The 72,089-nt window shown below is 40.3% G+C and overlaps 1 protein-coding gene across 1 annotated transcript; it reads left to right on the top strand.

Moving 5' to 3' along the window:
• The first annotated feature begins 3,029 nt into the window (after window positions 1–3,029).
• TYR (tyrosinase) lies at window positions 3,030–57,937 on the top strand. The gene is made up of 5 exons (XM_026081935.1): window positions 3,030–3,957; window positions 14,952–15,168; window positions 25,252–25,399; window positions 48,616–48,797; window positions 57,451–57,937. The coding sequence occupies exons 1-5, from the start codon at window positions 3,109–3,111 to the stop codon at window positions 57,672–57,674; spliced, it is 1,620 nt and encodes a 539-aa protein (XP_025937720.1). The 5' UTR covers window positions 3,030–3,108; the 3' UTR covers window positions 57,675–57,937.
• Window positions 57,938–72,089: the final 14,152 nt, after the last annotated feature.

Here is a 72,089-nt window from a genome sequence, read left to right on the forward strand (position 1 = left end):
GTGTTGGAAGTTTTTAAGACCCACTAATTTTGCCTGAAATTGTAACTGGTTCAATACTGGCAACCCAGAACTGAAATTTACTCCAATGTCTTTCGAAAAGAAGAGGTATCTTCTGAAGATGAGCCTGGCAGATCTGAGGAACCTAAGAGTTATTTTTGTGAGGTAATATGAGCCCTCATATTATACCACTGCTTGCTGTTTGATTTTGTTCCTTTCCTTTGCCCATAACCATATCAGAAAGCCACCGGTGGTGTCTGTAAGAACAGTCTGGTTTAGCAATTACAGCATAGTGTTGGAAGTCTGTTCCTTATGTCACAAGTAAGCCAGCATGGAAATTTGAGGAAGACATCTCACTACACCGTGTCTGAGAGTTTTCCCATCCATAATTATCGACCTCTATAAAGCACTTCAGGACCTTCTGATGAAAACCAATCTATAGGTATTAAATATTATCATTAGTGTGTTCCTCATTACACTGAAACTGATACTTTAAATCATCTAGCTGAAAACTTGAGGGTGCAGTTAAGATTTACGGACATGAAGTAGAACCCTGTGCTAGTCTGCTGATGAAGACTGCCCCTACTATACCAAACTGTAGAGGGTTTCCTGGTGATTTATTCTTTGGAGTCAAATAAAGCTGGATATGCTGATCACCAGATTACTGTATTGCATTTTCTTGAATACAGAAATTGGTGTGTCTTAACCATGCTCATTTTATGGGCCACCTAGCCTTTTGTGGACCTTAAATGGATAAGTCCTGATCCATACCCAAATGCAAGGACCCAGAGGTGAGAACTGGGTCTCTCTCAAAGCATGCAACACTGTTATGCCAACCCACTGGTGGTGGGCTGGAGAGATTTCTCAGGCAAAAAGAGTAAATTCAGCTTATCCACAAACTTAGTTAGATATGATGGTTGTGTTAGATCAACAGTGAAAGAAGGAGTGATGGGTTGAAGCACAAGAYAGATGAAAAATCCTCTGAACCTTTYTAATGACAAGATTTTTGCCCAGATGGAGCATGTAAGATGTGACTGTCCCATGTTTTGGTGACTCTTTATGACACAAAAGGGAATAGGCATACATATTTTCTGATTTGGCTAATATTTATGGCTGGTGATATATGGCAAGTTTGGTTTTCCAAATACTGTCTGAATCACYGACAGTTAATTAAAACAAGCCTCTGCTCAGTAGTAGGTCAAGAAGGGTGCATGCCACCTCTCAATCACATCTCTCATTCAGAGTTTCTCATTCATACATTTTCACAGAGGATTCCTCTGTTAACAAGCTGCTTCAGAAACTCATCATATGACAACTGTCAAGGCTCAGATTCTTATTTTTTTTTAACATTGAACATAAAATATCATTAGAATATAAAAATAGGGCTTTGAATGTATTTGCGTGTGACCCTCTATCTAAATATATACATGAGTACTTTTCTGCTTCGCARTGAGGCTTTACCTCAAGCTTTTCCCAATCCCTGTAGCTTTTTAGTGCATATTAAAAAACATATACCGTTATCCTCAAAGATGGGTCTTTTCTCATAAATACTGGTTTTACACTAGCCTCTGGGAGGAACGGTAAATGAAATAGATTGCAAAGGTTTTCCAAACAGCCAGACACAGAGAAAATAAAATAAATCAAATAAGTAACATTTCTGTGATGAAATCTATTCTACAAACCTAGCATGAAAACCAGGGGAATCAAACAACATCAGCCTGTGGTTAGAAATAATTTAAAGAAAACAATACCTTTTCCTTTGCTTTTTCTGCTCCAAGTGCCCCCACCACAGGCTCCCCAGCCCTGGGACTCAGGGATAATCTTTTTGAATATCTGGGGTGTGGAAGTCAACAGGATTAAAGTGCCTCGTGCTCCTCAGCACAGTCATGTGAAGACCTGTTGATCCCAACAAAAGGCATAATTTCCCAGCAAAGTTCTCACTTCATTTGTCTACATGTTGTTCCTGTCCTACTAAGATTCTCTGTAAACATAAGGAAATCATTCATGATGTTTTAAAAAAAAAAAAATCCCTTCCTAATAACAGTGATAGCTAAAGAAAACTGGATAATTCATGTGCAATTTGCCYGCTGGTGTCCCTCTACTTCAAGCGGCACTTTAAAGTACACACAACTTCTAATGCCTTTCATATAACTCAATTAACTCTGATCAGGCTAACGTAGAAGAAGAAAGAGGATGTGGGTGGTCTGGAGGCTGACCGGTAAAGCACTGAGTAAAACACATGGACACAGTGTTTGCAGACYTCCTGATGGGAGAAAGACAGGAGTCGAGGTGTATTTTCCAGGTCAGGAGGTGGCTGCTTTAAGTGTTTTCCACAAATCTGTCAGCAGATTATCTATGTTCTCCACAGAACTGCAGAGAAAACTTGGGTCCAGATTTGGGAGGGGTGTTAACTCTTAAAGCACTGTCAATTCAAGGAAACAAAATGGATTTTCTCCAAAAAGTTTAGCACATCCCCTGTGAAGTTACTTTGCCATACACTGGCCTGGGAAAGGCAGCTTACACTGAAACATAAAAATGCAACACCAAACCCTCTWTTCTGGTTCTGCCCCACGTTCACACTTTATTTGACCCCATTTTGTGTTTGCTTCCAATTAAAAAAAAGATAGTTTACCCCAAAAACGTTTTTTTTKTTGTTTTTATATTTGCTGTGCTTATTTAATGGTTCAGATTTGACTGGGGCTGTTTTTTAAACATCCATTTACTCTAATGCACGTAATCAAACAAGCAATTTGAAGAGCTGACAGTTGTTTCTGTGTCCAAATTTTAATTTTACTTCATCCCCAATTGCCGGAGTAAAGCAGTCATGTGCTAGGCAGAAGATGAAAGTATATAATAAGTGCCTGTATTTCTGAAACTTGTAGGGGGTGGGGAGAAAAGTCACTTGGCTTTCATCCAAAACATGTGATAATCAGATTAACTGTGAACTGTATTTTGTGGGTAAATGTGCCCACGGTAGGAATGGGGAAGGATATTGGAGGGTGTGGTCTAAGGAAAGTCAGCGGTGAAGTATTCCCTGTAGTGCGGAGAAATTTCTTTCATGGTCAGGACTTTGGAAGTGGTCAGACAGAGCTCTTCATGCGCTGAAGCATAATGCCAATGCTCTCCTGCTGCCCTATGAGGATGTCTCTCTTTGCAATGGGTTTCCTGCTAGTGATCCTTCAGCCTTGCACGGGGCAGTTCCCCAGAGCCTGTGCGAACACCGAAAGCTTGCTGAGGAAGCAGTGCTGTCCTCCCTGGGATGGAGACGGGTCCCCCTGTGGGGAGCTCTCCAGCAGGGGGTCCTGCCAGGACATCCTTCTCTCTCAGGCTCCGCTGGGGCCACAATACCCTTTCTCAGGAGTGGATGACAGAGAGGACTGGCCCTCTGTATTTTACAACCGGACGTGTCAATGCAAAGGCAATTTCATGGGATTCAGCTGTGGGGAATGCAAGTTTGGTTTCTCAGGAGTCAACTGTACTGAAAGGCGACTGAGAACAAGAAGAAACATCTTCCAGCTCACCACTAGYGAGAAGGACAAGTTCCTCGCCTACCTCAACCTGGCAAAGAGAACCCTCAGCCGGGACTTTGTTATTGCTACTGGCACGTATGCTCAGATGAGCCATGGCTCCAATCCCATGTTCCAAAACATCAACGTGTATGATCTCTTTGTGTGGATGCATTATTATGCTTCTCGAGACACGCTCTTAGGTGGGTCAAATGTGTGGCGGGACATTGATTTTGCTCATGAAGCCCCAGGTTTTCTGCCTTGGCATCGTGTGTTTCTGCTGCTGTGGGAACGTGAGATCCAGAAGATAACAGGTGATGAGAACTTCACCATTCCCTACTGGGACTGGCGAGATGCTGAGTCCTGTGTTGTCTGCACCAATGAATACATGGGCGGCAAACATCCCACCAACCCTAATTTACTCAGCCCAGCATCATTCTTCTCCTCATGGCAGGTAAGGACAGGTGGAGGGGAATGATAAAGGGAGAGTTGCTTATGCTAGAATCATCCCATYTGACTTCAGATGCTTAAGTAAGGTGCATAAGTATGGAGCTCAGCCATGCTGGATTCCCTTAGAAGTTCCTGGAGAGAAAGTAAGCATTTCCAGAGAGCAAATCATATTTTACATGGATTTAATCATCATTTAGAGCTGCTCATCTGTTTCTCTGTCTCTTTGTTGACTGTAGGACTTAGCAGCTTAATTAAGAACCTAAAGCTAGGCAGGAAGGAGGAAGGTCACGTCTCTGTGTCTGCAGGCAGACTTGGGTCTGCTCAAGTAACCAGCTGAGATAAAACAGGACAAGTTGCTGGCACATAGCCAGCGCAAGACAGTTAGTGACTAAACGATGGAAACAGAAGCAAAGAGTTTTCAGAGACTCTACCCCTCCCTCTGGTACCTTTATTCAGCCAAGAGTTAAAAAACATGCAATTAAGCTTGTCTAGTTTCAGATTTTTCAAAAAACACAATTAATCTTTAGAGCACAAAAAAAGTCTGTGCTATTCACATCAGTAGCTCAAACAAAAAAGTAATCTCTCATGCTCAAAGGAACTAAGTTTATTAAGTTTACTAAGAAATAAACTCAGTAGTTATTCCTGCTGCTTAAATGAGATGCAAAAATAGTCTGTAAACCAAGGTATCTTTACGTGTTTGCGCAGGTGGCATGGTCTCAGATAGCTGAACTGAACTGCACTGTTCTCACACTGAGTGCTCTTGGAGATTTTATTGYGACTTGCTCATAACTTACCACATTGCCTGAAATACAATGATAAATTTCTATCAGCTTGCATAGACATACTCCATCATGACAATAGCAACAGTCCCTTCTGGCTTTGAAGTATATGATTATGTTGGTGTAAACACAGCTTTGTTCTGTTTATTTCTGTAGCATCATCTTAAATGAAGATTGGGCAGTTTTAGTTATTTAGTGGAAATTGAAAGAGATACAAGCTCCAGCAGCTCTGCAATACTTTGGCATCACAAAATAATGACTAACTGGACTTATTTGGCTGGTTATACTGGATTTAGTCATCATTTGTGTCCTCTGAATAATATAGGCTGTGTCTATACCTGTCAGTTCAATCATTCCCAGGTATTGGAACAGATATATTCTAGGACATTCTAGGGCGTGGATTTTGTACGTACCAATTAGTTTTCCCCCAGACAGACACTTTTCAAGAGTTAAAATATTTCAGAGTCCATTTCCAGCACACTGCGTACAACCACCCTGTTTGGGAGGCTAAGACWGTTTCATTAGCATAGACATGGGCTATTTCATGCCAGTTGGCCTCAGTGTCCAGGAATGTTCCTGATCACATTTAATTTACTAGTATGGACATAGTCATAAAGTAGATATATCCATGAACATGTATATTGACCCCATATTCAAAGAGTCTGCTTATTTCTAACAGTATGAATCCAAATGAGCTCTATTAATTTAATTAAACTGCATTTACAGAATGAAATGGATCTGATGCTGTTCCACACTGAGCTAAATAGTTACATGAAATTGCATGAAAATGGTACAAGTGTTCAAGTGGAACAAATTGAAACTAGAATTGAGCTGGCTACCTGGGTCAAGTGGAGATATCAATACAATATACTGGATATGATAACCAAAGTGGTAGGAAGCAGATAGTACCAAGGAATTAGCAAATTGATAGCAATRTTTTATAAAAGCACTGAAGGGATCAGATAGTATATGTATCTCACTTTTTCAAAGGTACTATTAATCATATCCCGATTCTTAGAATTTCTCCATCCCGGTGGTACATAAATACCCAGACACTTAATCAGTAGTGATGAATATATTTAAGAAACAGTCAGGTTTATAACTTATCACTTAAGGTGAGTTCCCACAGATATATTCAGAAAATAAAGCAAAGGTTTATGAATATGTTTTGTTAAACAGATATTTCTGTGTTACTTCAGAAGGCACAAAAATAAAAAATGAGCCACATTAAAAACATGTTTTGTGTTAGTGTATACATGTAAGATCACCTAAGTCCTTTGCTGAAATCTCCCATGTCATTTCTGAAACTGGTGTTTATCACCTATATTTTTCAGCCACTTCTGGAAATATTACATGCTTATCAATTTTTCTGAAACAAYACCACAAACAACTTTACCTTCAAAGGAATTATTCCCCTTTAACATTTTCTAACTATTTACATCTCTTCTGCCTAATATAGTGAAAGAAAGAGACTGAACAGAGCTGCATTTTCAGTCAATGAGTCTGTGGTAAAGGTATAAGACAACCTGATGTTTCTTTAATGGCCTTGAACCCAAATTTTATCAATTGATTATGACGGAAAAACTGTAGTCAGTGCAGTTCCTTGGAGCAGCACAAAATAAGAGATCAGAATTTTACTCCAGAAAATCAAAAGGGAACAAAAATAGCTTTAGCTTCAACCGGAAAACAGCCATAGATCTGCTGCAGAATACGCTGATTAGCCAAGCTCTGTAGCTAAACAGCAAGAGAGGAAAAAGAAAGGGGGGGGGGGGATGATCCAGAAATGTGAAGGAATTCAGGCTTTTAATAAGCATGCAAAATAAAAAGAAGAGAGCAAGAGAAACCTTTTGAATAACATATTTATAATAAAGTGTCCTTTTCTGAATTTAAGGCTCTTTTCAAAGCATAACAAAGTAACACCTGCTATATTAGTAAAATTCAGAAATAGATTTGCTCAAGAAATAGTTATGGATTTATTTAAAAAAGGCAAAGTGCCTATTTGCAGAACAGCATCTTGTTGGTTTTTTTAATCCCTAAAGAAAGGAGAAAATACTTTATTCCATTGAGAAGTTGCCATGGTAACATGGATACCCATGAATACATGCTGAAATTTTAGCTTTCCCTTTACTTTTTTCTTCAACATGCTGCTGTAACCACTTAGCTGAGTGAATTATCTGTCCACTTTCTTCTCACATTTATCATCTAAGTGAAACTTCTGAAACCTCTGTTTTTACCAGCAAGACTATCAGGAAACTTTAGTGTTTTTGTTTGCTTGCTTTGTTCRTGTTTTAGGGTGGGTGGGAAGGATTTTCTTATGCTTTCAGTTACTTGTTTGTGATGATTCAAATATTGAATTCAGATTTATTTAGGACTGCATGGCACCTACTAATGTGAAACAATTCTGCAATACCATATAGACCTACAGAAAGCAAGGTGGAAAATGGAACTTTTCCATGACATTCTGAGATTTTTTTTTATTTTAGCATTCATTTCTATAATTATTCAAGAAAACGGATTTACTCAAAGAAATATTTATTTGGAGAGATTACTGAAGTCAAATGAAATTACTAATCCAAACAAGTCCTCTGCAAATAAAAGCAGAATTGTTCAGATTTTGGGGGAGTTAACATTACAGGTTTGGGTTCCTCCCTGCCGCTTCCCCACCTCCAGTTTGCTTGATAAATCATGAGTAAAATGAAGCAAGAAAATGTAAGTGCAGTTTTAGGTTTGCTATTGTGGCAAACAGGCCGCTGATGCTAGCTCTGAATGTTGTCTCTTCTGAAAGAAGAGCAACTTGAGAGAAGTAATCGCATAGCATGGAGGGCTGCCTGCTCTCAGCTGYGCTGGTGTAAGCCTGGAGCCAATTCTTTGTTCCGAGCACTGAGAATTTCCCTTRGCACTTAATTCTGCATCACCCTGAAGAACCACTTACAAATGCAAAACTGCTACAAAGGGGAAACAATTTACACAAATATAAAATGGGTATAATGCTTCTGAACAAATAGTGGTAGTACTTTAGATCCATTACCTGAAAATATGTCTTCATAAGAAAGATGAAATTCGATTATTCAGATACAGTTACTYAATTCTAAGCACAGTTTATTGGGAGCTGAATTGCTAGCTGAATAGTCTGAGAGGATCATCCRAAACATTATTTTCTGTTCACCTTTAAAAATTGTAATAAATTTTCAAAAATACAAACACCAAAAGCCAACGCTTTTTTGACTCAAAAATATTTTTCACTTGTTTGAACCTTCTTAGGGTTTTGCAAATGGAGAGATGGAAAGAACAGTTCAAGATATTAGCCTAGGACATTAAATAAATATCACTGACATTCTAAGTAAACTTGGACAATCTATTTGATTCTAAGACAACAAGAATTGTTGTTATATCCAACTTCTAAGTCCCTTTCTACCTGGTGGCATTGACATATCTGAGAAAGGAGCCCACGTTCCCCTGTGCAACCCATCCCAATCCTAAATCCTCTCAGTGAGGTGCTGAGCAGCATGGATGGATGGCAAGAAGCTTGAGGAGAGGGACACAGATTAAACTCCAGGCACTTAGGCATCTTGCTCAAAATTATCAGAAGGTAGACATCTGTGATGGCAATAGTAACCCTAAACTCTTTCCAAGAATTAGGTATTCTTAGGAAAGGTGGTACTCCTTCTATCCAGTATCTTAGCAGCGATAGAAGCGAGGGACACAGGTTCTGCTCTCTCCTCTGCCCCAGGGAATTTGACTCCCCACTTTTTACCTCTCAAATGGGTGCCCACAGCAGCTAAATGAGAAGTAATTTCCAGAAAAGGCATCTCTGATATCTCTTTTTGATGCTGTTGCTGTTCAGGCAATGCTAAATGTAGAACATGTTTCAGATTTTCTCTTTCTGTGTTTTGTACTCACAAACCAGTCCTGTGACATTTGAGTCTTTTTGTGCATCCAGCCATATTCTTCTTGTGCCTTAGCTTTTACCTATAACTGGGGGAGAAAGCACTTTTCTCACAGGGCTGATGTGGAGGTAAATACACTACCACAGGACCCTTCTGTTACCTCTGGCCTCTACACCAAGTTTTGCTGATGACTCAAATGAAAAGGCTTCGTAAGTGTTACAAAATCCTGTTTGAACCTATTTCATGGGCTCTTAATCTACGTTTTAGCCGATGTTTTTAACATTGGAGGCAGCAGTGAATGAGYCATAGTCCTACATCCATTTACTTGTGGATGTCTGCATATCTCATAAACTCAAAATATTGAAAAGTATTTCATAAAAAAATAAATATAAAAAAGGTATCTTATAAACTCAAAAATAAAAGACTTCAGGGTTTTTTTGCAACTTACAGGTTTTGGGGCCAGCTACGGGCTGGTAAATTAAAAGACAACAGTCAAAATGGAGGAAGTGACTATCAAAGAAGAGTTTATCAAGATTAGCTTCCTATGATATGCTTACATAGATTACAAATTTGAAACATTTCCTATTGCAAAGAGATAAGTCTCCACATGCCAAAACAGAATTGTGTCTTTATACCACTTCCTGAGGGAATCAGGATCTATGCACAGCAGGGAAAGACAGCTGGACATCCTCAGCCTTTTAAYGTCACTGTAATCTCAAATTCCAGTGCTTTCATGGAATCACTGGTGGCTGAAAGCACTGTTTTGGCCTCTGGTTGCTAGCATACAGCAACAATTGCTCAGGAGTTGTGTAGTTTAAAAAATAATCAGAAGTATAGAAATTAATAACTAAGGAATTTCATAAAAGTTGGGGTTTGTTAATAATTCACCAGAAAAAAAAAAAATACCTGCAGAGAGATAGGCCTTTGTGAATTTGTGGTGGACCTGGAGACAGCGACACTAAAAGGGTACAGCTTGGCGGCAGCCAGACAGCAGGGAATCACACTCTGCCAAAACAGAAAGTATTAATGAATATTTCAACAGTAATTGATAACCGAATTTCCTACTCCACCCTAGCACCATTTTGAGATGTTGAATGGGACGTAAATTATCCCTCAGTTTTGGACTGCCTCTGAGCAAAGAGATGAAACTCAGCCAGGTTTTACTGAAGACTGAGAAAATACCTTGAAGGGTCTGGGTTTGTTTCAGCGCTGTCACTTCRCATTTGTCTCATCGCCTTGCAGCTTGAGTTTAGTAGCTCCCCCTGTTAATGCATATGCAGTAAGGGTCACAAAGATAACTTATGACCTTATATATGCATAAAGGTGGTTCTCAGAATTTCTTTGAAGTTTTACTTTTCAAATTTTCTTTTATTCAGTTCTCTGCCTGTTTTATGTTTCTAGTTCTGCTAATACTCAGGAGTACATGAAGAAGTAGATATAAACATACATAGTCTCTTTAAAATCCTTTGGTCTGCTACAGATACAGCACCTTTTAAAAATCTGCCTTTGAAAACAAGCTCCCCAAAACACAGCTTGTTCTGCTGCAGATTATTTGKTTTTTTTCTTGCATTTTCCCAGTTTGGTGAGTAATTGGTTTCTGGATGCCATTTAATTAGGATTAAATTATGCCAGGCCCTAACGTAGCCAAAAGTAAAAGTTAAACCTCTTTACAACTGCCACATGTTTTAAATCAGGCATGAGGGCAGCACTTTAATGCCATTCCCAAGCATGTAGGTGAGAATAAGCAGAGAAAGAGAGCAGAGGAAGGTGCTGAAACAGTGCAAAGTCTCTTTCAGCCCCATAGTGCAACTCAGGGCTCCAGTTCAGACACCTAGACTTCAAGCAGGAAAAATGGGCGCACAGGAACGCACAGAGAAATGCCATCACCCAGGAAATGCCCACATCCCGGCCTTCAGGAGAACTGGGATATGTCCAACAGACAAGCAAGGACAATCATGTGGTTGCTCTGCCTGTACTCTGAACCAGTTCTTTTAGCGTATATTAACCTGGGGCGTAAAACTATGAATATATGCATTTGTAGTTACTGGACTCGTGCTCAGYGGGCTCAGAAAAAAGGCAGAGCAAGGGATCATCTCCACAAGGAAGCCGTGTGCAAAAGTGCCGATTAACCCTCTGAGTGGCCTTCCTACATTAGTGAACTAGTGAACTTCAGCTCAGTTTGTAACTGAGCGGCTCTTTCAATATCACAGAAAAATATTCATCACCTATTCCAGATGTGTGGGTGTATGTTGCATATATTGCGCGTCCCTGTGAGCATAGAGCTAATAAGCACAAATCAACCCCAAAGAATTTGTCATCAAAACCCCAAAAGCTTTGATTTTAAAAATAGCAGACAAAGGACTGAACACTGCTGAAGATTCCTGCAACGCAATTCACTTTCTTTAAGTTCAGGTGCTGGTCTGTGCAGCCAGTTACAAACTAAAAAGCAAAAGGGTTTCCCATTTGCAAAAAGGTGCGAGACAGCAGCAACGCTTCCGCACATTTACAGTCTGTTTTCTAAGAAACGATACAAAGAGCTGTGTAGAAGATCTCAACTGCAGTGCGCTGAGGGCTTTTTTTGGGTGCTTACAAAGCCCAGGAGCAATGCTGCATATTCTGGAGTGCCATCTACTGGCACTTGCTCTGCTAACTACTTACATAAGCTTTATTTCAGAGCATTTGCCTAAAAATTTCCCTGGACCCAGTGAATTTATGCATGCTGAAGAGCAGGCACTTGGTGCAGTTTGAGTATTAAGTATTGTCCAGGGCAAGCCAAAATTTACTCAAGACTATTCCAAAAAAGGGAACAAAAAAGCATGTGTTTAAACAGCACGCTTCTAGTAAAAAGTGAAAGAAGTCAGTGAAAAGAAGTGAAATGACATGACCCATTTTGCATAGTTTTTACAGATTAAATCCAGAAAGACCACTAAAACCATTTAACTGACCTACATGCTGTTACCATTTACATATCACAAGACTGATAAAACAGCAAATAATAACATAGGAATAGACCCTAAATCATACCTTTCTGGAAAAACATAGAGGTTACTTGTATGATCAGACTTTAATTTTTAGCTCAGAAAAAAATAGAAAGTCATAAAAAAGCATTTTCATTCCTGTCCCTTATGTTGGCATTTCGTGACCATGCGTTACTGGATGTCTTATAGCATCTGGTTTCTGTTTAGGTTACATTTAGTCAGTCAGTTAATGAGGACTACACTGAGACATAAATAGGAAAAAAAAAAAACCTAGCACTCTATCCATTTATAAGCCTCATAAAACTGAGTTGCATTGAACTCCACTGGAACTGATAAACAAAATAATGGGGAGATGTTCCTTTTTTAAAGACATATTTAAGCTYGTACTTAAAGACTCATTGTCTAAATAGCCAAAAAGCCTCATCTTGAACATGTGATTCCTCTTTAGGATGTGCTATGGATATGTCCCTGGGGCAGCAGAGAGAAAAGGATGAAAGGACAGGAGATGGCAGAACAGAAAAACCAGAGGAAGCACTGGATAAGGCCCTGAGAAAACAGAGCTAGGCAGAAAGTCTATGTGCATGTAGTCTCTGAGCAAAGAGATGGACTGGGAAATGGGCTGAGATCCACCAGCCAAGAAGGCACACTTGCCTTCTTGACTAGCGCAATTGTAGATAAATAGGACTAAGCACTTTTCCTAAACACAAAATTACTAGAGCATCTCCCTCAGCCTGAATCATCCCCTTATTTTCCTTCCAAATGGAATAAACTGCAAGAAAGCAATTTTTTCTTTATTAAGAGAAAGCAGTAAKAAAAACAGTGCTATAGCTTTGTTTTGTGTTTACACCTGCAGGTCTCTCCCTCTCGCTTTCTCCCTTGGCGGGGATTGTGAAAGGAGCCTCTCAGAGGCACAATCCTGACCCACTTTGGTGATCCTCGATGGGATTACTGTGCTCTGTACACAGGAAACTCCCTCCTGGACAACTCCTACCTACAGCTACCAAGGGCACCTTAGTAGTTTTAACAGACTATGGCAAATTGCAGTTAATAGAGTGGTCTCAAAGGATAAATTTCTCTGATAAGCTTTCTTACCTTCTCAAAAAAAGATGAGGATAATTTATTCATGAGATTCATATTCATAGAAATCTTATCATACAAGAACGCCAGATTCTTAAGAAATCTAGGTTATATTACCAATTCTGTCATACATTTTCTGTGAATTTGTGGTCAAATTGCTTAGAATAGGATTCATCTCATCTCCCTCTAGTCATTCAAAAGTTAGTTAGGAAATGAAGCAAGTTGCTTCTGGCTCTGTCTTTAGTCAGTACAGAGACACATCCATGCCTCCAGGGTGTGATTCATCCCATCCTAATGCAGAAGCAGAGCACTAAGTTAGCTGAACACTCTTAATTTTGCTTCCTTTAATAACTGCAGTCCAGAGACAGTGTCTGCATTGAATTTTTCTACATTTTCTTTTGTTGACTTAGTCAATGGAGAGAGTACAAAAGTACAGACATCTCACCTATTTAGGCAGGCTGAATCACACTCTGGAGATGCCTCTCCCTATTTATTGACCGTAGAGGTAGCCCTAAAGGTTACTTCAGTCTGACAGTTTGTACACAGCTAGTGCTGGCAAAATGAATCTCCCACTCACTGCCTTTACTAATACAGAATCTCATGTTCTTCCATGTCACTCACAGCAAATACGATTGCTTTCACTCACCTTCTTGTTCATTGTTTCAGTCCATGAAATAGGAACACACCTCCAGGATGAAAGATGTCCCTAGGTTTCAGTGTTATGTATTCTCTGCTATAACATATCACTCAAAATTGAGATCAGTTCTCTCTCCACATAATGTTCTAATTAACTTCATTGATTACCTGATGACCACAGAGCTCTATATTTTGAAGAGATCTCTGATTTGTTCGGAATTTTATTTGTTTTTGAAGGGTTTTTTTAGAAAAAGCAAAACAATAGACATCAGTGTTGGTTCAGACCCTCGGCATCACCTGAGGTGCATACAGAACAACTCCTGGAAGTTCTGAGCCACTGTTTCATTTTCATAGACCCATCTATTGTACCACTAGAAGGGACCACCAAACCATCTAGTTTGATCTTTTGCATGTCATTGTGTCATTACATTTTCCTCCATCCTTCATCCTGACTCCATGTCAGGCAGGTTCCTGAATATAAAGTAGGAAGGTAAGTTAGTACATGTGCTAACCCTCTGTGCATTTATTGAATCAAGATATGAGAAGATATCCCACTTTCATTCCCATCACTTCTGTGGTCAAGCAGGGATGCAGTGAGAGCTACTGTAGAAGCTCTTGGTCATCAGAGTGCCCATGTCCTTGGGCAACAAATAAGTTGTTGCATTAAAGACATTAAAAGACATTGAACAAAACAAGACATTGAACACCATTTTAGCAACAGTGACAGCCTGTGTGGGCACTTTTAACCCATGGCAAATGTGAAGGAGTCTGACTTAGCTGAAATTACCTGACTACTGTTGGAAGTTATGTTGAACTATTTTGCACTTCCAGGAGTCTCAAACTGGACTGACAGTTTCCACAGATAATCTGATAAATGATGACTTGTTATGCCATGGTAGATTGAATCTGCCCGTGAACCCAGAACTTTTATATAAATCATGCTGGATTCTGACAATATTCAATATCTGTATCCATCTCTCTGCCCAAGGTCCTTTCCTAATGCCCATCACTATGGCATCTCAACTTCTGTTATATTCATTCCCACAACACTTGTGTGGGATAGAGCAGGGTCTTAGCCCTTTTAGTACATAACGCATCATTAAGACATAGTGAAATTGAGCCCAGTAAGCCTAACAGAGCATGGACAGATATTTTCAGAAAAAAAGATAATGTGTCTTTTTCCATATTCCAAGATAAGAGTTTTCTCCTTACAGTGTGTGGACAAAATTCTGCAATTATGGCTTTTTTCCTTTTCCATCTGTTGAAGTCAAAAGCCTCCATTTAGTGACTGCAGCAGCAGATTTTTGTGTTCTTCTGCATTAGTAGTACTGAACTTAGTCACAGTGACTCTTCAAGGGTGTAAATGAGAATTGATGTTGCCTCAGTCCACACGGGCAGTTTCAGACATGGACTAGTAAATTATTTCAAAATATGTACAAAGGTAGAGGCTTATTTTCCATTAAATATCCCAGTTTATGTTAAAATCATACGCAAAAATTTTAAAGTTAATATCTCTTCTTATAACAAGCTGATTATATTGTACGCTTACTTCACTCCTTTTTTTAAACTTAATTAAAATGTTTCTTTGCTTTTGTCTTTTACAACCACTGCAACTCTGCTAATAGAATATGTTTTACACAGGTAATTTGCACTCGATCCGAAGAGTACAACAGCCAACAGTCTTTATGCAATGCCACAAGTGAAGGGCCTATACTGCGAAATCCTGGGAACAATGACAAATCAAGGACACCAAGGCTCCCATCTTCAGCTGAAGTTGAATTTTGTCTCTCACTGACTCAGTATGAATCTGGATCCATGGATAAAATGGCCAATTACAGTTTCCGAAACACTTTGGAAGGTAAGGTGTTTTATTCTACTATGCCACTTCTATCTGTAAATTGATTCTTTCTGGGATTCAAGCCTTTAAACCTTGGACAGTCTGAGATGACTGTAGTAAGCACAACTCAGGAAAATGTTATACTTTCTCTTAGAATAACAACAGACAAGGAGAACCACATTAAAGGCATTCGGTAAGCAAATATATACTACAGACTAGATCAGACTCCAAAATTAGGAGAGCTTGTCTCCTGCAATAGTCAGCACTAGGCACAGCAAAAAAATGCAGCACTGCATAAGATGAGGTAGTCTAATAATTCGCTTACACAGGATCATAACCATTGACCATGCGGGTTAYAGAAAATATGACATTTAGTATCCTTTCCTAAGGGATTAGTTATTTGTCTTAACTATCTAACTATCCAACATGTTTTGAATCTTGCTAAATTGCTGGTAAACAAAGATAGCACATCCTTGATAGGTATCAAAAAGTATTGCTTCCCTGATGTATCATATGTCTGGTGAATCAAATAAGATGTACTTTCATTGGTATCCCAGAGAATTTTGCTTGCAAGGTAGCTTAGAAAGGCCACAACAATATAATATAGGAGCTGATGTGATGACAAGAAATCAAAGCCTGTAACATGTTCAGTATTATACTTTTTGTTGTGTGGGATGCCATAAAGCTGTCTTGGATAAAAATGTGATTCAAATTCTGCTCTAAAAACAGTGAAAAATGTGGAGTTTGTCTGCTGAAGCCAAAAGAGAGTCCAAGCATTGATTGGCTCCAGCTCTGGACATGTACCTTTGAAAACGGGAAATAAGCGAAGTTTGGGAAAGAAAAAGGTGATACAATTGAGTAGATGTTTGTTTGTTTGTTTCTCTATGAAGTATATGAAATAGAGTGGATGCAATAGCATAATAGGAAGAATAGAGAAAAGGGAAATGAAGTAAACAAGTCATGAAATAATGAGGGTCTACCATCATGCTGTTAGCACTGTAAACAAAAGCAAAGGCACAGTCTATGGAAGTTGTGCAGAGCCAGAGATGGATTTACTGAGAGGGCAGAGTCAAAATGGCCCCATCGCTTCAGAGGCCTAAATTTCAATATGATGATTGCTGGTTAATTAAGGATAATCTGGTAAGTACTTGAAGAAAAAAGGTAAAACCTCAGTTTGGTCAATGTGGAGTGTAAACTGATGGCTAAACAGAGCCATATGTCAAATAAAAAGTACATACTTTTTTTCTATTAAAAATAACAGTAGCTATTTTTAAAAAAGGCTGTAACAAAGATRTTCAACAAAATTGCACAATGATCAAGAAAGCACCTACAGCCCCAAAAGAGGCTGGAAGAAGTTATTTTAATTCTAAAATCAGAATCAGTGCTTTGCCAAATTAATCTATCAAACCCGTCCTTCAGTGCTGTGCTTTTGTCATATTACTTTCATGGCAAGTGCACGCAGTCATAGCCAAATATCTTAGAGTGATCTTCCAAACACACTATGAAGAGGGCCATGCTTTAATTTGAATTGCAACAATGTCGCTGCATCTGAAAAGAGCTCTGGTAGATCAAATTTGCCTCCAGCTCAGTTCTGTTGTTCTGTGTAGTAATCCTTCAGAAGCTGAACAGTGTTCATCTTTCTCCTAACCGAGGATATGAAGTTCTAGCTCACCACCATGATTATTCGGAGTCCTGCAAATGCCATGCCAGGTACAGGGGTGTCACCCCCAATAGGTTATTTTGGACTTCAGATGATTTAGACAATTCTTATGACAGACCAGGGCCAAAACTACATGTTGCTGAGGATGGATGCACAAGCCATACAGCTTAGGCAGCTATAGAAGCAGTATATATTATCTCGGGTGTAGCACTGCATGGCTTTTGGATGCATCTAGTTAGCTCAGATGACGGACAGAGCAAATTCATGACTTTTTTATCAGACTGTATAGGCATGGCATCCCCAACAGGCACTGCAGGCCTTTCACAGCATCTATAGGATGCCTCCTATTTGATTCTGAAAGGGAAGAAAATAGACTGAAATACTCCTTTTCTCTCAGCAGTGAAGAAGGTCCTTTGCAAGCCTGAGGATCCATGTTAAGGGAGCCTGAGAGGCTGGACTACAGTAGGAAAGCTGAGGCAATGGATGTTCCCTCCTTAAAAGCTCTGTAGAGATGAAACTAGAAAAACCTAATACTATGATCCTCCCTCTTCTAGGGAGAATCCTGTTAAGCAAGTAACCATGTTTGCTTGTAGTCCAACTCCCAGTGCAATTMGCAGGTTCCAGCCTGTTGTCTAACTCCTGCAGCCCAGCTACAGAAGATCCATAATGCTTAAGAGCTAGTATGTAAGAGAGTGAAGATCAAAGGAGTCCAGAACCACTGCAGGAGCACATACCTTCATGAAAATAATTCCTACCTTTTAGGAATTTTACCTCTTAGGCTTGCATTATCTATAAAACTCAAGGAGCTGGGTCCTGGAAACAGATAGCTCTGATCATTCCATGAAAGACAACATTTTGTTGCATTCTCCTGAAAATGATTCTTGAAAACTCCAGAAGACTAGACTATTCCTTTGCAACACAACTACCATTCCCCTCTTCTGTGCTTCCACAGGGAAATCTGTTTCCTGCCATTGCTCAATACGGTTATGCTTTTGCTAATTTTCATGCTCTTTTCATAAGAGAGTGACTCCTATCAAAAACTTAAACCATTCCTTTCCTTCAACATATATATATATAAGTAGTTTTGAGTGATTTCCTTATCCTAAGTGTAGTGTACAAAAAATAAGATATTAAATGTCTTCRTAATGGCTTCATAGTATGAAGGCTCTTCTTACCCCAATATACCACAAGGCTTCTCATCCTTAAATGTCATTATTTTCATTAACACAAATTCTTCTCAACATATTGTCAGGGTTGGACCCTTCTGTATGTTCTCAATTCATTAATTGTTTTCTTGCACTAGTGAGATGCATGATTGACTTTAATTATATACATAYATATATATATATATATATATATAATTCACTAAATAAGTACTGACAAGGGGAATGATCAGGATAAGAACTGTAAATTGTCCAAAATCTACTGACTTGCTACAACATCACCTTCAATGTTTTTTCCATTTTTCCCCCTTTCTCTTACATTAAAATAGAAAAGAAACAGTAATTATGAAATACAGAGAGTTTCAGAACAGTAGACATAATTTGTCCATTAAATGGAGTGACTCCCTTCATGTGTGCAGAAGAAATTACACAGGATGCTGTACACTACAAGTCTTTTGAATATTTTGAGAGATTCTTCTTCTCTAGTATGAAGCTCATCACTTAACTCCTCATCAGTTTCCCAGGTCCAAATTCCCCTGTAACAATGGAACTTTAAAAAAAGGTAATTTTGATGTTTGCTGTTGGTGTAAAACAGTGTGTAATGAGCACTGATGATCATGTGGTTAAAGAGGTCGTTTATGTTTTTGAAGGAGATTGGATCAAGATGAATCATCTCAGAAAATACAGGACATAAGCTTCCAGAGGACAGTGATCATGATGTTACCTTTCTCTCTATAAGAACATTTTGTTAGAATCAGTGATCACTGGAGTGGAAGCCCATATAGTTCCATGAAAAGGGGATTTTTTGGTGATGAGTCTGTTTGAATGCAAGCCAGATCTAGTTCAGTAGGCATTTATCTATATTACTATAGAGATGCGGCCTATTCCACCAGACACAGTGCCGTTCTGAGACAGCTTTTTAATCTTTTTCTTTGAGAATACTTGATTTTTAACCTGAATTATTTCAACAATCAAATTGACACCACAGATCCATAAAAATTTATATCAGTTCAACTAACAAGAGAGTGAACTGCAATATGAAGCCAAGAGTACATGGCTAAAGTTAAAAAAGATGGTGGGAACTTCTTAGGCCAGGTCTACTGCCAAGGAAAATTGATCATGTTAGCTCCTCTCTTATTAATGGTCTGGCTAGTTTTTTGTTGTGTACAGATGCCAAACTTAAATTGCCAGCTTGCATTTGCTATGCCAGTGCCCACTTCTTAGTGATGGCATTCTCACAAACCTGCTAACATTCCTACATTTCCTAACATTTACATCCTTTTCTAAGGATCTAAGGATTCTTCAATCCTTCTTTACTTTTTTACACAAGTTTGTGCCAATACATATAAAGTCAAATTCTAATCTCTTTTAGACCCAAAGTAAATCCAGAGCTACTCCAATGACTTTAGTGGTGTTATTCTAGAATTACAAAAGATGACCAGAACTGAGCCAATGAATGACTCTAATGGAATGACTCCTGTTTTACGCCCATGTGAGATTTACTCCCCACATACTGTTCTGTAAAGGAAAACATCTGTGGTCACTTAGAAGAACAGAACAGAAGATGAGAACAAACTATTCCAGTCCTAGGCATGTTATTGTGCACTTCTGTGCAAAATTATATGCTCTATTATGCTTGAGTGTCCACGTAAATTGGAATAAAAACACCTTTTTTACCCATCTAAGAGGTAAATATCAGTATTGTTACAAGGAGTTGCCAACAGCGCAGGCTGAATCCTTGTTTGGCTAAAAGAAAATGCTGCTATACTGACAGAATGATGTCATCTAAGAGTAACCACAACAGCCAGGAGCAGCAAAGGTCAATATTGTCCAATAAAGCAACACCACACTGGGGCAGAGCATACAGGCTGTTCTCACACTCGAGGACAGGCCTTCTGCTGTAATTGAACAATGACAGGTTAAAAGCAGGTTGTGTGTTGTTCTTTGAAATGGAGACAACCATTTTGAAGAGGATTTGTTGAATAGTGGCCCTAACTGGGAAACACTGTTGACAGCATCAGACTTCATGGACACAAGAAGAGGACGGAATATCAGTCTAGCTCTTAAGCAGCAAGTAAGATCAAAAATGAATTAGCTGACTGCATGTGAAATCATTGGGTTTCTTCTTTGTTCAGTTCAGTTTTGGAGTGACACCTTTAATGCTACCTCCTAAGAATAAGAGATGGCTGAAAATCTTAGAATTTCCATTTTTGTGGGAGAATTTCACATTTGAAATGAGTCTATTTATGGCAACTTCAAATGAAAATCAGTGCCTTCTAAGTTTTGCACAAAGTGACAAAAGAGCATTTTGTTTTTTATTTCTAAAATTGTATATTACTTTCATTATTCATGAATTAACTTATGACACATGGTATCAAGTCAAGCCATGTCATAGCATTCCATTGTCTGTCACAATTATGTATCRGTACTGCTGTTCTGTCATGAAATAATGGTATAAAACATCAAACACTTCAAAATTTAATTTCACTTTAATAGGACATTTTCCTTTTTTTCTAAAATGAGAGATTTTCCTCTGGAAAACTTTTCTCAGTATTTTCACTGATCTATATAGCACATGAAAAATGGTTTCTCAAAATGAAGTTTTCAAACAGAAAACTTCTAATTAAAAAAGTTTTAGCCTACAGCCAACATTGCTCACACGGTTCAAACTTTCAACCTCTGGGTAAATTTATGCTGCACACAGAGAAAATGCTGTCAAGTCCCAGAGGGTCATTATCAGAGAACCAGAAAGACTGTTCACTCCAGACCAGAGTGTACAAGCATTATTTTAAGAAAAACTGGATGGTGACATGGTCTAAATCAGATAATCACGAACCTTCATTTATTACAGCCCCCTAGGCCAAATTCTGCAGATCTTGCAGCTACCTCACTGTAGCAAGATTACAGTAATAACTGGAGAAAATATGTAAGATTTAACTCTGAAAAGTTTCCTATAAGATTGCCAAGGGCAAAAAAACTCCACCAACATAAGGCAGAAGAACATCACTAACTTCAAAGACCTGTGAGGATATGGCCTTAAAAAGGTTTTCTTTTTCTCTTCCTTTCTATTTTAAAGTAGATGCATCTATCTGACTTTCACTTTTCTAAAATGTGGAGATCTTATTAAAGAAAAATCATTCCCAGGGAGCATGGGAGTAAGTATGACAGTCAGGTGGACTCAGACATTCAACATGCAAAGCAGAATTTGGCCTTGAAAGTCACTGCTGTCCAGACCACACTCCTAGAAAGTAATACAAAACTAAATTTTATTTTATAAGAAAAGCAATTAGGCAGCTAGAAAAGCCTGTAAAGCTGTTATAAATAGGTTATAATAAATCAGTTAATATAATAATGTTATAATCCTATATACAGACGTTAAGCAGTCCACTAAAATAATCAGAGGAGAGAGGCTTATTGGAATTGTTCCTCCTTCACTGTAGCACCGAATGCTGATAATGCGCTCAGAGCTCTGCGTACCCTCTGAGATCAGCTCAACAGTTGCTGCCCTTCATTCACTAGCAAATGAGTAGTGGAGAAAAACACTACTCGCTTTTAATGCATAAAGCTGTGTGTTTGAGTGATTGTACATTGACTTCTCTTGTCTCTGTTGCTAGACTATAAAACCTGCAGTTAATATAATTAAATACTCTCTAAATACATACACCTGACTCAACTGTATGTTTAATGAGAACCACCTATGTATCATCTTAAAAAGTGTCAGGCAGCCTTAATTGTGGGTGGCATCATTAGCTCCTCCTATAATAAACTTTGGGCTAGATCCTTATCTGATTTAATTTGGCCTGGCTCCAGCAAAGCTACTTCAGCTCTGCTGAATCACTGTCATCGATTTATAGTGCTATGAGCATCAGCAGGATCAGTTTTACGATGTCTTAAAAATGTGATTTGTCCCTCATTGAAATCATTGGCAAAACTTTAATTTGCCTCAGTGATGTAAGATCTATGCCCTWATGACTACTTCTAGTACACTGTAATCAAATGAGGGTTTAAAAGGATGTCTGAATGACATGGTTTCCTGTACTGGCCAGATGATTTAACAGCTCACTGACATCAGGGACAGTCCTGCTGCTCTGTGCTATCTCCTCCATCCTCCAGTCAGTCACTCTCCCCCTTTTTTGGTATCAGCTCTGGGGCTCATCATATCATTTCATGAGATTATGTACCTCATCAGCCTAAAAAAAAAAAAAAAAGGCATCCTTCCCTCAGGGTAGTTTTCTGCCAAATTAGTGAGTTAAATCATATCACAGAAGTCCTGGCAAGAGCAACATTTAATACAAAGGAGAGCAACAGCGTGGAGCGAGGCAGGAGAAGGAATTGGAGCTTCCCCTTTTTAGAGGCAAGGAGCTGTTATTTCAGCTCACTTTGGCTTGTAGATCTGGAGCCTTACGCTTGCAGGAGAAGGGAATTCACCACAGCCACCTCAGCAAAGTTTCCCCCAAGCTGAAAAAAAACCTTTTCTTGCCACATATTCTCTTTATTTGTCTTTATCCCATTTCATAGTGTGACACCCTGAATACATGATTGTTCTGAATCCTTTTAGAAAGAGAGAATTTATTTTCTGAGAGAAAAGAATTCAGATGAAACCAGAATAAGGCCTGGGTTAATAAAATAAATAAAGTAATATTGCATTATGGTTTTATCCCTGCTAGCTTTACTATTTATATAGAGTTTCCATAGCAAGAAACCAGATATTAGAACTTCATATATATTTAGCATATGGTTAAACATGATGTTACCTTTGACACTGATTGAATGCACCCCAATTAAAGGGGGGTGGGAGTGATGGTAATGCTGTTCCTGTTACAGGGCTTTAGATCATTAAGATAGATTGCTCATGTGCAGATGTTCCATGAGCATTCCAATTCTGATGTAAAACATCTAGCTTTTTGCCTAGATTATACAAAGTTCTATCCTCCCTTCACCSTACTGATACAGCAGCTTAATATAAGTGAAATAATTACTTTACAGTGAAATACAGATAGATATTTTTCAGCTAATATTCACAGGGATTTCATAGTATGGGGTCTTTCTACATCAGCTGATTCCAATGATCACCAGCTGTGGTCATCAGCAAAGAAGACCAAAATTGCTACCATCAGTTTCTGTAAGTTCTTGCATGATTGTCAATGCACATCATTCTTTATAGCACATTTGCAAATACTTTATTTTGCTGTTTCCTTTGAGTGACAACTAGATAGCTAGATAACATAACATTCACCAACAGGAAAGTTTCTGTGGGCAAGATTTTCACTGTGAGATCTTCAACCACAGCTATTTATGTCACCATGCAGCGTCTTCAATAATCCTGCTCCATATCTGATCCAAACCTTCAGCTATCTGCAGACATCAACATGCTCCTCTTTCTCCCCTAAATCAAGACTCACACCCCAGAAGTCTTACATTTTTCATCACAAGCCAATGCTATTTCCTCCAAGTCTCCTGATGCTCTGTTTTCTTCTCTGGCTTCCCTTGAATGTCTCAAAATCTTTATCATAATATTACAATTGGAAATATGTGTGGTTATTATGATATATTGCTTCCTAGGTGCCACAGCTATGGTATGATGCCCTTTATAATTAGCATCATTTTATGACAGAAGTTTTTCCCTCCTTGGAAGAGGTTAATAGACAAGGAAAAGCCTGATGATGGAATTTAAAAGCACAAAGAGATTAAATGATTTCACCCAGCAGATCAGACTCACAATGGGATCTAAAACTCATATTTTCAAGTTGACAGAGTATGACTCCACTCATAAGGTATCTCTCTTCAGATTTCAATTAATACTTAATGTGGCCCAGGAGGAGAAAACCTGAACAGTGAAACAATTTGAACTGTGGATCTGATTTCCTCATCATACATGTTTCTTTTGGGGGAGAAGGGGTAATTTTGGACCAGCTCTAGTTCAGTCCTGTGAACTGAACACCCACTGATGGATGGCACATGCCAGGCTTCATCCAAAAGAATCCAGCTTGCAGTCAGAAATTGCCCTCTGACATAAGTCACAGCATGAAACAGATGGACTGCTGTGAGATTTGCTTCAAAAACATACTGCTGGGCCACATTAAAATACTACTTCTTAGTCCAAATAAGTAGATAAAGCAGATGTTCAAAGTGTGTGAGACATTTCTCAAAGAGCTAAGATCTCTCCTTTCCCTGCCTTTCAATCTTGACAAACTGCAACCATATAGGGAAAGCACTGAAGATCAGCACAGTGTTAGTAACCCTTTTTATTTAATTATAATTTGTAAAGATGTTTTAATGTCTATCCACTGTGCTTCCCTATCCTACAGCTTACAGAAATTCTGAGAAACAGACTGTTTCAGGAACCAAATCAAAGAGACATAATAGAGAGTCTGGGTTAAACAGCAGGACTAACATCAGTTTAAAAAATAGATTGGGAGGACAATRTACATTTCTGCTTTTATTCTCCTGCAGATTTCCAGAGAAGCGTCAGACAAGGTTGAGTTGACTTTCATTTGGAGTCCTTGCAAGTAGGGAGGAAGCTTTGTTGTCAGGAAGCTTAGAAGGGCAACCCACATCAGAGCTGAGGTGTGAGCAGGCTACCAAGATAGAAGCTGATGGAGACACTCATCTTCCAGCATTTCCCATTTTGGRGTTGGTCTGTGTGGCCTTCTCTCAAAGCCCGCATTCAAAGTGATCTTGAAAATAATGTTAATCCACAGACTTTCATGCTGCAAGGATCATCCAGTCAACTATTTACCAACTCATTTTCTAAAGACTAAAGCTTATACTCTGGTGCCTCCTATCAGTGAAGGAATGTGTTCTGTAGAGACAAACGATGTTAAGCAATACTAAAGATGATCTTTGTTTGAATATATGATGAGATACAATAGTCTGTTTTATCTTAAGAACCTATAAGTATAGGGATCAAAAATGAAAACAAAGTGAGTAAATTTACTGAACCTGAATAAATATATACGCATAAATGTCTTCAGGGATTAGCTTGCCTTTTAACAGCTAGACACAATGGACAAAGAAATTTAAAAATAGAAAGCAATTAAGCAGTACATTTGCTGACATGCTGCATTAGCTACATCGAAGGAGTTTTAATTTAGCTTATTCTGATTTCATGTTTGCTATTCCCTTGAAATGTATTAGCACTCCTTTATATGTTTTCCTGAGCTCTTGTCTTAAAAGGTTAACATAAATGAAGAGAAAGTAAGTACTTTGATCTTGAGTTTTACTGGAAAAAGAATTACACGCATTGTTATATCAGTATATGATTTCCCTTTCAACATACAGGCTTTGCTGATCCACGCACTGCAATATCAAACATATCTCAGAGCAGTTTGCATAATGCACTTCACATCTACATGAATGGCTCCATGTCCCAAGTACAAGGCTCTGCAAATGATCCTATCTTTGTACTGCACCATGCCTTTGTTGACAGGTGAGTTTAATTCTTCTTGGTAAACCTAATTTATTTTGTGTTTTTACAGTGTACTTTCACCTACATATCAAAACTGCAAATATTTTACATGCCATGACATGCACAGTATTTTCAAACATGTAGAATTGAGCTCTGCTCCTACTTGAGAGCAAGTGTGTTATAACTTTCCTAACCTGTCTGAATGTTCACTGGATTAAATGTCATTTGAAAAACTGACAAATGCATTCAGCTTTTATTACCAAGGTAAAAATAGGCTTTCAATGATGTCATAGAGATTAATATATATGGAAGTGTATGTCAAGGAGTTTGGACCAAAAGTRCGTGACTCATTTTAACACAACTATAATCAGTTGGAGTAATTCCTTTACATTCCAAATGTCAGTGCTGTTTTAATTTCTCTTCCATAAGGAAAATTCTAGCGTGCTATCCATAAATAAAGAAGTAAAAATTCTTATATCAGTGTGACAAACAAAATTGTGACTCTTTCTTGCTGGAATAAAAGACTACAGCTGTGCAGATGGAGAGGAAAGCAAACAGAGGGATGTCATGTTTATTAATAAGAAAGAGTAGGGGAGTGCAGTTCTGCAAAAAGAGAAGGAAATTGCTATGCTGTGGCATAGAACTGCATCCCAAGATTTAATGGTGATCTTAAAATTTTCTGCATGCTTCTATAATATATGTGAACAGCTACAACAATTTACTGTGTACACAAAACTGCGAAGACTAAAGGGCAGTAAAGAAGAAAGTTAGCTAAAAGAACTGCAAAACCATATGTACAACACTTTAAAATTAAGTTGAAATTCACTAGATTTTTCTAAGTCAAGTTGCTGCCCAGATAATTTTGAACAATAACAATAAAAAAGAACAGTTTCTTATCTGGTCTCTTTATGCTGCACCTTTATCCTGTCTGCAGACCTGGGAAGGCAGCAGCAGACTCTTTGGTTTAAAAGATATAATTCAATTGCAGTAAACAAAAGTAAGCCAGATCAACACAAGTCCAGGATCTAGCCCTAGGAAGGTAGGGGKTTTTTTTTGTTTGTTTGTTTGTTTGTTTGTTTTGAAATAAAAACATTCAACTCCTTCAAAATTTGGTGCCATTCCCTCTGAGGAAGATTCCTATATGTCTTGAAGATTGGCTTTTTCAAATCCTCCTTTTCAACTCATCCTGCTCTTCTTATCAAGTCACTCAGTTGACTAGCTACACTAGAAAGTTGGGTGTCAWAAGCTCTGGAGAAATTCATATTCAGGAAAGAACTATTTCCCAGCAAAAACTTTGTGGATTCTTTCATAAATTTGCATGCTCAGAAACCTACTGAGTGAGACCTAGCTTGCATGCAGCAAGGAGCTTATTCAGATGGAAAAGAAAATCGTTTCTTTATTTGGGTCACTGAGGCATGCAGAACAGCAGGGATGCAGATTACATCTTGAAGACATCATCTTGCAGTGATGTTCTTTAATCTCAGGCAGTTCACACCAAAACTCTCATATAGAAGATAGTAGTAGGTATGAAAGAAAAGTTGGATCTTTTAATCCTCAGTTTATATATTCAATGAGCCTAATGGTTGTGTTATCATACTTTACCCACCTAAAAACAGGACATCAGTCTAAGCAGGTCACCTAGGCATCAATGTGATGGTTTCTTCRAAGGATGACCCATCTATCTTTTGTTCCTATTGCTGTATGGTATAATCAGTCTTCTGGAGGTGTCGATTTTGAAGCTCTTCTCTGTGAATAGCTTTTCTTCAGAGCATTTAAAAGTTAAACAGTGTATCTTGGCTGCAGTTTAGCATATCCACCTTTTGACTGCGTAAYGGGATGGATACACAAGGGTTTCAGGAGTGGTTACAAATTTCAAGTTTGACACCTGGAAATTAACTTTGTCTAGGCCATTAAAAACTGGATCATTTGAACATTCAGAGAAAAGGAACATTGAAAGAAAAGCATTATGTTCTGTAATATCAAAACGATACTGTTTTCCTTAAATATTCATGCTTGTATAAGACCTACGCATCTCTTAACTCCCATTCAATGCAGGGCTTAAGTAGTACSTTGGTCTTCATGCTGACCTCTCCCACAGAGAAATTTCAGCTGCAGTTGTTATGAGCCTCTGGAAATACTTTTCATAACTGTAATTGTAATCCATTTTAGAAGGCAAAACTATCTGCAAAAGATAATGTTATTATATCCTACTGGTGCAGAGGAAATAAATCACTGCACAGGCACTGTGGCGACAGTGCAGAAAGTCATGAGYGCAGCTTCATCCCATCTGTGGAAGAATTTTACCAGTGATTTGCAGCTGCTATGTATATGGGCTTTAGTACACATGGATGTAAAAACTGATAATAATGCTGCCTTTTGTATAAGTGACAGAAGTGCATTAGCATGATTAGGGTTACTTAGCAGCCTTATCCATGACAGATTAATCATGCTTTTAGTTATAATTAATAAGTAGGTGACTGATAGGTAAGTACAGTACATTTAAAAAAATTGTTCCTCTCCTACATAGACTTTAAATCTGAAGGGCTGAGAAGAAGTTCTTTTCTGAGAGGCAAGCAAGCGTACAAAGAATAGAGGATAATGGGAGAAACAGCCTCTGCTGCAGCAGAAACTTTTTTTTTTCTGTCCATATCAACTCTTCTGGTTTGGACACAGCACTTTTGAACTGATTGCTTACCACTGCACTGGGCTGATGGACTTCAACTAACTGTTCTGCCTAGTAGACTGTCCCCTCCAGGCTTTGGCGGAGACACAGAGGGCTGTGAGGCAGGGTTTTGTCGGCAAAGGTCAAAAAACGACTAGAGATGGGCAACTGCAGGTCTACTAGGTCTTGCAAAGGCAGTGAACAGCTCTGTGTCAGGCAATCAAGAGTGGTTCAGCGCTTTGAGCATCTGTGTAGGACTTAGAAGAGGGATTCCTCACTCCACTGCGAATTTCTTATGTGAAACTGAGCATGTAGTTTGCTTTCCAAAGCTCACATCTCCTGGAGATGTGTTTCCCTCCCATTGATTTAAACAAGAAAGAGGTGCCTAAAGACTTTTGAGGAGCTGTTGATCTGAGCTTCGGCTAACCCATCTGTAAAGTGGGTGATACGAAATGCCTACGCAACAGGGACACTGTCAGGGTAAATGCATTAACGACTGTGAAATGCTCAGTTACGACCATAATAGGAGTGATAGAAGTAAGGCAATAGATCATTGGAACTGATTTTATATAGAAACATATGGTACAGAGGAGGATAAACAAGTGTATATGGAGTTTGCTGACAGGTGTGAGCCAAATGCTAGGAGTTATATTCCAAACAGAGCAACAGTCAGCTCCCATCTGCTGCTCACCCCAGCCTTACCTACCAGGCCTGATGCACAGAAAGAGGGAAGGATGGATGGGGCAGAGGTGAACCTGAGATCTTTCAGGTGGAAAGCAAAGCATTTGCTCACAAAAACTCTCCTTTTTTTCAGGCTATTCGCTTCCAGCAGTGCAGAAGTATCAGGGCACCCAGGCAACAGCTTTCCTAGCAATCATAAATCAGGTTCCTCACCTCCTGTTTGCTAGCTATCAAATCAAAGGATTAAACCCCAGTGCTTGGTAAAAGCAGGTGACTACCATGAAAATTATTAATTGTTAATTGAATGGCTTTAAAAAAACCACACAGATTCAATAAAATATACATTCAGCAAAAATGAAAGCTTTTTTAGCTCTGTGAAGCATTTCTCTTAATTGCAAATCTCTTGCCATTCAGATATGCTCTACAGTCAGCACAAGGGAATAACAAGGGAGGAGTCAGCCCACTCAAGCTGGAAGGAGCAGCTGCAAAAGCAGTGAAAGCAAGAGCCCACAGTCACAGTAGAGCTCACTAGGGTGTTTTCTGAGCTCTGAAAAGGATTTATTTCTTCTGTGCTGACTCTTTCAATTCCTCCATCCCATAACCACATAGGATCTTCAGCTGGCTCTCCCTGCACCTCTGTCCTTTGTTTCTTCCATCTTTCTTCTCACTTGTTCTGTACCTCTTCCCTCCATTTAGCTTTTCTTTCCCATCCCACCCCCAAAACTTCTCACAAACAGCAAGAATAACTAAATAGCAACCAGGAAAATAAATTGCCATTAGCTGCCATTAAAGATCTCCATACTACTTTATGCTTGTATAGCAGCTAGCACAACAGGGCCCCATTTCTCATCTAGTTTCTGTGCTCTGCAGTAATGGACAGTGTTTATTATAATAGTATGGATGACTTTCAAAGGCACTGATTTTGGTGCAAGCAATTTACAAATGATTTTCTAGAGATGCACAATACGATGTAGACTTTCACTGTCTTTCCCCATAACATCTCTAAGATTCAGTCTTGTTAGACAACTTTTGTTCAGCTAGAATGGTTTTTCAGATTGTCAAAGTGGTGCTACTGCAACAGCACCTTTTTCTCCAGCCTTAATGAAAGTGGACATGCAGTTCAAAATGCTGCTGCAAATGTGTTATACTAGCCGAGTGCTCTGACCCGGTATTCCCCTCTGTTTGTACCCTTCTACCATTTGTTTGATCTTTGTCACATCAGACTTGAACTGCTGGTCTTTACTTCCAAGGCCCTTCACTGCCCATCCCCAAATCATCCCATATTCATTGCTATGGAATTCACTCACCCCACCACCAAGTTTGTGGTATCGATCTCTATCTTACATCTGTTCAGCATCCAAACAAGTCTCTCCATGCTCCTTCTGGTTGGGAATTGCTCACCCTAAACATCCACAGTTCTTATCTTAGGCATGATGCCTGCAGAAAAGCTAGGGTGTTGCTAAACTGAAACCTTCACTCAGTGAGCTGCCCAGTACTGCCTCACTACATTGTTTCCTTGTACTCATCCCATCTGTCTGTATCCATCTATTGTTTCTGGTCCCATGTATAAATTATAAGCTCTCTGGTGAAGGGACTGTCCAAGTGTTTTGGTCTGTGCAGTGCCTGGCATAATTATTCTTATCATCTGACTAGGACTCTAAGGTGYTAAAGCAACATGAGCAACAGGAAAGAGCAATTGCTGCTTTTGCAATTCAATGAAGTGGCAATAACAAGAGACACCTGGACAGTCCTATGCTGATCTTGATTCAGTAGTGACTCTTTTGCTTGCTTCCACACAGGACTAAATTCTTGCACTAAGGAGACAAAAGCCTTCAGGTGCTTGTCTATGAGTGCATGTGCATGTGCGTGTGCACACATGCACACTCTGCCAAAAGCACTCCAAGTCAAGTGTAATATCATGCAGGGAGTGGAGACACTGTCACCTGCAGCCACTCTAACATTCCCAAACAGATGCAGGGGAAACTCTCCTAGATATTAGCTTCAGAGCCCCATGAAAATGCCGCTAATTCTGCTTGATCGAGACAAGTGTCTCTGGGCTGTTCAGCAACATCAGCTGCAATAGACTCCTCTGCAGGATGCTAAAATAACCCATTCTGCTTCAGTGGCAGGCTGGAGCAGGGAGCTTTAGGAAACGCCAGATTCTGGCTTATCCCAGACTCTAACAACGAAATGTTGCTTATCGCATTGATTATCAGTGAAGTGTTAAATTGAAAAGCACGTATGGAGCAATCTGGTTGAAAATATATCAGCAAACAAAAACTACACACCCTAATTTGCATGCCAGCAACACCCCATCCACTAACTCAACAGAATGGACATTTTCAGTCCCTGTGGAAACAATATACTCACTTTCTTGCCAGTTCTTCCATTCCCCCCAAAAGTCAACATTACATCAAAAAGTGATTTTGTGGGAAAATATTCTAACAAGAAGAAATTTGATTTTCACTCACAGGAGATGTCAAAATAAAAGCCTCTTATTTTGCTCTGTTTTTGAAACAGAACATTTTCATTTTCTCTTAAATGTCATCTCAGGTTTTTGAAACCAAAAAATGGCACAAGAAAAAGCAAGTTGTTCTCTTGTTTTGAAATGTTGACAGGAAACAAGAACTTTTTTTAGCAGTTCGAAACTATTTGCTTCAAGAATTTGGAACATTTCAAGTGAAATCATTCAAAAAGGATCATTAGAAATTCTTGCAAGGCAACATAGGTTTTCCAGACTTGTTTAGTACATGAAATAAAAGTCATTCCCTTCCCTGAACTGTCTCCAGTTGGAGACAACACAGACAAAGCATGAGGCAAAGGAAGTATTATCCCCATTTGGTATTTGGAAAATATAGGCACACAGAAATAAGTGACCTAAGCACAGCTATCTTGGAGATTGTAATGCAACAGCAGTACAGCTAATAATAAGGCAGTGTAGAAATGGAGAAGTCACTGCATAAATCACTGAGTGTGATTAATTTTCTCTCTTGATATGGACACAATAAGACTGTTTGCAGAAAATGATGACCCAGGCTAAAAGTCATATTTTTCTGGAAMTGAATGAACTATGGCTTGGAGCCATATCAAAACTGTTAGACAAAGGCAGGTCAAGAGGCTGCCATTAGCAATATACCTCCTACCACAGTAACATAAACCCACAGTCTTTCTGCATCATGTCAGCTTAGAGTCTTACTGTGTCCTGCACTGTATCCTTCCAAGCGCCTGCATAAATGCAGTCAATGAGGTGAAGCCCTCTCCATAATTGTCCCTGGCAGGAAGGAGAAACACAGTTAAGGTCCCTGCACTGAGAAGAAGTATGAACATCACTGGGCTACTGCTTTTCCCAGGTATAACCTAGTACAGCTTTTAAAAGTCCAGCCCCTGGGAATCGTTGCTGACCTAGGAATATTCTGTGCTGCTTCCAGAACAGGATTGGGATGATGGTATGTAGCTGGACAGGCCCTAATGCTCCCAGATACTACCTAACCCCATAAGTTTTTGCATTTCCTAACATATTCTTTGATATCCAGCAGCTGGGTGAAATCCTGTGGAAGCTGGTAGGTGCGACAGTCATTTTGCACTCAGGATAATTGTCTATATCCTTTATGTTGCCCTTTGGAATGAAACATCTGGAATATAAAGTGCTGCTGCCCACAAAGGGTGTCTGTGTTCACAGTGGGGCAACGATGCGAGTGCTGGGGGTGGGAGGCATCAGTGGGGGCTGTATGGTGTCAGTGGGACTGCAGGTGTATGCTAAAAGTGTGCAAGACCAATAAAGAGGGAAAAAAGAAAAAACACTTCAGAAGCAGACAGGGGAGGCAGCAGGACAGCTGAAGAAGCACATAAATGTGAGCATTTTGGGGTATTAATACAATATCCCAAGAAGCCCCAATAAACCGTTGTATCTGTAGGGCTCTGGATAGTGGGGAGCTCTGGTTAGGAGATTACATTGGCCCTCAGAGAGGAGTGCTGTGCTAATGCAGGGAGCTCCCTTGTACCCTGGAGACGTAGCGAGAGAGCGTGAGCATTGGAGCTGTTTGCCTGTTAACACATTAACCACCTGCGAACGTGTAGGCCTGCATCAGAGACACAGCTTTTCCTCTAAGGAAACACGCAGTCAGCCTTGGCTAAGCTTTATTCCTGAGCTACACAGTGCAGACATGTCCTTTTGATCCCCACTTAGAGTCAGGAGAGCCAGGCTAGCGACTAGCTCAGCTATAAACATATCTGCTGAGACACCTTTTTGTGTTTTGATCAGATGAATCCATCACAAATATATATATATATATGTATATATAAACATATATATATAATATATATATCTGCACAATACCTAACGCAAAGGGTCCACCYAAACTCAAGTTTCCAGAGATTACTACGACACAAACACCCACAGCATATATAACGCTTAAGGTGCCTGCTTGTGTATGCAAAACTGAGGCTGGGAAAGTTATTTCCCCACCTTCAAAGCCCTTGGGGAAATTAATTACTTTTCTTGCAAAGCTTCCTGGGTGGCAGTTGCTTGTCAGACTTTTTCTCCCTGCCTGGCATGTATTACGGAGCCCGTGCTGAGAAGAGAGCTCTGACAATCGTGCCCAATGTACCTCCCACCAGCGGGCGCTGCCGCCCGGGAGCATGCCGGCCAGCAGGGAAACCCGGCTCTCACTCTTCTCAGATGAGTAACGAAATTGCTTCAGCGCTGCCTGCTGTTGTGCTGGAAGACACCAAATCATAGAACCCAGCACTGTTTTACGAGGTGGAATATCAGAGGAAAAAAAACTGGTCTCCGGCAATGCATTTCATTTTAGGGTGAGCCAGAAGAGACATTGGTCATAAGCTTTATTGCTACCCACAGATTCCTGCCACAAGTATAAGAGAGACAGTAGGTCAGTACTGAAAGGTTGGAAACCCAAGCACAGAATTTTTTAGAAATTATAGCAGAGAAGGATTTGTTTTAATTTTGCTTCTCTTTGGGGAGGTCTACAAATTTCTTTGCAGGAGGACACAAACTCCCTCTATCCTCCTGTAGCCCTCATGTAGTTGCACTCAGCTAGCACTGAACCTGAGCTGATAACTCTCCCCTCTTAACCTCTTAGGCTTAGTATCGTGTTTGCCAGAGCTACTTAGCTTGTTTGATGGAGCTGACTCACTCAAAGTGGGCTCAGCATGTGGGTAGAGCGAGTTCTCATCTACTGCAAAATACCACATAAATATATCCATAGAAAACAGAGTGTAAGTGGGAAGGTTGGGGTGTTGCTGAGAAACACAGCTCCCCAGTATCTCTCCTTTAATATCCCTGTGTCTTTGGCTGAAATGCAAACCGTACACTGAGAAACTGAAGCTGGGTGATTGCATCTATTTTGGTGAGGAAGTTAGGGCTCCTGCTATGGAGCACCCAAAGGGGCGTAGGAGCAGCCTCGGAGGGTCACACCACAGGTCCCTCTAACCCATATCATGTCTCTAGTGGTGGCCGGGAACAGATGGGTGGGGAAGAAATACAGGTTTACAACAACCCTCCTCCCGCTTTGCCCATTTGACAGGCAAGGGCCGAGCCTATTTAGTACACTTAAAGTTGCACATGCATCTTAACTAACCCACACCTCTTTAAGTAAGCACACTGACGATCCACAGATAGACCATACAGAATCAGAGGCAGAAGGAAACAGAGACAAGAAACAGGCTTTGGAGGTAAACTTTCTTTGTATTATTTATACATATATAAAACCTACAGTGCTGCAGATCCACCTTGTTTTAGGGGGATGGGGAAAGGAAGGTTAAACAGACTTCTTGTGGAATATATGTGCAATACAATAGTTGGCAATCTCACCTGCYGTGTCATTATTCAGGTTAGATGTTTCTACTTGTCCATTCTGCTCCTAAAATCAATRATATAGGAGGTTCAGTTCAAAGAGTTTGATTTAAAGTGCATGTTTCATATCATTGTTATGGCAAGATTTTAGTTCACTGAATGCAGTTGTAAAATGGATTGCTTTGCACACTACTACATATTATGCAAGTGATTAGTGTTTTTTAAAAGGAAAGGTTACTTTGCCCAGAAAATGGGCAAGAGCAATATCATTAGTCTTTGCCTCTTCTCATAATGCTAGAGGAGGAGAAAGCTCTCTCTGTGACACAGCGATCAAGACAAACTCTGAKGCAGACAGCCAGTATACCATTGAATTTCCTTCCTGCAGCACTTCTGCAATAATAGCTGCTATAATTGTTCAAATTGTAAAAAATCACAGGAAAACATGGTACTTTTCTCACCCACATGTAGGTACCTTCTATTCATCAAAAGAAATTATCACTTTGCTACCGTAGATGTGATTTATATATTACATGYCCTTGTGAACCTCAGTAATGACAATCTCTCAGTCTCAAAAGAAATGAATTACAGCACACAGGAGTGGGTTACATAGAGTCAGTCCAGCTACCTCCACAGCAGTCCATTTTAATCTGCTTGTTATCTTTCCCTTCAGGGGAAACTAGTCATTAAACTTTGGAGCAATTGGCATTTGTACTATCTCTTACTTCAAGCAATGTTTTTCTGTTAGCTGTAAACTGTGGTAATGATGAACCTGAGAAAGTTAACACAGGAGACATACTCCAGCAAACGTTAACTGTCTTTTTCATGCAACACATCACTGTATTTGTATTTCTTTATTTACAAAGGACAGAGGACACACCATCATCTTTCATATATACCTTGGCTTTTACAGTGTCAGAGAACATCAGGGACATAAATCTGAATGAGAAATAAATACATTTAGCCAAAAATTGCCCTGGTTTGACAGCAAGGAGTGAAATAACACACATTATGACAGCTATTTTAAGGAACAATAATTCCTCTCCTGCATCAAGCTACAGTCACTGCTGACTTTCAATGGTATAAAGCTGAGCCTGACTCAACTAAGAAAAGCGATAGAGTTTAGATCAGATGTCTGACTGAATCTCAGCCTAGCTAAGCCTGACCTAAAGTCACCTGTTTTCTGGGAAAGGTGTAGAATAAGCTTCAGTAGCAGTTGGCTTGTTCTATCAATAACTGGATTACAATTAGGCAACCACCTAGTCCTACATTAGACTATATTCTTATTTTTCTGCACAGATTCTTAGACAATTTCCAATGCTGAGCTCCTGCCATTTGTGCAGTGAGTGATGTGCTTATCTGTTATTTCCTTCTCCAGTAGGAATAAAGCTCTTTATGTTGTAATCCATCAGCAACCGATCAAATATGGGCTGGGCTCAGTACTGGTTGGTTTAGCCTACACCATTTCCTGAAAAGGGGAGGAAAAGAGGAGAATCTTTCGGTAAGATTCATTGACTGGAATACCGAGTTACAAGGCTGCCCAGCAGGCTGGGCTTCGTCATATGGCAGCCGTGCCCTAGACTTATACGCTACGGGATCAAAGCCCCAGGCAGCCATATGGGTTTCCTGGGAAAAGTTAGGTATTTAAGAGTATGATTTCTGGGAGTCGGCACAGTAAATGGGGAAGAGAAAGCTGGGCATTCAGCAGCTCTCTCTGTGAGAAGAACAGCACTTATTCCTACTCTGCTGGCAGCTATCTTTCTCTGTTCAGGGTTGTTACGTGTGAATTCTCTTCTGGACTCAGATGCCTAAGCAGCTTTTTCTCACAGTAGAGCTTGGAGGATCTGCAACCTGTTTTATTCTAAAAGAAAACCACTTAGAGCACTACATTATTATTGGAGCAGTGACCGGAACATGCATAGCCCTCTGCACCCACGTGGGCATGCTGAGCAGCAGGGAGAGACCCAACCACATATTCTCCAGCTGGCTATGGTTACTTCATTGTTTGACATGAAGAGCAACAGTTTCAGCTGAAATGGCTGAAGATCCTTTCTCTTCCCCTAATCCTAGAGGTGTAGTGAGGGCATTTTACAGGTAAGGGGAAAAAAATGCTCTAAATCACATTAGTAGAAGGAAGATATCTCATATTCCAGCTGATCGCAGTAACCTTGAAGCTTTCAGTAGAGTCAGACGCAGGCAAAGAAAGGAGCATTGGCTGTCTCTTAGATGGGATTGGTCATGCTGGATTATGGCTGTACTCTCTCCCTCCCTTTTGTTTCCTGTATCTGTCTCTCCCCAAGTTCCCAGTTTGTGGCATGCCACAAATGAGAACAAAGGAGGTGGAAGGAAGTGCAGATGCTTGCAGTGGGATGGTGAAGCAGGCCAATGCCAAGATCCTCAGATGCCACATGGCTCCCCAGTTCTGTGATACTTTCGTAAGGAGTTTGAAGATTTCAATATGGTACACATTATGACGCATCCAGAGAACTGTCCTTCAGGAAGCAGCCTGCAGCTGATGTCARTCTGGCTAGATAAGCAAGGTGCTTCATGTTGTCTGCACGTTGCCCCTCACTATTGCAGGTGGTCTAGTTCACTGTGGTCAACAAAAAGCAAACAATTTTCTTAGTTAAGAAGGTGGAGTAAAGGTAAACAATGTGTTAGACCAGACCTTCACTGAAAATGAATATTCATGTTTCAGAGACATGACATTCATCTACATGGGCATAAATGCTGCAAGATAAAACTTAGGCTCGCACAATTATGTGAAAGAGAGCTTCATTGGGCTAAAACATCCTTTTTTTTTGTCTGTTTTGTGCAAATCTTTGTTTAAAGCGTTAGTAGTTGCCGAGTCCAGYAGCTCCATAAAACCAAGTGTGCCACAGCTCCCTGTTCCCAGGTCCAGCCACTGCTGAGGCTGAGCATGTATTCCCCATAAACACACATACACACAGTAAATATACAATATACATAGCCAGCCACGCACATCAACACAGCAAATACAGCATTCACACAAAAACAAACAACACAGCCTTATCCTGTTCCTCTCTCCGGCTAGCCAGGATGAACACCCATTAGAGGAAAATACATATGCATATACATACATATACATGATGTGGATTCCCTCGTAACTGTCCTTAAATACTCAGCCCTTCCAGCAGCTGGCACCTGGATCTCTGGTCTCCTCAGTTGCTGGTACCTGGATATATGGGCCCCTGAACACACAGACACACAGAAACACTGTGAATCCCTTTAGTAACTGGCCTTAGACACACAGTCTATCTGGTAGCTGCCTCTGGATCCCCTGGTTTCCTAGTTGTCTCACGCACAGACGCACATGCAAATGGATCTTTCTGGTAGTTAGTCCAGACCTGTGACCTCACCAGTGGCCAATCCCAGGCCCCACAGTCTCTCCGTTAGCTGTCTTAGACCACTGGTCCCTCCAGTAGGCAATTCTCAGACCACTCTGGTCTCTCCAGTAGATGGTCCAGGYTTGTGACCACTCTAATATCTGGCTCCAAAGCCTCTTATCTACTCACTACCTCATCTGTCTTCATGTTCGCCAGCAATCGCACACTGACATACGTACCCCCACAATATGCATACTCTCTGGTCTCTCCAGTTGCTGGCACCCAGACACACAGGCCCTGAGATCCATGATCTGACTACAGTTGCTGGCACTTAGACCTCCATACACACACATGCACACACAAAAGAGAGCCCCACACCCAGGGAAATAGTCAGAAATAGAGTTCAGTAAGAAGATGGACTGTGCTGATCAGGYKCAGGACATGGCCAGACAGGCATATTGACCAGAACCTGTTTACACCTGATCAGCCTGTTTTATTCCCTTTTCCATCTATTTTCCCACACGTGTTCCTCCCCAAACCACCTTGACCTCTCCCTTTCCCCAGCCTTGGTTCTTCCCCTAAACATCCCATAATAAGTCTTGTACAGTCCCAAGATGCTATTCCCCAGCATCCCATAATAAGTCCCACACCCCAGAGGCAGTAATCTCCTTGAGCTGTAAGGTGATGGAGAAAGCCTCTCCTCTTGACTCCTCTGGTGGGTTTCACACCTGGACCACTGGCCAATCACTCTCCTGTGACAATCCTGGGAGCACCTGGGTCAAGGAGCTCCATTTGCTCTGACTGGGTTATTGGGGTTCCTCCACCTGCTTCTGCTCATCCATATTCCTTCATTTGTGGAGCTGAACTTTTAATCACATCAACTAACATAGTAGTACAGCTTGCATTTGAAAGAAACGCCCCCTGAGCCGAGAGCTGGGCTTCTTTGGTTCTCTCCACRCTGGCCAATAAGCAGGCTCTTGTATAACCTTTGGGGACTTGATACCTGACTGCTAGCAGTGAAGCACACCCAGCATGGGCTGGGCAATCTTTGATCCCCTTTGGCATTACAGCTCACCAAGACCAAGACATGTGGATTCTGGATGAACCTGCAGCCAGCATTGTCCTTACCTGGGATTTCCGCTATATATCAACACATATAGAAGCACAGAATGAGAAGTATTCAGGTAGGAAGGGACCTGAACTTGCCAGGAGAGCCAATTTGTCCCAGGAGATACTCAGAGCAGAGTCCAAGGTCACAGTCACCAGTTGCAGTGTAACTTGTAAGCAAGTGCCCTATGTGTGCCCTGACAAGGTTATGATCAGTTCTTAGCTGCTGTATATAGTCAAAACTGGTGAGTCCTTTGCTCACCTTTTTCCCAGTCCAGAAAGACCAGCCCAGCCTTCTGGAGCACACAGTGGTGTTACCCACAGCCAGGGTGAATGATACACAAATGCAGAACAGCCAGTAGGTGTGATCTTTATTCACAAATAACACATTTGTCGTGATATTGGACCTCCTTGTTACCTTGCTATTCCAGTCTGTCTTTTTTGCATTTCTTCTTCTGTCTTCCTCTCTACCCAGTCTGTCCCAACACCCTCCCCTGTCCTGATTTGCCATAACACCATACTGCTGGGAGCAAGACGAAGCACAGACCCACAAGAGCTGGCTTGTTCCCAGGCTCTTGCTCCCAGTTTCTCAGGGCACACTGGAAACAGAGTTCTCACCAGTCTTGGCTGTCCCAGGATGGTCCCGTCACTCTCCAGGCACAGGCAAGGACAGCTCACTCACAGCTCTACATCTTCCATCTCRCCTAGCCAGCTAGTCCTGATCTCTGCCACGCACCCATCCCGGCCTGATGTCTGTATATACTCACGTCCATGTCAAATTCACTTTGCAAGAACTAACAGACAGCCTGGTTGCTCCTGTTGTAGAGAAAATATCTTGGAGACAGAGCTTGTCCTGGTCGGCACTCCTCAACAGGCTGATCAAAGTGGAGGAAGGGCAGGTTTGGCACAGACTTTCAGGCAAACAGCCAGAGCTGCTGTCACTGATACTTGTCATCTCACCTTGTGTGAGCTGCCAGGTACTGTTGTGGAAGGAGCTGTGAGCAAGGCTGCAATAGATCAGTGGTCTAGGTCAGGCCTGGTGCAATTCCCCCTTCTTTCTTCTTGTGCTCTGCGGTGCTGGAGGATAATGATGAAAATCAAACAGGGCACTACATGAAGGGTAGCAGAGTGGAGTCACACAGTGTAAGCGATGCAGAGGAATCAGAGATTGACATTGGAGCGGCTGGACAGTTACTGCAGGGGTTCGTGGGAGAGACGTTGTGCCCAAGGTTGCCCCACGCACGCTGTAGCGTGGAAGTGACTGGCAAAGTCTAGAAGTTCCCCAACAGCCAGGACGAGGACACAGAGTGAACATTGTAACCCTGGGCAGTCCTCAGGAGTGGTTCAACAGCAGGGGAGACATGGCCGTGGAGATCTTGGCTGGGTTTCTCACAATAATTGAGGGCAGCATCTTAATTTTTAATCAGACACTTGCATTATGACCGGCACAATTTGTTTACAATGAGCCTGAGAGTCCCTGTAGTGTCTTTAGTCTACTTAAAAAAAAAAAAAAAAAAAAAAAAGACACTGCAATATAACCGCATACACTGGCAAACAATACAGTGCCTTGACTTTACAACCTCAGCCTGAGCAGCTCTTCCAGGACTGAAGCACCAATATTTCTCCCAAACACTTGGGATGGGAATTACCTGAGGTGACTTTGTAATATCAGGTGACTAGTGCCAACTTTTAAAGTGATGACTACTGCGCCATAGTACTTGGACTGGCACTTCAGCCCTCCTCATTTGTTTTTGTTCTCCTTTCTTTCCAAATGCAAATATATCTCACTTGCCAGATTTCTTTTACAGAATGTCACATCTCATGATACTGGAATAAATGGTGTAAGTGAGTTCTAAGGAACATTGTTCTGCCTTCCTTCTACCATAGTATGCCTGACCTAGCCTCACTTTCACAGTTGTAAATCAGGAATGAATGTCTCTGTGTCAAATCTGGTGCAAGTAGTGACATGAGTACATAACTGAATGTGAGAAAATGATAAAACCTAGCAGCTGAACTGTCACTACTGTCTGTGTGCCTGCTTGGCAGAGGCATGGACTTATCAGGCTCAAGCTAATCAGAAACAAAGGGCACAGGTTCACAGTTCCTTTAAGTCAGCATAACTTTGCACATCACCATCAAAAGAAACAGTCCTGCTCGCCTCTTGCCACTGCCTAGTGGTGCTCACTTCTGCTCCTCCCTTGTGCTGGTACTGACTTTCATGCAATGATATAATGAATCAGGTCTGGGATTTTATCTGACCTCAGCTATCCCAGAACAAATAAAAAGAAATGAGATGGTTGGTTTTAAACCAAACTGGTTGCTCRATCCTTTTTATGATATGGCTGTACAAACACTTACAATGAAGGCGAGAACAAGAAGGTAGAAGAAAGCAGGGCTCTACCATCTGTAGCAATATGGACATAAAGTGATAATGAACCTTCAGCATAAGGAGGAGAGTATAGTTCCTGTCCCACCAGGGACACAAACAGCATCACACATGCTCCTGGCTACGTGGCAGTGAAATTACTATACAGGTACACAGCCGTCTTCTTCCCACCTTCCCTCTCTGCAGCCCTCCTTAATTGCAGAGTAAAACACACTGGCTTAAACTTCTGGAAAATCTTCCCGAATGGCCGGTTAGGTTTACACTATGTATCAGTGTCTCTGTGATGGTTATACAAGGAAATACAAGGAAATCTTTAGGAAATATTTAAGATCTGCTTTCCCCTCTTACAATGCAAGCTATCAAGTGTAGCTCTGATCATGACAGTGGAGAGACACTGTTGGGAAACTGTTCTTAGAAGTGACTCTTCCCAAAACCATAAAGAAAACAGTTATTCCAGTTGTTTTACTCTACTTTTTACAGGTTTTAAGTTTCCTTTCTTGTTAGCAACATCTTATATCAAAACACACAACACTAGCTAGAACAGTATGAAGTTATCCAGCCTACGTACAGCAGTGCTGCTTATACTCTGCTTGATATTTCCCACTGGCAACATAAACCCATTTATTTTGACTCATCCTTTCATTAGCTATAATCCCTGTTGCATATATTATTCATAGAACGATATGAATCCAGCAATATATTTTGGTGGCCTTTTTTTAATTATCCTCAAATCAATCTTACTTTTTGTTTCCCCCTACTTTTTAAACCAAGCTTTTTCCAATTAATTTTCTACTAAGGCTCATTTCATTTCACTTTGTATAATATGGTATGTGTGGAGTAGAACAACAAGGAAATATTCAGATCCATTTTATATGCAATCAGATGGAAGTGATATATCCATGTCTTTTATAGATGGCTTTAATTTTCTCTGTAAAAGTACCTTATCACACTAAAACCCTTTGCAAAGCTGAAGTATATTTCTCCAGAATGAAAATTTAAACTACTGAAGCATCAGCATACCTGGTGGGAGTCCTTATTGCTTTTTACTGTATACCAGCTTGTTAGAACTAACCATGCTGGTACACAAGTATTATTAGGCTTACTAAAAGTCAGAGAGATCTGGACATAGATCTATAGCAAAACCATAAATGAAACCGAGACCATCTGCTTTGCAATGATATAATCTGACTCCTAGAGGCATCACAGTCTGGTAGGCACAGAGTGGCCCCGTAGCYGAGGTCCTACTCTACTGCAGCGTATCTGGTGTGATCTTGGACAAGTCATTTTTACAATGTGCCTATATTCTCTAATGTAAAATGGGGCTCCTAACACTTTCTGAAAGTTCTCTAATATGCAAAAAAATATATTTCGGGGTCTTTTGACCTTTTGAGAATAATTCCAATCAGATAACCTCCTTCAGTTATTTCTGAGTCAAGCACTTGATTTCTGATTGAACCAAAGAGTTATAGTGATTGTGAATTTATAGTGTCTCTAAATTAGCTGTTCCAAGGTTTAAATACAAACACTGAGCTTTATTTTAGCCTAAATTTGTCTAAGTCCACCCTATTCTACAACACTAAAATACTGTTTCTTATCACAGAAATAATCTTTGCATAGGTTCTTGATCATCATACTCCAGTAATTCTTAAACCTTCAATATTTAGTTTAATAAAACTCCAACCTTAAAATCATTCCTGCTTTGTAAGTACACTATAGAGAATAAGTTTCTTTGGGCTCTAAATGTGAGACAAGTTTTTTTTCAAAATTCAGATTGTTCTTCTATCCCTTTCAGTTTCTTATCCTGTCACCCTGGATCCCCTCCATTTCAGGAAATACCTTCTTATATGTTGCTATCAAAACAATCTCCTGTAAGCCACTTGTAGAAGTCAATGCAAGCCACAAACCCAGAGATGAAAAGGATCTAGCCTTCTTTTGGAAATAATGACCCCATATAGTTAATGGCCCACCATTAAAATGTCTTAATTGCATATCAATTCTTCTTCTTCTTTTTTTTTTTTTTACAACAGTAATCATGTTTTTTTATGTGCAAAGTGCCTGTCAAGAAGGAATCTTAAGCCACTGAGGCACAGACAGCTAAGGTAATTTGTTCTGGCCACCAACCACAATTACTCAAAGGGTTTGGATAATTTGGCATTTGAAGGGGGGCTCTAAAAATTAAAGACATATTTTCTGAATGTCTCATTTTTCAATGTCTGACCTTGTACCAAAATGAGCCCCCTGATAACTGGGGTTTGTTTTCTTCAACCCAAGCAGGATAGCCCACTCCAGTGGATTCCCTCCCTCCTCCAAATGTTTCCTGATAGCTGATCCCAAGCCCTGAATATTTTCATCCTGGGAAGAAGATAAGGAAGGAATTGGCTTAGACAAAAAGGTCTTATTTTTTTGCATAGGGGAATTTTGTGTCCCTAAGTGAGGCCAACATATTTGTTTCTTCTTTTCTAGTCAAACTGATGGTAACCTTTGCTTTTCACACAGTAACTGCTCTTTCTTTTCCTCCTCCTTCTCCTCTCTGTTAATGAGTATTTATGCTCTATCTCTGTTAGATTCCAGGTTAGGTTCTCCCTGTTCCCATTCCCTGAATCTAATTCCCAATGGCTTTTGATTAGCTCTTCTCTTCTTTCCTTTATCCTGCCTTATATTTCCCATCACCCTCAGGTCCCATCTGCTCTCTTCAAAACTTCAACATCTCCCAGATGACATCAGTTTAGCTGGGATTGCAGTGGTAAAAAAAGTCTCCAGGTCTGGAGAATGTCACCCCTACTTGTCCAAAAAACTAATTAGCTGTTTGCCCTCTTTGTCTACATCCTGAGAAAGAGTAACCAGGACTGCTGTAGGAATCAGACAGATCCCTTCCTCACTGAACCTCTGTTTGGTATTATTTTTTTCACTGAAGACATATGGGAATTGTATATCATGGACCCCTGATTCTTTGGGTGTCTTTTCATTACTCTTGGTCTCACTATACCAAGGAAGGGAGGCCTTTAGTTGCCATTTTATTCATAGTCTTCCTTTGTTAGGGTCTCAGGGCCAGGAGAGGACGCAGGGATTCACATAAAGAAAATATGATAGTAGTTTTTTCCAAGATAACCAAGAAACCTGGTACAGGCAGTTCAAGTCTGCCATTCTGCTACACACCTGGCTTTCCTACAGAGGACACTCCACAAAGGGACCAGGTTATCAGAGCACACTTTGTGTGTGTGTGTGTGTGTGTGTAGTTTTAATTCTGCAGTCCTAAGCTATTCTTCCAAGTGTGCAGCTACTGAGCAAAGTACAGAAAATAAGTATATATTTTCAAGGTACTGAAATGAAGTAACTTACAAAGTTTTTCTAAAGAAAACCAAAAGCTCTACCAGCAGTGAGTGGATCAACATCTGATGACTGAAGTACTGAGTTATCTTTGCCACAGAAAACACATGCCAGTTATCTGATGGAGCTAGCATTTTTTTGTAGACTAAGATACATGAAGAAACTGTCAGATGATCCATTGTAAATGTTCAGATGTGTTCTCTTTGCCTACAGGAAAGGATAGCATTACATGAATGAGAGCATTTTTGATGTTAACTGCCTTAAGTTAAGACATAGACTGAGAGAGGACAGTTACCACAGATCAACTGAAAAGAGGTGATTTGTCTGATCTCTGAGGTATCTCCTCAACCACAGATTAATTCTTTTCCTGCTTCTCAGCTCAGAAGAAGAAAGAAAAAAAAAAAAGACCTTTTCCTATTTCTCCTAGAATTTGTAATTCATTAGCCTCAGTACACCAAAGCAAAAGACAGTATAAATATTTTCTCCATATATACAGTTGTTGTGCCCAAAGTCTTTTCAGTTAAAGCAAGTCTCCAAGGGACAGCAACACTGTGCCAATGTCACTACCTGACTGACAGCACAAGCCATATGCTACATGAGGATTCAAGTTTTCTTTAAAAATATGTGAGGGGAGTTAATGGCCTCAGTTTGGGAGTCTCAAAATGTTGCTCTTTGATATGAAATGGCCTAAGGTGTCCAGCAAGTACTACTTGTGCTTCACAACAGAGATAAAGCTTAAGTCTGCTCCCTCTCCCTGGCTTTTCCTCCTTATCGGGTGCAAGCCAGAGGTTTCTTTTCCCACCCAGCTGGGAAACCTGTTTTACAAGGCGAGCGTAAGGTTCTTTCTCTCATAACTTCTCTTAACCAAGGCAGGAAATGGCAGTGCCTCCATATTTATGAGATTTCTACAGTGGCATACAGCTGTGGTAGATTAAACGAATTTCAGTAAAGATTGTATGATTTTATGCTGGTGCTATATGGCTACGGAGGGAACTGTTCATAAACAGCTCACCAAACTGTGCGGTATAGCTTGTGCATCAGCAGAACTCATCATATCAGTAATTAAGGGCATATGATTGCATCCTAATCTAAGGATCAGCTGCAAGGACAGACAATTCAATGCTCCTGCTACTGCTAAGAAAAGCTTGATATCTAATGTAGCAAACACACTGCAAATGAAAGAATCCAAAGTGCATATGTTCATTTCCATGGAAATGCTTTGCATCTGCATTCTATTTAAAAGATTACTATCATAAGAATTCTTCTTGAAACTGCATATGAAATTACAAGATTTAAGTCATCCAGATAGGATGCTGCATTTCAGGGCATCATATGAAGTTATTTCAGGTGAATGATGGCTTCTCGTTCAGAACTGTGTGCTCATCAACCCTCCAGATTTTCAGAATGTGAATGCTCAGCATTTTCTAAAAGGCACTCCCTAAGAAGCACCTCAGACTGAGCATTCAAAAGTTAAGATATGGATCATCACAAGATTTTGAAAAACTGATCTAAGTCCTATCTCTGTCTTCTTCCTAAAATGCTACTGTGCCCCCAGAACCAAAGTATCTCAGCACCTCTAACATTCCTGTGCCACAGAGAAGAGCTGTCTCAGCTCCCATCTTCTACAGGGAGGAAAACAAGACACAGAAGGGCAGAGCGCCTTACCTAAGGCAAGGGTAAAGGCCAGGCAGGGTAAGGACTAGAGTCCAGCACCCTCCCCAGTCTAAATTAGGGCCCTAATTTCCTTAATATCCTATGTCTTTTGTAATGATTACTGAATTTCTCTATGCTATTCTCCAGAGATGTAATCTGATTACAGAGTTTCTGTTCAAACTTTCTTCTGATAACTACAGCTAAAGCCTTGATATCATTGTTTAAATTTATCCATCTGAAAGCTTCAGCTGAGCATTATTATTCTGATAAGAGTTTTTCTAGACAGGGCTGATGAAATTAACTGAAGATGAGAGGCACAAATGAAGAATTTAATCAAGATTAATACCTGCATTGTTAAGGGCTGACAAGGTGAATGAACATAGCGATGCTTTCATCTATTAAATCTTTTGATCCTAAAAAATAACTGAGGTTCTGGCCCCAGTTCTGTTTTGACGAATGAGGGTGAGCAAGCTTTTATTTGATGGGGTAAACAGATTGATTCTTAACACTTTTGCCCAAAGATAAGAGACAAAATCTACCTGACAGAATCCTTGGGTGCTCTGCAGAGATCCTGATGCTGTAAAGATCTTGGATTTAGGGTCTGTGTTTCTGAGAGAACGTCAATCCCTGAACAGCTGGTTGTTAATTACATAGGAAGGGAGTCTGCATCCTCCAGCTTGTGACCAGTGTTTGGGAGCAGCAAGAGCAGGGCTGCTCCCTAGGGGAAGTGCAGTCCTATCACACCTGATCTAGACAAGCAGAGCAGGGTGGTGAAAGCAGCAGGTAGTATCAACAGTCCAGCAATCATCAGGCAAAATCAAGGGAATAAGCCAGGTCCAAGGTCAGTCCAGGAAACCCAGAGAACAATTCAAGAACGGGGCTGGAGACCAACACTGCTATGGCATCACTGGGGCAGGGACTCATGGCCCAGGCTGAGCTGAAATGGGCCTCCTGGGCCATAAGCAGGGTGCAGGGGAGGCCCCAGGGAGGCTGGTCAGGGCCATTAACAGCTATTAGTGCCCTCCAGGCCCTGACAGCCAGGGCATGAAGTAAGTCCAAAGCTCCTCAGCACCTATTGAGCTAGAATCTCAATTAAAGTACAATTTATGGGTTTTCTTACACCATCATTTCCATCTTTTGTAACCGGTGCATGAATTTAGTTGTCCCTCCCCGAGCTTGGTGCCAATAATGCCCTTCTACCAAAACCTTCTGAGCAAGAATGGAGCCCCCTTTCTTCATGTATAGGACCTGTACATCTGCTCTTCTTACAGCATCTTGCCACTGTTCCCATTCCTACCTGACACAACTATTCATTGACGAGATGAAATCACAGTGTGTGCAGCAGGGGATTTCAGGAACAAAACCCAGCAAATTGAAACAAAGCGAGACAGTGGAGAATTGAGCAGACAGAGCTCAGACACACAGGGAGGACAACTAAGAATGTTTTGGAGGTTGTCATTTTTGCCTTCCAAACACAACTAGTAGCTGACCTGAAAATGCTGATATAAACTATTCTCTTTCTATCCTGCAATGTTTAAGCTTTCTCTCTCCAAGTTAAAGAACATGCATACAAACCTGTGCTGACAGACAGCTAAAGACAGAAACCTTTGGCAAGGAGAAATGGAAAGGAGAAGCTGAGGTCAGAGGTGTAGGTAACACCTACTGCTGGAGAAAACATCTTTCCTGATAGCTGACCTACTTTGTCAAGTTTCTGGCTTCATCTAGTGTATTCCTTCTTCCTCAGATGTTTCCAACCCCTTGGTGATGTCAAAACAAGTATTGTGCACCCACATTTTAATGGAGGAATGAAAATCTCTGATTATAATGGAGAAGGAACAGGGAAAAGGGAACAGAATTGAGGAGCTGGGAACAGGACTATCCAAAATTGTCATAAAAGGTTCTGAAGGTGAAGGGGAAGGACTGTGGTCTTCAATCTTTTTCTCTGTATCCCTTAGAACTATGTGAATTACTGAGCAGAAGCTACAGTCAGGTCATATCGACACAGTGAATTGTATTTTGGAAATTAAAAGTGTATTCAGCCTCTCTACAGCACTGCAGGCCTTTGCTTTTCATTGGCTTGCATAGGAAATCATAACTGAAGTAACAAATCCAGAACTATTTAGAAAGCGTTACACACATATAATCACAAGTTAACGTGTGTCAATCTGTCTCCAGGGTTCAAACCCCATTGACAATTTCTGATATCTTCAGGAATAAAATTTCTGCCTGTCTCCACCATTAATAGTCATACTTCTTCTTTCACAGCATTTTTGAGCGGTGGCTAAGAAGACACAGGCCCCTGCGAGAAGTTTACCCAGCAGCCAATGCACCCATAGGGCACAATCGAGAAAATTACATGGTTCCCTTTATCCCTCTTTACCGAAATGGAGAATTTTTTATTCCATCAAGAGAGCTGGGGTATGACTATGAGTACCTGGAAGAACCAGGTAACATTACAATTTTAAGTAAATGTCAAATTTGCTGCTTTTTACATGAAATATGTCTGTAGAATTACAAGATTAAAAAATCCCCAATACTTCTATTCTAGATTTTTCCCTGAATACAGTCCCAAATTTCTCCTGCTTGTTTTCATGTTTCTGGTCCGATGATATATGTAATCAATATGATACTATCTGAAAACTGCCAACCAAAAATTAGTAACTGACACCAATCCTACCTATTCTGTCTGTGCTGCGTAACTACACAGGCTTATAAAGAACAGACTCTGACCCAATGAGTCAGCTTGTGATCAGAGCTAGGGAGAAAAAGGACTGGATTTTGAGTCTGCTGTTTGCCCAGTTCAGGCGATACTGTGCAACATAAATGGAAACCAGTGGGTTTTTCAGATTCTCGACTTTGTTTGAAGTGCAGGCAGATCCAAAGCTCTCCTTTTGGTTTACAAAAGCAATCAATTTGATCTCTTAAGTACCCAGAGTAAAATTCACCTCTACCAAAGGACAACACAAGGTCTGTGCAGCACTTAAAACTAGGTGATCCATTGACCTTGTGCTTACCCTATGGTTATTTGTACAGAATGCAACTGGATCATTTATAATGCTTTTTCATTGAATCAAATGGATTTTGCACTGTTTACTGAAGGTTTTGACTTGCATTGTTGTTTCGTTTTGATTTGGGTGTTTCGGCCATCCTCTCAAGCACAGAGAGGATAGAGGACCGTGGGGCTTTAGCTGTTGGGGAACCTCAGGTAAACTCAGGTCTTGTACTCAGGGTAGAGGACTTCATAACTTCACTTTGGTAGTGCCTGTATCCTTCTTGTCTAAGAGAAGGGTTAAATTCTATTAAAGATATAAAGCTGTCTGGAACAGAAGATTGCTTAGATGCTTTGGCCCGATCCATTATAAAAATGGACTCCTGGAATGATCAGACACGTCTCTGGTGTTCACTGCTATCGAAACCTATCCTCAATATGAGATGCAGTTATCATCTTTGCAAAACATCATTGGCAACCGAATGAGTAGGTTACTGGCATGTTTGCTTTTCACGATTGAGGCAGAAAACTTTCTGTGAAAACACCTGTTCAGTAAAAAGGCAATTGAGAGATGAAGGTCCAGTAACTGTATAGCAAAAACACCAGAGACATTTTAGCAAAACTAGCACTCTCATTGTTTTTTTTTGTCTTTATCAGACAAGAACAGTTCCCAGGGCACCTCTGCTTTTCTGAAAGAGTTTGCTTAATGATGAGGGTGCATGGTTTCTGCATACCTGATAAACTGTCCAGGTGTGCATTCAGCTTGTTCATTCAATTCTCCAGTTAAGTAAAATCTGGCTCATGTTTTAGAGTCATCCAGAAAACACATTTTTATAACTGATTATTTATGTGTAAGGAAAGGAATCTATAACTCACCTGGATAATTGTTAAGGCCATTTCATACTACAACACAGGGACAGAAGTCAGTATTTCTTCTAACTTGTCATACACAATTTGACCAACCTCAATTATTCAAACAGAAAATAATCTCAAAATCACTTAAAATATAATCTCAAAATTAATATTTTGGTTTCATTAGTAGTCATCTTTCCCCTTTGTTCAGGTTTCCATAATTTTATTTTTGATCAAGACTAGAAAAATACATACCTGTTTTTAATGAAACCCTTTAGTTTCCTGAAATCTCATGATACGATGTATAATCATACCATTAAAAAATGCCAAATATCAAGACAATCAGAAATAGTGAGAACTGGACTGGTATTGCAAAAGTAAGCAGTAAACTAGTTACCATTTAACAATCCAGTTTTGTTGCCTCCTGGTTTCTTCACTCTTCATGGGGAAGCATGCAGTGCTCAGAAGATGAAATTCTTATTAAATTCTGCCCATGTTCTTAATGCAGAAGTAAGGAAAGTAGCTCCTTAATTATTTGAAAGATCAACACAAAGAGTGAAATTCAACCTCATTTAGAAAGCCCAGATAATCCTTAGATGTCGCTCAACCTCTTGTTAATCTCCCTGAGAGGAAAAGAGTTTAAGCTAATTCTCATCCAAAGGAAAGAACGGGTTACAAATGGAAAATGGTCCAGAATTTCAAAATGCAGATAAGGATTTTCTCAATATTTCCATGCCTAAATCCAGACTTTTCTCTGGATAGGAATGCTAGGTTCTTGTTAAGAGTAAACAGGAACTTCTTGAAGAGGAGCTGAAGAAAGAAAGCCTGCCTCCAGCGTACTCATGGCAGAACAGAAAGTATGGGTCTGTGAGTGGCAGCCAGGAATTATAAGACGTGCAGGAAAAAGTTACAAAGGTAAAAAAAATAACAGCAGTGAAGATCTGGGTAGGTGAGCATAGGTAGAATTTCTGCAGATCTTCCTAATGAGGAGGAAGAGGAAAGACAGAGGAACAGGAATGGATAGAATGAGGAATGAACAAATAAACTAGGTTTTGTTTGATTTTAAAGTGAGTAACTGGAGAAAAGCAGCAACAGCAGCAGTTCTGGGTTAGAGCACAGCAATTTGGTAGAGATGAAGTAGTTTCATACAGAACATTATGAGGCTGGTTACAAGAAATAAAAGTGGGAAAGGATCCAATGAGAAAATGGTATTTTAATGCTAAATTATACTGTTGTTCTCCCCCGGGGAAAAAGCTGATGCCTGGAGCCCTTCTTTCTACTGAAAAATGAATCAGTATGGGAGAGTATGTGGATATTTTAATCGCAGCTTCATTTATTTTTATACATATGACAGCCCTGAAACAGAAGTGGTCACAAASAGTATACACGGAAATCCATCTTTCAAGAATTAAAGGCATGTCAGAGTCTAATTGCTTGGGTGCTGATTTGAGCAGAAGCTGAAGCAGACACCCAGCTCTCCCTGACAYGAGAACCATGAACCATAAAACTAACAAACTGGCAAGGCTTGCTGAGGACGAACATTTGCTGGCATCAATAAAAAGGATTTGGAAGACTAATGGCACCACCTAGCAATGGCTGTCAAAACAATATTCTACTGCAAGAGTTATTCCAAGCATTTGCATTTAAGGGTCTGGACTAAGTCTTTTTAATTTTTTCCTTCCAGATATAGGAACAGATAAAAACACAGACACAGCCTGACTTTTCCGCAGAAACTCTCCTTCTCTTAGTGGGAACAATCTGACAATGCCTATAAGTGTGGCTGGATGTTTCACATTTTTTGAAGAAACAGGCAGCTACACAATTATAAACCCAGGAATCTAACCATCAGTTCCAATTTTTGAACGTCTTAACCAAGGAGCTTTGACACTGAGGGCAAAGCAAGGGATAATAGCGGTGTGATTACAATGTAGAAGGCCRGGAGTACAGCTGTCCTGGCTGGTTGCTTGTGGATGTGTTGCAGAAGGAAAACCCAGATCCAGATTCTGACCGTAGCTCATTTCTATTCATAGATCTTCAGCAATTTGGTTGCAAAATGAGAGACAGGCAATTAGAAAACATGGCAACTGGCAAATACAATAGATACCAAATGGCGCTGTACCACAAAGGGGGGGATTCTGCTGAGTCTCCACACGCAGAAGCAAGCGCTGTTGGCTACAGTGTGAAAGGACAACATTTTGAATTTAAGATTGTACAATAAAATAGTGATGTGCATTAAAATGTGGATGCTGGGGTAATAGAATGCAATTAAAAGTGACAATACTTGCTAAATGCTGACTTGGAATACAGTTTACATTTCTGAAACACTTGACTAAAAAAATTTTTTTTTATAAATAAAAGATGAGAAGAGAGCATTTTGGTCCTGGGGTTTTCCTCAGGCAGAGATAAAGAGGTGTAGAATAAGGGTGATTAAAAATAAGGAGAGAACCAAAAAAACAGGTTGTAAAAATATATTCCCCAGAAAGCAGAGTGCGAGCAGACAGTTTCACTGTTATGCAAAGATGCTTAATGGAGGAACACAGACATGGATTTTAAAAACTGCTTGTTTGTTTGTTTGTTTTCTCTTTTTCCCTCAAGGTTTAGGGAAAGGAAACTATCTTTCGGTGAGTTATTAACACCCTAGTAGCACATAATGTGGTGGTGGCACATATCAGGTGTCCTATAGCCAGATCTCACCTCCTTTTTGAGAGATTCATATAAGCAAACTGTGAAAGAGTGGTTATCAAGTGCAAGTGTTAACTCAGGTTATCCAGCAACAACAACAACAACAGAACTGTGTTGCTCTATAAATATACCCAGGAATATTTGATTTCTCTCCTTTTAATACACCAAAGTAATCCATTTTTGCCTGTAATCCGCTCTGTGGACGTGTCAGCATTGCCGGTGAGTGGGTGGGAATGCACAGCAATGCTACTGTGCAGAAGTAACAGGCAGGGACRACTCTAACCAACTTCAGCACTGAAAATTCGGTTATAAAATTGATTATAAAACGCAGAAACCATTTCCAGAGATAGCCACACAATGAAGGGGGGTAGCAAGGGAAYGAATCATAACTTCCTGAGTTGTCCACTTTAGGTTTAAGAGAGGACTAAAGAGGAGCTGCTTGAATTTACACCAATAGATATTGCGGCTCTACCATGAACAACTCATTAATACTCATTRCACAGCATCTCTTGAAGCCCAAAGACAGAGGACAATGGCTGAACGTCTTCTCCAAACTTTCTCCCATGGTTATGGGAAGCCTTAAACTGTAAGAAGACAACATTTACGAAAGACTTTCCGAACTGTAATAATAAGGAAACCCTAGTGAAGTTCATGGGAGCTGTGACCTTCTCATCACTGCAGGGACAAGTGATCCTGTGTTAGGACAGACTGAGGATCTCCAAAACTTGAAATCCCTCKCAGCTCGTCTCCTGATTTTTTGATTGTAGAAGTCTCAGTGGTATTTCCCATGATCAACCAGAGGGACACAACATATGAACCACCCATACCAAACCAAGGAAATGACAACAACCAAATAGAAAGTACTTGCTTAAAAGGGTGAGAAGAAAATCTGTAAGCCTGAGCTAGATAAGTTTGTGTTGCCTGAAAGTTTGCTTAAAATCTGGTGCCCATTAATTACACAAATTAGGGGAAGAAAAGTACATCAAATGGAATGGCAGGTCTCTGTCAACATGCCAGTGGGATGTATGGCAATTAATAAATGATAGGAAATTAGTTTTTGTTTGTTTCTTTGGCTGGAGAGAAGTTTTATTTCTAATTTGTGGGATCTACCCTGGAAAGGCTTTACCATAGCACTGGTTTGCATAAAAGGAATATACAGAATAGATAGATAGATAGATAGATAGATAGATACATATATATATATATATATATATATATATATATAAAGGTGGTTTTGTTCATCCTTGGGATCCATTATATCAATAACATAATTTGAGATCACAACAGGAAGCTCTCAGGATGCCCAGTAATAGATTAGCCACAGCATGTTTCTTCTGTTTTAATTATGGAGGGAAAGTCCATATTATYTCCCTAAATATAGGAGACACACATTACTTCACTCTAAAATTACACTGTTGTGTACTGTTGTAACATCAGTAACCTACAAAAAATGGACTATTCAGTATTTTTTAATTAAAAAATGAGTACTTCTGTGTATTAATAGTAAAAAATGCTTCGTTGCTGTTACCTAGAGCTAAAACTCTCTTTGAGAAGAAAGAACTTCAAGAGTTGGATGCTAAGACTGTGGCTGGGGTTAATAACTGTTATTTTTCTATGGGAAAGAGCAAGATGAAGGGATTTGTTGGTATTAGCCACTAATGGAAGGCTAAAGATCAAGCACCAGCAAAACCTGGCTTCCTCTTGCTTYGTCATGAAGTTATTGACTGGGAGGGCAGTTTTAATCGATGTTCATGGCACCTTCTGGGGAGGATGACTCAAAACACTAATGGCTCCCACAGAGCGGCTATGTCCTCTACCCGCTCTCTTAACACTTTTCCCATGTAGCCAYCAGCAAACCATCGCTGTACTCGTGGGTCTAGCACTGTCAGAGACTAAATCATTATGGTAATGGAGTCCTTGAAATCCCAGTTTGCAGGATTTCTGCTGGGCAGACGGGCTGGCCAGCTCACAAGTCCGGGAACAGTCATAGGTTTACTGTTGTGTTACAGTCATATGTTTACAGATTATAGGGAGCCCTGGGATACTCCATTCGCTGGTACCCCAGAGTTACCATGGTAACTTTATGATAGAGATGCCAAAAATCCTTTGCACAGCAAAAAGAAGCAGAAAACAGACAGTAGATGCCAGGAGGTGGCTGTTGGCTTCAAGCTAATTACAGGAATTTTATACAGAAAGCAAGAGAGAGGCATCTTTGACTGAATATCAGGGATATAAAAAAAAGGATTAGATTAATCCCTTCTGAAAGGACCTGCCATGAAATGCGACATCTCTGTGTCTCAAAGTCATGTTACATTTTGCCAAGGAGAAGAGAGCTCAGAACTCCAATTAATATTGGCGGAGGAGAGAGAACAACAAAGTATGGATTTAAGAAGTCACTTAGAAATCCCTCATATCCCAGACAAAGTTCTGCAAGGAGGACAACTTTGTGATAATGCTCTTTTTCAACACCTTTAAGACAGTATCAAGTCCCTGTCATGTATCAGGTTTCTGTTATCATATGCATCCTCCAGTTTAAATATCCATTTTGTTTCTGWTTCAGTCTTGTTTATAATATAACCATAAAAGAGGTAGGTTAAAAAAATGTTGAGGTTACAAAGTCAAGCATGAAAAGTTAAGAATTCCAACATTAAATTTGTCCATACAGTCATAATTCATCCTCCAGCCTTATATGTATGCATTATCTTCAATTACATGCTATTTTTCCCCAGACTTCCACCTCACTCATTGCACAGCATAGACAGAATTCATTAAGTATCAGATATCCAATTCTCCTTAATTTTGATTTTCTTTTTCTTAGTTAAGCCGTGTGTAGCCGAATGTATGATTTATTGTACGCTCTTAAAACACTATCCTGAAGATGTTTCCTCTTACACTTTTTCTCTGGTGCCTATCACTGCAGCAGCTGAGTACTGCAGAAATATTAGTTTATATTCACAATATAAAGGATTTGACTGGCTGGTGCTGTCCTCATTTGACAGATGAGAAATGATGAGGTGCCTTGTATACAGAGGCTTGTAGAGTTCACTCTGAAATATTAAGAACCTAAATTTTTGATAATTCTTAGTGTTATATAGCACTTATATGTCTACTGAGGTCAGAAGCAGAAGGCTGAACATGTATATGGCAAATCCAACCTCCGAATACAAAATTGGAAAATAAGATCCAGAGATATAGTAACCACACTTTCCCAAAAGTGAAGCAGAGTTGTGGGGACAAAGCAAACTATATTCAGGCTAAGCTGGAATTGTATCTCAGAAAGTAAATCAGACACCAAGTGCTAAGGATTGTTTAACTTTAAGGGCGCCCCAAACCAATAGCATCTTTTCAGAGCTCAGTGCATTCAAAAGCACACACTCAGAAGCACCATGTTTCAAGGAGATACATGGGATCACTTTTGTCGGCACTAGTGAAACTGGGAGATGGGCAGGGAGACATTCTGGGAGTGCACCACGCTAAATGTGGTTGAGCACACCTACAGCAGTCCAGCTGCATGAACACAATTCAAAAGTAAGCTACAGCCTTCCCACAGGTGTCCCCTTTTCTTGTCCTAATAGCCAGTTACAGCTAGTAACTGGGAGATGTGGATTCCAGGTTCAGCTTGGTCTAACAGGATGCATACTCCCGTTTCTCACATACAAGCCAGCAGATTGTGGGTTGCATTGCAAAGGTCGCACAGTGAAGTGAGAGCCTTGTACGACAAGGTTTTCATGACTCGTTGGGTCATAGCAAGAAAGACAGGAACACAGACAGACATACTCATAGAGGAAAGCAAGGAGAGGGTTGATTCTCTAACCAGTGAGGAGCTCCCCTGGGCCCCCCCAAAGAAAGAAGGCTCCACCTCTTCCTTCAAGGGTTTCGTGTGTGCAGAGTGACCACAGAATAATTGTCTACTGCCTCTCCCGGCCCAAGAGACATCAAATGAAACTAGCAGGTGCCAGGTTCAAACCAAGCGAAAGGAGGTGGCTCTTCACAGAGTATGTAGTTAAGATAARGAACTCCTTGGTCCAAGAAGTTGTGATAAAAGTTCAAAGAGCAGCTGGACAAGCTGATGAAAAAAATAAAAAAATCTACTAGTGACTATTACATACAAGAACACCACCTCTGGTTCAAGAAATCCCTGAGCTGCAAGTTGGAGACTGGGAAAATATTTTGTGAAAGGATCTTAATATGCTTGACCTGCTCTTAAATTCTTCTCTAGTACTCTGCTTTGGTTGTTGCTGCTGAGAGGATGCTGAGCTAGTGGGACCTTTGGCCGTACTGCCTCAGTCTGTTCTTGTGTTACATTCTTACAGTTTTGGTAAAACTATAAAGAATACYGGGAACAGTGAACTCTGTTCCTATCTTTAATACAAAAATGGGGAAATGTAAACTCTAAGGACTGAAGAGATTTGTTTAAAAATATTTGTGACCTTCAGGCAATTTTTACCAATGTAATATCTTTTTTCACTTTAAGTCTTCCAGTATTGGCCATTATATAACTGCTGGCCTCAATAAACTACCAGTACATTACATAATATAAAAGGACCTTACTTTTTCTGCCTTTTTTTTCCCCACAGCACTTGGATCTTTCTGGGACTTTTTAATACCCTATCTTGAGCAAGCTCGTCAGATCCAGGCCTGGTTAATTGGCGCAGCTGTGATCGGTGGCATAATTACCGCTCTGTTCACAGGGATTGCTCTCGCCTGCCGGAAGAAGAGAAGAGGAACTTCTACAGAGATACAGCCCTTACTCATAGAAAGTGAAGATTACAATAATATCTCTTATCAGTCCAATTTATAAAGGCCTCCAGTAATTCAGTGGTGTTACTAAGGTGCTAATCAAGCATGCAGGGTTTGATTCACGTTTACGAATACGTTGTTGAGGTGTGCTGCATTAGCACTCTGGACAGTATTGTTCATCATGTCTCTTGTAACCTCCAGTGTTGTAGTACATTATCAGAATCACCCCTACAAAATTTCCCAGATCTGACATAAGTTACCGTACCACCCAAGGAACCATGTATTTCCTATGCCAATGCTTGATTAAATGATGTTCCTATGAAACCAGACTATCTATCTCCACTGTTTYATTGCTTTCTTGCAACTGCAGGCTGCAACCCCACAGCCCAATGCACGTGAAGAAATGCACAGGGCACAGGTAGGTAMATGGATCCAGAGAGAGGTGCCTGACTGCAAGATCAGTGCTACACTGTGTTGTACAGAGCCTTTTGCTTTAGTGGGAGAAATGTGCTGTGCCTCCAAGTAGAGCGAATGATCCATAGACACATTTTTCGTTTAAGGTAGACTTATTTCCCCTCCAGCTCCAGTAATGTCCTGTTTGTCCTTGATTGAATGCCACCAACAACAGGAAGCAGGCTCTCAAAAAACACTTCTCACTTGTTTCAAGCATTTTGGTTCATCTCTGCTATATCTTTTTCATTTGTCTAGGGTGCTGAGGATTTTTTAGGACATGAAATCTAGTCTCACTGTTTTCTGTCTCTGTTCAGTTTGACTTACAGTTGCTCCTATAAGTAAGAGTATGCATATATTCCATACAAATAATCCATACGTCACAAAACAAGGTATCTAATAATATGATGAGTCTTAACCCAAAAGAATACCTGCTTTGGGGGAATGGTRACTCCAACTGGCTTTTAATAGTTCCAAAGCACACCTCTAGTAAGAAGCATAAATTCACAATGTTCCTTAAAATTAGGTGTACTGTTAGTCTGGTTCAAAGAAAACACATCACTTCCTGGTCATCTTTTAAAAAAATTAACAGATCATTGAAGCTAGGGCCATGGGTTTTGTCCTGGAGAGACCTGCTCTACTCATGGCAATGTGGCAATCCYGGCTTATTCCAGGTATTTTTTGGCTGACAGGATAGTCTTGTGGTTAAAGTGATAGAATCAGCCTTTGGGGACTGAAGACTATTCCCAGATCAGATAAAGAATTTCTATGTTATTCTGTAAAAATTATCTGCTACCATCTACCTCAGTTCCCTACCCATTATGTAGAGGATATTAATCCTGCTCCTTCTCACAGGACTTCCAGAAACACTGAGGTATGCTTAGGTGGCTGCAGTGAAGAGGACAACAAAAGAGCCTAAATGGAGAGGTACTTTATGTAACTGCTTAGAGAACTGAAAGAAAGATAATGATCAGATGTGGTGCAGCCCACCACATTTCAGGCTAATGGTGTTATATTCCACAATTGTCCTCACCGGGCCATCCTGCGCTGCCATGGCAGAGCACTGTCCTCATGACAATGTGGGAAGTGGTGCCTTGTGTCCTTGCATGCAGCTCAGCTATGCACCGCAAGCACCTTGAAGACTGTGAGAAGCAGTTAGGGGGGTGAAATGGTTGAGAGAGGGAAGGTGAGTAGAAAAGAGGGGAAGACATTGCATCATCTGAAAATGGTGGAGAAACACATACTTTGAGCATTGATCTGAGCACTCTTTCCCAGTCAGAAGTGCTGTGGAAACTCTCAGATGAGCTATTTTCTCTCACAGCTGCCTCCAGTGAGCATCGTTATGGAGCACTGAAAGGCTTTATTTTTGTACTTTTTCAACTGGACATTACACGGATTCACTTCCATTTTGGGGACTTGCTTTGGAATTGTCCTCTGCACTATAGAAACAGCAGTTCTTTACAGAGCAGAAGAGACACAAAACCTTAAGGGGCTGGGAAGGATCCTCCCAAAGCAGATGTTTGTACAGGGGATGTGCTTGTGTGCTTTCTCACATCAAAGCATTAATATCCACATATATCCCTCTCCTGATGTGGAAATCCTGTTTTCCATGAGTCAGCAAGGAAATCTGCAGTCTCCCAGCCATCCATGACTGAACATAATAGTCACATAAACAGGCAGAGTGGGAGGTGAGAATAAAACTATCAGCACATCGAACCATCAAGAGAAGAAAGGTCACAAGCAATACCCTCAAATCCAACCATATTCCATCCCCAGGATGTAAGTGGCTGACTTGTGTCTGCTGAATCTGGTCTATTGCCCTGATTACAGAAGGCATGGGCTGAAATTGCCTTCAGTACAGCAAAGCACAGAGTGAGGGCTTTGGCTGGATGAAGCTGTTTTCCTGTGTGAAGAACTCCAGTCCCAAACTCAAAAGAGCTGTTTCTTTTCCTGTGGCTTCTGACTGATKAGCTGAGATACTAGTAGAGTAATGCTCTCCAGTGCCTTAGAAAATATTAAAAATAAACTGATTGCATGGGACTTTAACCTTTTGCTTGGCACGGAGGCACCAGAAGAAGGAAAGGAACTATATGACGATTATATTTCAAGTGGTCAGTTCAGACATTTAATTTATACTTTATAAAACACAGAATATGCTATTGGCAGAAATAAATGCTACCAGCAAAAAAAAAAAAAAAAAAAAAACAACTTTTTTAAATTTTGGCTTCTTAAAGGTTAATTTTCTTCAATGTCGGATAAACACAAAGATTTTTATTCAGTCTGTTTGAGGGATCTACTCAAATTCTACAAATAGTAGCTATTTGTTTAATTACTCTGGACTATTTCAACTAATTAAAATGGGAGGAAAATGGGAGTCCTGACATGCACACAACTAAAAACTTTCATGCTCAGTGATTCTTCTTAAAACCTTACTTTTGTCTTTGATAACTATGGAGCAAGACTTGATTAAAATATTTAGATTATGTAATTCTTATTCTTTGAAGTTCTTCTGAACAAATCCAAGAAAAGGTGTCAGAAGAGTTTCAAAGAAAAAACTTTGGGGGCAGGGAAGGGTGGGATCAAAATAATTAAAGAATGTTTTTCAAGATACAACTGTTCACAGCAGCCTAAGGGTCAGGACTACCCAGGAATCCCCGACCCCCTGATCCCCCTCGGCTCTAGTGGGCAAATGGAAAGGGGAACACAAAAATGGTGGGAGCTGCAGTGGAGCTGAGCTCTAAAGGCTTTTCTTTGAATCTGTGGAGGGATAGGGCTTTAAGGCTAGGGCACGTGCTTGCCCCTGGGCTCAGACATGTAAAGGTAAGTGCTGAGGGACCTCCTTTGTGGATGCTGCCCTGAGAGGGGTGACGGAGTGCCACGAGGCAGAGACACAAATCAAAGCTGCGTTCCTCACTGCCTAGGCGGATGCTCAAACAGCCTACAAGGAGAAGATGAAAGAAGAGATAAGAAGGGAGGAGGGCAGAGTGGCAACCCCCTCCCCCCTCTGTTTTGAAGGAAGAAAATTACCTTCCCTGCTGGTTTTAACAGAAATAATGGCATTCCATGAGGGTCTGTGTGTAGTGTAGGCTCACTGTATCAGAGCTTAAAAGCCTTTGACTTTTCCTTTGGCTGGCCAAGGTGACTTCCCGTATGGTGGTTCCCTGAGACAAGAAGCTCCTTGCCAGCTTTAGGCAGCTCACTYGGGTGTGCAGAGTCTGTTCTGATGGGACCAATGCCTGAAAAATGGGCATTATGGTGTTTGGTGCCATAAAATTGAGATCTTTTGTATACAGCCCATGCAACCATACATTGTTTTGACCCCAGTGGGACTGGAGTTAAGCTTGCCTGAAAGTCTTTTTCAGACCAGGATCCCACAAGCTTCAGCATCCAGGGACATATCCGCAGTACCACATAGGGACGCAAAAATACTGTGTTGCTGTGGCATTCAGACACCTTCTTTAGGATCCCTGGCAGCTTCGTTATAAAGTAATCAGTATTGTATGTCTCTGGCCTTTATTGTGGAGTGATACCTCTGTGAAGTCTTTCATTTTCTAGGCTGATCTCTTTCTTCCCAGGATTGTTACGACTCATGTTTTGTCAAGGCAGGACAATGAGCAGCTGTCRGTCTTTTTCTTTTTGTTCTCCCTCCCGCAATTTTCTGAAATTTGTATTTTTAGCACCTGTCCTCTCCATAGAGATAAATCTAGACTTCACCATCTGTGTATATGAATGTGTGTAGGGATGCAAGGCATTTTGAACCAGTTTCCACACTGAGCTGAAAATTGGCAGCAATGAGACCTTGTCATCAAAAATGGCCTATTCCTGTGACTTTTGTAATAAACTGAATTAGAAATGAAGTTGCAATATAACTACAGAAAATAAACTTATATCTGCTTACCCATTTTTCAGCCATCAGGCTTTCTTATGTCCCAACTTATTCTTGGATAGTTTGCTGTGTGCCTGCATGCTACCTCCTTTTCCTGAGGAGGTCAGGCATGCAGAATTCACACAGAGCCTAAGTTCTAGAAATCTACAGGATTAGGAAAATATATGGAGAGACTAGTTCTTCCCCTCCACACCCAAAGAATCCCCTCTGAAATAAGGAGAAGGATTCAGCAATAAACGTTAGTTATAGATTCTAACTGTGGCCTGTCCCTTTGTATCAATTCCCTCCATGCAGCTTGATCCAGCCTTACACGACCTTCCCTTTCACACCACCACACACTGCACCGATTTATCTGTCAGGAAAAGGCATCCTTGAGGGCCAGCGGTGGGACAGGACTATGTTACAGAGGCTGGCATATCGATGGCAACGCCAGCCAGCGCACAGGCGAGGTACATACACCATCACCGTGTGAATGTACAATACAGATTCCAAAGGAATTTGCGAGTACAAAAACACCTCCTTGGTTTTTCTCATTGTTTTCAATTAAAAGAAGCACATGCACAGGCAATAGTAAGCAAATAAAGTATTTTCAGGTGGATTACATGCTGAGGACAAATTTTCACACATTTTCTGGCAGTCATAGCCACATTAAAATGTTTCTTGCTTTCATTGCTTCTTGGGGAATTTAAGCATGATCATTTTACTGTGCTACATTTTCAAACTGCTGTACATCTTTCCAAGCACTTCTGACAACAGTGCCATAAATACAAATAAAGGAAAGTAGTCTGCAGAGCCTCTTAACTCTTAGGGCAGAGCCATGCACCAGGTATTGCATACCAATACAACCTTCCTTGTAATCAGATTTTTTTCTCCATCAATAACTGATGCCGAAAAGCTGTTTTACAACACTAATGACATTGTTTCCCTTCATTCCTCTGTGCAAGCCATTCCAAATAAATAGTCCATATGCATCACAAAAATAATATATCTTTCTGGAAATGGGTGTTAAAAGGTTATGTTCTTTGTATGCGACCCCTTCATGCAAAAACCAGAACACTAGAAAATGCCCTGGCTATTTTGTCACAGAGACAAACATTTCAGGAAGATCTGCTAATAAGGACTTTGAAGGCCTGGACCGTCTTCTCATAAATTTACTGGCAGATTGGCATGGATGGAAAATACTAGCCCATTAATGTTGCTCTGCTAAATTTACTGTGGACTGAATTCATTGTCAGATGACTTGACTGTACAGAATGAAATATATATATATGGTTAGATAGTTGGAAAAATATCAAATGACTGCGATTGTGACAGTATCCTGTATACAGAACTATTTATTGGTGTAATTACAAAAAATGTGTTTTTTACTGAAGCACAATGCATGTCCCAATGTGATAGAGCAACATGCATTAAACTGACAGCAAGATACACATGAGGACAGAGGGGGTGCTGTATGACCATATTCTTACTATAGTAGTAAAAATTGTACAACATGCATGTATATGTGGGCATGTATCCACATGTCTGTGTGTACAGACAAGCCCTACAGGGACTCTTTCCTGCTCCCCTGTCACAGGGATGACTTTACAGCCATTTATATCAGGAAAGAGAGAATACATGATTAATCAAATCAGAACAGCAGTGATTTGTTTTCACTTTGATCTTGTTAATTAATGCCACAGTGACTGTAGAAGATACTGACTAACACAGAATCTGGGCTTCAGGTCTCCTTATACACCTGTGGAGGGTCAKGACAGGGTTAAACTGGTGGAAAGTTACAAGCAGCAAAGCGTRTGGGAAAGGAGAAGCAARYAGCAAGGTACAAGGCATGATCGTGCRTGCGTGATCGGTGCRATGACTGGCTACCTGTGACATAACCAGCATGATGAYTGGCTTAGCAAAGTGCGCCTGTAAAACCGCTGAAGCAGCAAACTTCTTAGTATAAATATACTCAGAAACAAATAATAAATGTCTCAAGATGCACCACCACCTCTTGAGTCCGTGCCTTCATTCGCTACATACACCACCTTGGACTTGTATGCTACTTTAAAATTCAATGTAGTCTTTTAATTCCATAGCCTGCGGCCCCAATTATTTAACCCAGAGGCTAGATTTTCAAAGTGCCAACCTCCCATTAACATTCTGGGAAAATCAGGCTCTTGACAATTCTCATTTAGGTGCCTAAATGAAAATGAAACATTTCTGTCATTCATTCTGTTACCAGAAAAGTTGCTTGTAACTTTTGCACATCAGGCCATTTCTAGTTGCTTTCAGTGCGACAAATATACCTAAATCCACAAGACTAGGTACCAAGACTTAAAAATTAGGCCTTTTGTCTCATCCTAGGAGCTATGGCACTCCAGAGCACTGTACTGTGATGCCCGCAAGGCAGCTGTCACTTTAGAAATTGTTTAGAGGTTTGGATACAGATGGCAGAGCAGGAGGTCACTGCAATCACCAAAATCAAGGTGCCATTCTCCCAGTAAGAGAGCTACTACTATAAAAACTTAGAGGAAGATTCATTTAGAAAATTAATGTGTAGAAAGGTCAGAAACTTTGAGTTAACAAAATGAATTTTCAGGAAAACTAGAAGGACCATTTTGGGAAAGGGAGACGGAACAAGTTGATGGTTACTCAGACCATCAGTCATCAGACTACCATGTACACTTTCAGATTAGAAAATGCAGTGTTATTAAACTCAATCTATTGTTTATGCATATGCTAAACAAGCCATCAGAGACTAATGATAAATCATGGGGCCATTAAATTTATGAGAACTAAATTTGGGAGGAGTTGGAACAGGAAAATAGATGAAAAGTGAAGATTATCTTAAGACATCTCACATATAGGAATGACGACAGGTTTTTCAGGAGAAGCAATCCAAGTTGCATTGATAAGGCAAATTATTTCAGTGCCCCACTTTTGAGCCCTCCTGCAACATGCACATGAATGGATCGGGCTTTTGGGCACATGTAAGGTTAAGCAGCAGCTTCTCTATAGTGAACGGGTCTCTAAATGGATTGCACTGCTGCTCCCCAGCTTTCAAGAGGTTGGCAGCACTAGCAATCCCTTCCACCTCAGATTTCAGATCCAGGAACAGGTAAGGAAACATGTATGTGTGCTCCTCAGATGCTCTCAACTTTGTAACATGCACAGCTTTTTGGTTGACTCTGGCTGGGATATTCTAGGGTGTGTGGGGGGGGGACCGGTTCATCTGTTTTACACACTTAACCAGTGCCTGCATTTTAGGTCCATAACAGGCTGTCTTCCCCAAATAGGTGAGTGTGTTCCCTACAACATCAATGAAGGGAAGGAAGGGCTTTTGAAAGAGATTTGATATGCTGACGTGTAGAAATCTGAGTCAGGTGACCCATATCTCCCTGGAGGTCTTCAGAGGCTTTCACATCTCCCCACTGGYGATATAATAAAGGTATGTATGGACTTTAGGAGATCTGGCTCATTAAATAACTGAAATCTATGTGAGGTTGGTGCCTAAGTTGGGCACAGCTGCTGCCCAGTCCCTAGCTGTGGTTACCCTCTGTGGCTGTGCAAGAGCTCATCCATCAGGTGGGAGCAGTCTTTGCCTGCCATTGCCTGCCCTTCTGCACATCATGCAATCAAGTATATATCATGATCAGTGATGCCTATACAGAGCTGAAAGTGGGGAGGAGGAAGTATAATTTTTCTCTTCTGCTAGAAGACAGGCAAAAGACTGCAGTATTTTTCTTGCTGTCCAGAGCCAGGAGAGTTCCCTTTCTTGCTTTAGCATTTTTAGGTAGGTTTTGACAAAATAAATAGCCACCCATTTTTTTGCCAACCCCACTTTTCTTGTACAAACAATAAGATTTTCCTGCTAATCAAATGTGTTTGTGACATATATCCATTCCCATCAAACCTCTCCAAATATCACACAGAAAATCAAAGCTCGTGAGCCAAAATACATTCTGCCAAAACTCATTATTTGGCCAGGGGAAGGGGAGTGGGGAAGGACATTCATCTTAAAGAAAAACACCACAATCATTTTTTAAAGTATCAATATTTCCTCTTGCAACTCTGCCCAACCTGCCGCTAATCCTGTGTTAAGTATAAACAAATACCTTTTCCATTTCCACAGCTCAGGAAATTCTTCACTGAAATGGAGAAGTTAACTTCTTCTACATGTTTATAACCCAACAACTAAAAATAAATGAGAAGGAATTTATAGTATTTACTTCATCTTGCTACAGTTAAACTTCTCATCCTGGATGGTATTTTTTGCCCTCATTATATCAACACCACTCTGGAAAATAAAGTGACAAAGTACAAGATGGAGATTGATATATGCAGTTTAATTGCATATCATTACTTCTCAAAAAYAAATAATTAACCAGAAGTTTTGACACATATTCTGAAATCTGAGAAGTCTGCAAACTTCTTTTTTTCCTGAGACAATTCGTGTTTCATATGTAACTTTCCTGAAAAAACACAATACTGCCAGATGCAGAAATGATTATGTGGATGGCTACCAGGACATTCAACATGTTGCAGAGAGACTGAGAGGGTGCTTTGGGTTGCACTGGGAAGTTCTGTTTCATCTGTGTTTTAGAATCGGCAGTATCTTGAAGATCACAATAGAGTATCAGCTCATCATTAAGATCTATCCACACCAATGTGTTTGAGCAGGTACTTTGAATGAAACACACTGTGAAATACTTTACCAGACTGGGTAGATTATGTTTCATGCAGTAAGGATCTCAAGTGCTATTCCCCCATCTTGAGTAGGAAGGATCTCTATACAGTTCTGGTTTGGGAGGGAACTTTGCTCATCATTACTTTTGGTGGGTTCAGGGTCAGGTGCTTGCTGTTTTCTATTCCCACTGTGCTCTAAAAGGACAACAACATGCAGAACACGGAGGACTGTCATTTTTCTAAGTTCCAGTGGTGGGACGACTGTGTATGAGAATGAAATAAATTTATTCCGCTTCTGATTTGGTCTCATAATCAAAAATACAAGGACATACTTGACATTGTYCTGCATTTCAGTTGTTCTGGATTTGTTAGAAATTCAGACAGCATATGAAGTAAGCATGTGCCTAATATTTAAGTCACAGAAAATGGCTCTGGGAGTGATTCAGGTGCTTAAACAAGGGCGCCTAGAACAACTTTGGCACTTAGGGTATCCTACCTGGATTCCTGCTGCCATTCCAGAAGGTCATGGATCTCCTGTGGTTTATCTGCCAATCCTGTACAGATGTTTCAAATACTTTAGAGTATCTCAAGAGCCTCCATTTAAGCACTGAAATCCCATTCTCCCCTGCAGGCAGTAATATGTAATTACATATATACACACACAATGCTTCTATGATTAAAGCAGTATGGCATTAATTAAAACCAGTTCACAAACAGCAACTCAACCATGTTTTGCTCAGTCTTGGAATGCTTGTTTATTCCAAAGTCATGAAGCTTCCTGTAAAGTAAATACCTTAAGAGTATAATACTATAATTACATGAGGAATAAATGTACGGTGCTTCATCAAATACAATACAAGACATAAACTCAAGTTAGGGCGTCCTGCTAGCATAACAGAATGTAACAATAACATCTGAACAGCAACAGAACCGAGCAGCTGAACAGTCAGGATTGCCATTAAGATAAAATGGCTGATTCGTTCTAGTATTTTCGGAAAGAAGAATCCTTTCTCTACTGCAACCAAAATCTTGCAATTTAACTAAATAAATTAGAAGTGCAGGAATATTTAGGGATCCATGAGCCATGGAAAACAGTACATCATGATGCTAGGGAAATACATGAAACTCTTCTCATCATGTATGCAAACAGAAGGTGGGATTTTTAGAAAGAAGCCTAATGCAGTTGGGTATCAAAACCTCAGTGAACTTCTGGAATCCCTCACATTACTTTGAAAATCCTAAGCAGGGTGGTTTCTTTGTGGAGAAACTGAGAAAAACCATGGGACAGAGCTCAGAATTCCTCCCTGTTCCCTTCTTTAGCCAGTGATTTGCACCTACCCTTACAATGTCACATAATTAAGAAAGAGACACCATGGAAAAAAGATTCCTACACGTGACCCAGGAAAAAGGGAGAGAGGTAAAAAAAAAACAAAGCTTTTTTATTATCAGTTTTCTGGATCTGTCTTATTATACAGCTAACTAGTAAAAGCTTTGCTTCTTTTGATGGAAACAAGCAGAGTTGAAGAGTTTATTGATTACTTATTGATGATTTACTAGGCACACAGTTATAGTAGTGACCTATTTTATTCCTTCCATATTGTGAAACATAGTTCTTCTGTCATGTTGGGGGGCAGCAAGCTGAAGCTATGAAATGGGCTATTTCATATGACAAGAGAATGATTTGTTATGGGCAAGAAACCAGTAAGTACTATTCTTGTTCCTAAAGTAAAGCCTGGGTAAAAAATAAAAAATAAAAATGAAAGTTCAGAACCAAATTTTGTTTTCTGTTCCACTTGGAAACTAAGCAGTCACTTCTTTTCAAAGAAGTATACCACATCCTGATCTATAAAAACATAAGAACAGATTGAAATTGCATTAATGTAAACAGACACCTCTGAAAAGAACATTTAGTACTCAGAAGCATGGACATTTATGGTAGGACTTTCCAGAATGGTTATCTTGCACACTGTATACAGATAAAAAAGTAAATGCCACCTTTCTTTTTAATACTTCATTTTTTATTTCATATCTAGTAGAAAAATTATATAATTACAGAATTAGAAATTCAGGACAAACTTTATTGACTCTTTCTTCCGGGACTGGGAAGAGTGCATAATAGTGAGGGAAGAATGTGGTCATTAGTAAAACAGTCCATCTGCATCTACAGAAAAGACAGAGCATTCACCTTTTCTATCACATTATACATGTTAACTGGAAATATATATTTCCAAGGTTTACTTCCTAAGAGAAAAAAAATGGAAAGTTAAACTGCATTTATTCCCTTTTTCCAAATTTTAGTGATGGCAATAATTTTATTTAGGGGCCATCTTCCTCCCTCAAACTGGATTTTGATCTATATCCTTACCACCAACTCTATATCCTTACCACCCCATTATGGAATAACCTAACATACAATCTGAACTTTGACAAGTGAATGTCTCCTTTTTAGAGCAAAGAACCTTTGGGAGTATGTCTACACTGTCATCTGAACCCTCAAGATGACACCTGTGGCACACCCAGGCCCAAGTCCATCTAAAGAGTGCTTGCTAATGCATGCACTGCTCCATAACTTGAGCCTAGAGGCTTAGCAGGTTATTAGGAGGCTTGTATTGCTCGAACAGTAATTTTCACTAATGAAGGATGGAAAGAAAAAAATATCCCAAAGAACATTTTTCCATTAGAAAATAACGTTATTGCAACTGAATCTGGAGAATGCTGGTTTTCACAAATTTGCCCCTTCTAAGCATCTTTGAAGGATTTTTTTTAAAATAAGCAGACATGTTTTGGACATGCTGACATTTTCTAAGTAAAAAGATGGGGGGGATTTGTTCAAACTGACCTTTTGCTCAGAGATGAAAATATCCTTTTATGAAAAATGTAAAAACATATAAATTGAAGAAAAAAAACCCAACTCTATTCAGATTATGGAATTTATATAGTTGTTAGCTGGTTTAGTCTAAATATCTTTCTGGATATCAATCAGTTTGAGGGAAAAAAAATCATTATTATGATTTTTCTCCTAAATTCTCACAGACCAATCAAGGAAGCCATTTCTTACACAAATGTACTTTGTTCTCAGTTCTCCCGGGAGCTCCGTCCAGGTTCAGTCGGGCTTCGCTACCGGATTGGCGTCTTCCTCTTTCTTACGGCCAGCTGAGTCCCTTCTTACGCTGAGCTGAATGTCCCTGTTCGGGCGCCATTTGTAGCGAATGAGTGCACGGACTCAGGAGGTTTTGCGTCCTGAGACATTTATTGTTTATTTTAACACATATTTATACTAAGAAGTTTGCTGCTTCAGCGGTTTTACAGACGCACTTTGCTAAGCCAATCATTATGCAGATTATGTCACAGGTAGCCAGTCATTGCACCGATCACACACGCGCGATCATGCCTTGTACCTTGCTGTTTGCTTCTTTGTTGGAGAAACGCTGACTTGTTCTTAGCCTTGGTTCCCACTGGCTTCTGCTGGTTTATCTGTATTTTCTCAAGATGTATCACCCCCAGCTGTACCAGTGTCCTTGGGTATGCTTGCTCCTGTTGAGACTCTTCTTTGTTCGAGCTAGCAACAGTTTCCCCAGTTCCCCTTTTCCCATGGCTTGCAACTTTTCTCCAACTTAACCCTGTCATGACCCTCCACAGCACTTCATCAAATTTGCTCTTGCAATTGATTGGAAGGAACACAGGGAAGGAAAAGGTCAGTGGGATTAAGGGTTTCACAGTCTGGCACAGACAAGCTAAGGCTTCTTATTTCAGGGGGAAAAAAAAAAAACAAAAACTAATTAATAAGCCCAGAGCTTCCAACACATGAATCCGGGAAAAGCCTCTTGGTTGCATCTGAATCTCAGTGAAAGCTCTGCCCTTCTACAACCACAGCAGCATCAATGCCTCCTTTGCAAAGATGCAGAGCAGAACATATGTGTTGGGAGCTGTCTGCTTAACAGCTCAATCCTTCTTCTTTCCTTTTATAAACAATGAGCTCTCAAGCTCCCTGAAGCAAAGAAACCAGGCGAAGAAATATTTAATCAGTGAAAGAGGAATTTATATGCTGTTGACAAACGAGAGATTGCATGGAAATAGAGAAGATAATTCAAACAAGTAACCCTTTCCATCACTGCTGTCTGTCCTGAAATGCCCGAGTGTGAGAGTAGAAACATGACTTAATTTTGGTGATGACCACAAAGTATCTGAGTTTCACAAAATTGGATCCCTCCTTCTCATTCAGAAGATGACATAATCTTTGATATTGTGAGTCTTCCACATTTCACACACAGTTGTCCTTGTGGCAGGGCCCCTCCTCCCATTCTAAAAAGCACCACCAGGGCCTGGACCCAGCAACCCATGACTTGCCTAAAGATGATCAAAGAGACCAGAAAAACATCACTAGACCAGGTATATTAGAAGCAGCATAAAAGCTGGTGTATGCTATGACTAAAACTGAATATTTCTGCATTTCCAGCAGTGGCATTTTCCTGAGTCAAGGGAAGGAGAGGGTGGGAGAAGCCTCTTGACGTAACATGTGCTACTGAGGGCGGGGAGTGAGAGCAGAAAAGGCAGATAATGTGACACACAGATGAGGCTGTTTCCCTTCCATGCCATCTCCAAATGCACAGGTTTTGTTAACAAGGTACATGTTTTCCAGTGATCCAGAGGCCAAAGCACATTTCCAGATGAAGACTGGGGGTACACAGAGAGGAACAGATGGAGCTAAAAGCTCAGCTCCCACTAGTCTTCCATGGAGTGTGAGTAGATAAGACTGAAATTAATGAAAGCACCAATGCATCCAGCACCAATGCATCCAGCTCCAATAGACAATGACTCTTTACTGTCAGGTGGAGAACCTTTGCAAATCTCAGCCACATTTTTTAAGCCCTGCTTGGGAGCATTATGTTAATTAACTTCTTTCCCCCCCCCCCAAAAAAAAAAAAAATCATAGATTAAACAAATGTTTAGGCAATCAAAAAGAATAATATGTTGGGTGACACTTCACAGTCTTAGCAGGCATGTTTTTAACAGTTAATTCAAATTKTTCTGACATAATAAAGGAAAAGCTTGTATTTCCTCTGCACAGGTTTTGCCATTTATTCCTTGCAACAGTAGTGCAAGTATGGGCAGAGTACATTCATTTGCCAGTGGAACCTGGCACTCACCATCCTCATCTGTTCTGCGTGTTGTGCTTAACGGGATACTACATGCTTTCAAGCATCTCACCCCTAATGAGGTACAGTAACATACCCTGCACCCCAGCCTCTAAGAACTTGTTTCTACAAAGCCACAGAAAAACAAAGGGTACGCCCATACTCTCAGCTAACGACACAACTGAGACTGCACTGGAGAGTCAGACCAGCTCACTGTCTACACAACTCACCCTCAAGTACAACAGGGTGACTCAGTCCGAGTGCCGAACTGGAAATTGCACACAGGCGACTGACCAGCTGTTTTTAAATCTGCTTTCACCTCACATTGCAGACTTAG

Source organism: Apteryx rowi, unplaced genomic scaffold, assembly GCF_003343035.1.
Source record: "Apteryx rowi isolate R43461 unplaced genomic scaffold, aptRow1 scaffold_560, whole genome shotgun sequence".
In the NCBI taxonomy this organism is placed as follows: Eukaryota; Metazoa; Chordata; class Aves; order Apterygiformes; family Apterygidae; genus Apteryx; species Apteryx rowi.